The sequence below is a fragment of the Oryctolagus cuniculus genome, chromosome 16 (genome assembly GCF_964237555.1).
Source record: "Oryctolagus cuniculus chromosome 16, mOryCun1.1, whole genome shotgun sequence".
NCBI lineage: Eukaryota > Metazoa > Chordata > Mammalia > Lagomorpha > Leporidae > Oryctolagus > Oryctolagus cuniculus.
The window spans coordinates 1,450,614-1,522,702 of record NC_091447.1 but is presented as its reverse complement, the minus strand read 5'-3'; positions in this window follow the sequence as shown (position 1 = coordinate 1,522,702).

Below are 72,089 nucleotides of genomic sequence, written 5' to 3'. Positions count from 1 at the left end.
AGTGGAAAGCCTTAACAAAAGAATCTGTGAATCAAAAGAAAGAATATCTGACTTAGAAGACAAAAAAAGGAAATCATTCAGAGAGATCAAACATAAGAAGAAATTAGAAAGTTAAAACACACTGTTGGTAAATTATAGATACTATCAAATTACCCAACATAAAAGTTCTAGGAATTTCTGAAATTTTGGAAAGATGGGATGGATTACAAAGCCCTTTTAGTGAAATAATAGCAGAAAACTTCCCTAATTTGGAGAAATAAAGGGGCATTTAAGTACAAGGAGCACATAGAACTCCTAAAAGATATGACCAGAAACTATATTCACCATGATAGATTATAATCAAACTTTCCACAGTAAAATATAAACAAAAGATTCTAAAATCTTCACAAGAGAAACACTAGATTTATTTCAGGGATCTCCAGTTAGACTCAGACTGGACTTCTCATCAGAAATCCTACACGCTAGGTGGGTATATCACTAATATAAATGCATATGCACCTAATTACAGGGCACCTGACTATTTAAAAGAAACATTAAAGGAACAAAAGGGAGACATAGATTCAAACATAATAGTAATGGGCAACTTCAATACCCCACATTCAGGAATGGACAGACAGATCCACCAGACAGAAATTCAGCAAGGAAACAGCAGAGGTAATCAACATTATAGACCAAATGGATCCATTAGATATCTACAGAAATTTTCATCTTACAGTTCCAGAATATGTATTATTATCAGGAGTGTATGGAACTTTTTCTAGGATTGATCACATTCTAGGCCATAAAGCAAACATCAGCAAATTTCAAAAAAAAAATATCAAAATCATACTACGCTTCTTCTCACACCACAATGGAATGATGCTGGAAATCAGCAACTTAACAATCTCTGAAACATATGCAAACATATGGTGACTGAACAATATGCTCCAGAATAAAGAGTGGGTCATAGAAGAAATTAAAATTGAAATAAAAAATTTCTGGAAATAAATGAAGCAACAACAAAATATCAAAACTTATGGTGTACAGCAAAAGCAATGTTAAGAGGAAAGTCTGTAACAATTGGTGCCTATATCAAGAAACTGGAAATACACCAAATAAATGAGCTATCAACGCATCTCAAGGATCTAGAAAATGAGCAAACCAAACCCAAAACTAATAGAAGAAAAGAAATATTAAAATTAGAGAGGAAATTTAAAAAATGAATCCAAAAAGCAATATAAAAGATCAGCAAAATAAAGAGCTGTGGCCGGGCCACGGCTCAATAGGCTAATCCTCTGCCTGGCAGCGCAAGCACACACCAGGTTCTAGTCCCATCCAGGGTGCCAGATTCTGTCCCAGTTACCGCTCTTCCAGGCCAGCTCTCTGCTGTGGCCAGGAAGTGTAGTGGAGGATGGCCCAAGTGCTTGGGTCCTGCACCCCATGGGAGACCAGGATAAGCACCTGGCTCCTGCCTTCAGATCAGTGTGGTGCGCTGGCTGCAGTGCGCTGGCCGCGGTGGCCATTGGAGGGCGAACCAATGGCAAAGGAAGACCTTTCTCTCTGTCTCTCTCTTTCACTGTCCACTCTGCCTGTAAAAAAAAAAGCTGTTTTTAAAAATAAAATTGACACATATTTGGGCAACTAACCAAAAAAGATGCAAATTAATAAAACTAGAGATGAAAAAGGAAATGTAACAACTGACACCATAAAGTGAATAACAGGAAATTAGTACAAAGAGCTGCATGTTAACAAGCTGGAAACATAAATGAAATGGACAGGTTCCTGGAAACAAACAACCTAGCTACATTGAGCAATGAATACATAGAAAACCTAAACAGACAAATTTCCAAGATGAAAATTGAATCAGTAATAAAGACCCTCTCAATAAAGAAAAGCCAAGGTCCCGATGGCTTCACTGCTGAATTTTAACAGAAATTTAAAAGAGAACTAATATCAATTCTTCTCAAGTTATTCAAAACAATTGAAAGAGAGGGAATTTTCACAAAATCTTTCTATGAAGCCAGCATCGCCTTAATTTCTAAACACAGAAAAAGACACAATAGAGAAAGAGAACTACACACCAATTTTCCTAAATCAAATAGATGCAAAAATCCTTAATAAAATTCTAGTCAATGGAATCCAACAACACATCTAAAGATCATTCACCCAGACCAAGTGGAATTTATCCTTGGTATGCATGGATGGTTCACTATTTGCAAATCAATCAATGTGATACATCACATTAACAAATTTAAGAACAAAAACCAAATGATTATCTCTATATGCAGAGAAAGCATTTGATAAAATACAACACCCTTTCATGATGAAAACTGAGCAAATTGAGTATAGAGGAAAATCTCTTGACACAATCAAGGAAATTTATGACAAAATATAGTCAGCATCCCATTGAATGAGGAAACGTTAGAAGCATTCTCACTGAAATCTGGAACTAGACAAGGATGCCCACGCTCAACATTGCTATTCAGTATAATCCCAGAAGATTTAACCAGAGCCATTAGCCAGAAAAAGAAATCAAGGGACACAAATTGGTAAAGAGAAAGTCAAACTATCTCTCTTTGCAGATGACATCTCTATTTGTAGATGGATCCAAAAGACTCCTCCAAGAGATTATGTGAACTCATGGAAGAGTTTGGTAATGCGGGAGGATATACAACCAATACACAGACATTAAAACAGCCTTTGTATACACAGATTGTATACACAATGGCATGTTTAAGAAAGAACATCTCAGATCATTCCCATTCACAATAGCGTAGAGTAAATTTAACCAACAATGCCAAAGATCTTTATGATGTGAATTATAAAACATTAAAAAAGAAATAGAAGATAAAAATGGAAAAAAAACCCATGTTCATGAATTATAAGAAGCAATATCATCAAAATGTCCATTATCTAAAAGCAATTTACAAATTCAATGTGATACCAATCAAAATAGCAAAGACATTCTTCCAAGATCTGGAAAAATGATGAAGAAACACAGGAGACCTTGCATAGCTAAAGCAATATTATAGAACAAAAACAAAGCCAGAGGCATCACAATACAAGGTCTCAAGACATGCCTCAAGGCAGTTATACAAAAGCAGCCTAGCAGTGGTGAAAAAAAAAGATGGATAGACAAAACAAACAAACAAATAAGCAAAACCACCAGAAGTCAATCCAAGCATCTTCAACCAACTTATATTCAACCAAAGAGCAAAAACACATCCCTGGAGTAAGGACAGTCTCTTCAGCAAGTGGTGCAGGGAGAACTGGATTTCCACATGCAAAAATATGAAGCAAACCCCTACTTTACACCATACACAAAAATCCATTCAAAATGATCAAAGACATAAATCTATGAGCTGATAACACCATATTATTAAAGAACATTGGGGAAAGCCAGCAAGATAATTGGCTCAGGCAAAGAGTTCTTAGAAAGGAAACCAGAGGCACTGGCAATCAAAGCCATAATTAACAAATGGGATTACACTCAGAAAGTAAAGAGGCAACTGATAGAATGGGAGAAATTATTTGTAAACTATGCAGCTGATGAAAGATTTAAAACCAGGATATATAAAGAGATCAAGAAACTCCACAACAATGAAACAAACAACCGAGTGAAGAAATGGGCCAAGCATTTAAATGAATATTTTTCAAAATAGGAAATCCAGATGGCAAAGAGACAAATAAAAAATGTCTAGAATCACTAGCCATCAAGGAAATGCAAATTAAAACCACAGTGATGGCTGGCACTGTGGTGCAGTGGGTTAAATCCCTGGCCTGAAGTGCAGGCATCCCATATGGGTGCCGGTTCTAGTCCCAGCTGCTCCTCTTCCTATACAGCTCTCTGCTATGGCCTGGGAAAAAAATAGAATATGGCCTAAGTCCTTGGGAACCTGCACCCATGTGGGAAACCCTGAAGAAGTTCCTGGCTTTGGATCAGCACCGCTGTAGGCACTGCAGCCATCTGGGGAGTGAACCATCAGGTGGAAGACCTCTATCTCTGTCTCTACCTCTCTCTATATCTCTGTCTTTCTTTCTTTTTTTTAAATTTATTTTAACTTTTATTTAATGAACATAATTTCCAAAGTACAGAATATGGATTACAATGGCTTCCCTTCCATAACGTCCCTCCAACCCGCAACCCTCCCCTTTCCTGCTCCCTCTCCCCTTCCATTCACATCAAGATTCATTTTCAATTCTCTTTATATACAGAAGATCTGTTTAGCATATATTAAGTAAAGATTTCAACAGTTTGCTCCCACACAGAAACATAAAGTGAAAAATACTGTTTGAGTACTAGTTATAGCATTAAATCTCAATATACAGCACACTAAGGACAAAGATCCTACATGAGGAGTAAGTGCACAGTGACTCCTGTTGTTGACTTAACAAATTGACACTCTTGTTTATGGCATCAGTAATCACCCTAGGCTCTTGTCATGAGCTGCCAAGGCTATGGAAGCCCCCCAAGTTCACTGACTCTGATCATATTTAGACAAGGCCATGGTCAAAGTGGAAGTTCTCTCCTCCCTTCAGAGAAAGGTACCTCCTGCTTTGATGACCCATTCTTTCCACTGGGATCTCACTTGTGGAGATCTTTCATTTAGGTTTTTTTTTTTTTTTTTCTCCCAGAGTGTCTTAGCTTTCCATGCCTGAAATACTCTCATGGGCATTTCAGCCGGATCCGCATGCCTTAAGGGCTGATTCTGAGGCCAGAGTGCTGTTTAGGACGTCTGCCATTCTATGGGTCTGCTGTGTATCTCACTTCCCATGTTGGATCATTCTCTCCTTTTTTTTATTCTATCAGCTAGTATTTGCAGACACTATTCTTGTTTATGTGATCCCTTAGGCTCTTAGTCCTATCATTACGATCAATTGTGAACAGAAATTGATTACTGGGACTAGTGAGATGGCATTGGTACATGCCACCTCGATGGGATTGAATTTGAATCACCTGGTATGTTTCTAACTCTACCGTTTGAGGTAAGTCAGCTTGAGCTTGTCCCAAATTGCACATCTCTTCCCTCTCTTATTCCCACTCTTATGTTTAACAGCAATCACTTTTCAGTTAAGTTTCAGCACTTAAGAATAACTGTGTATTGATTACAGTATTCAACCAAAAGTATTAAGTAGAACAAACAAAAAAGATACTAAGAGGGATAACATATTAAGCTCTCATCAACAGTCAGGGTGAGGGCTGATCAAGTCACCATTTCTCATAGTTCTCATTTCACTTTAACAGGTTTCCTTTTTGGTGCTCTGTTAGTTGTCACCTATCAAGGAGAACAAGTGGTATTTGTCCCTTTGGGATTGGCTTATTTCACTCAGCATAATGTTTTCCAAATTCCTAACAGGGATCACTTTTCAGTTAAAATTTAAACACCTAAGAATAATTGTGTGTTAATTACAGAGTTCAACCAATGCTACTAGAACAAAAAAAAAATTCTAACATGGATAAAGTATTACATTGTACATCAACCATCAGGACAAGAGCTGATGTAACTCTGTCTTTCAAATAAATTCAATAAATCTTTAAAAAGAACACAGTGGGGTTTCACCTCATTCCAGTTAGAATTGCTTTCATACAGAAATCAATAAGCAGCAAATGCTGATGAGAATGTGAGGCAAAAGGTACCCCAACCCATTGCTGGTGGGAATGTAAACTTGTAAAACCACTATGAAAGACCGTTTGGAGATACCTCAGAAATCTGAATATAGAGCTACCATAGTACCCAGTCATTTCACTCCTGGGAATTTACCCAATGGAAATGAAATCAGCAAATGAAAAATGTTATCTGTACCTCAATGTTTATTAAAGCTGCATTCACAATAGCCAAGACATCGGATTGACCTAAATGCCCTTCAACTAAAGACTGGATAAGGAAATTATGGGATATATACTCTATTGTATACTACACAATGGATAAAAACAATGAAATCCATTCATTTGCAACAAAATGAATGAATCTGGAAAACATACTGAGTGAAATAAGACAGTCCCAATATACTAATACCACATGTTTCCCTTGATCTGTGATAACTAACAGAGCACCTAAAAGAAAATCCGTAAAACTGAGATCGACTCTTTGAGAAGCAATGACTTGAACAGCTTTGGTCTTGACTGTTGATAAACAGTTTTTTTTTTCTATATGTCATACTATTTGTTGAACTCTTTCTTAACATTGAGTTAATCATGTGGGTTTTTTTTTTATTTAATAAATGTGAATTTACAAAGTGCAACTTTTGTATTGTTGTATTTTGTATTGTTGTGGCTTCCCCCATCCTTCCTCCCTCCTGTTTCGAGTTTCATTTTCAATTACCTTCATATACAGAAATCAACTTAGTATATACTAAGCAAGGATTTCAACAGGCTGCCTTTACACAACCGCACAAGGTATAGGGTATTGTTCAGCTAGTAATGTTGTCTTTAAGTTTCATAGTAAAGCACATTAAGGACAGAGATCCTACATGGGGAGTATTTACCCAGTGACTCCCGTTGTTGATTTAACAATTGGCCTCTTATTTATGATGTCAGCAATCACCCGAGGCTCTTGTCATGAGCTGTCTAGGCTATGGGAGCCCCTTGAGTTCACCAACTCAACTTGTTTAGTCAAGGCCGTATCACAGTGGAGGGTTATAAAGCCAATTGAAAATAAATCTCATTAATCCTCATTTTCTATGAGGATAGTACAGTGTTTCATATCAGTGTTCATAGAGCATCAGAATATTTAAGAAAAATGCTTACAAAACTGCAAGGATTTCCCAGTGTTTATCAGAACAAATAAATACAATGGTATAGATACCCAACCAGGGGTAATTAATAGTTATCCATATGTCATTGTGCAGATACATCAGCTAACACTAGATGGAGAAAATAAATAAATAAGGTCACGTCAAGTGTTGAAAAGGCACAAAAATCAGTATATATGGAAGAAAAGACAGATAATGCATTTTAACTATCAATATTTCCTACAGAAGCACAGTCTATACACAATCTATAACATGACAGCATTTTGCCATGATGTAACCAAAAAGGCCAAGAATTAGCAGATGAGGAACAAAAATCAAGAAAGATATTGTCACAAATACCAAACAAAGCTAGCAAAACTCATGGTTTAGAGAAACAGAAAGTAAGCAAACAAAAACATCAAAGAACCAGGACTTTCCTGTTGGGGGCAGAAGTAGAAGAGATTGGGAAAATACCTGAACTGACCAAGGCCCCTATATTTTCCTGAATATTAGTTCTATGGGTGTTAACATTCTTATTCAAATTTAGCAGAAAACAAAGACGTCAACAATTGTCTTCCTTTCAGGTTTTATTACTGTATATTAGGGATCTATGCAAGAGTATATATGTCTAACATGAAATCATGGCACATAATTTCTAAACTGGTGTACTAAGTGCAATTGAAAGGAAACAACCTATTTATCCCACAGTATCAAGGGACACCAAATTCAGGTTCCCAGACTTTGGGGATCACTCTCAGGAGATGCAGACTAAGGGGATTCACTCTCAGGAACTAAGACAAACCTCAGCAGCCAGAACATGTAATTCTGAGAGTTCCACACTTTTTACTTTTCCCTCCTGACAGTTTGCATTGGCTCCCTCCTCCAAGGTCTTAATTCTCACCAGAAATCAAACACTTAAAATCAGTTTAAGTCTGTGACCTGTGCAGTCATTTTCATGATCACTAACACCAAATGTGTGTTGTTTGCTTAATATCAAACAACACATCTATAACACCTATGACTTACCAACAGTTCAATTCTGCCATTATATAGAGTTAGTAGACATAATGGATTAAGATTTTAGCATCAACACATCACAGGCATACACCAATGAAAAGCATGTATTTGATTTTCTGACTCCAGTCAAAATTATGAAGTTACCCAGAGATCCCCTCTAAAGCTATCTTATTTGCATGAGCTTAGCTATGGCCTGAAATTTGTGTATTAGACAGAATCATAGCCACTCATATTGCCCATGGAATATCTGAGTCTTAAAATCAAAGGTACAGGAATTGAGGAGAAAAGAATTTTTTTTTCTTTTACCAGTCACAAATGAACTCTCAAATTTATAAACCATTTTATAGCCAGCAGAATCTGATCTTCTGAGATATTCTCAAATGCTACAAGCTATCATTTGACAAAAACAAATTTGGATGCATAATGAAACTACTGTGTGCTCAACAGTTTATTTGATTTTCAGTTCTCACACCAGTTAGCTTGGGGTTGGGGAGTGAAGAATGATTGGCCTTTACAAAGATTTTACTCTCCACACAAGGGTGTGAAGGCATTTAATACCAATTAGCAGAGATTAATCATTGGGAACAGGTGGGACCCTAATGAAGCGATTAGGCTAAATCAATTCATGTGATTATTGAGTGACTGCTTATTCCCAGGTGTGTGCTATAGAAACTACTTCATATTTGAACCTCCTGCAACTTCATTATTTGGTCATATGGTCTCTGTGCCACCCAAACCTCTGCCAACAAGATGACCATCAACAGATACTGCCCTCCGACCTTGGACTCAAACCATGAGACAAATACCATTTCTTTCTAAATTACTGAGTCTGTACTATTCTGTTATTAGCATCAAACAAAACCTGACTCAGAACCTAGGAAGAACTGTGCTGACAGGACTGAATTGTAAACTAGTGACCTCGTTTCTCAACCAAAGGATATCAGATCACATGTGGAAGTTCATTTCTCCATGTGGATTCTGTAATCACCATCAATTTGGAAAGCTGTGCGGCCCCAGGGTTCACACAAACCCTTTTCCTTTAGACACAGGACACAACACCAGGGTCCTGGCTAACTGGCCCAGCTCACCTCCTGTGACTGTAGAATACTGCTCTCTGACACTCACCACTTTCCAGCTTCCAATGAGTCCCAGCATCCTCCTGAGGGCTCCTGAGTGTGGTGAGGGAAGTTCACAGAGCAGCAATGGGTGAAACACCTGAGACCTCTCTCAGGAACAAACCCAGAAAGCCTAACATTGGGATGCCAGAAAAGAAGATGCTGTGTGGTTCAGCAGTGTTGCCTTTGAACACCTGATTTTAAAGTCTGCCCTAACAATGAGCATGCATAACATCAGAGAACACATAGCCAATCCAAATGCTCCTAGCGTGAGGGCCGTAGCTTGGGGTTGTGGCAGGTGGGGGCAGAGAGGAACTCTGCTTGGTCTCAGGTCTGAAACTGCCTCATCTTTGCAGCTTGATCCTCCCAACAGCAGGGGCCGCTCTCACCTCCCTGATGATCATGACATCAGAGCACTGTCCCTCCCTCTTTTTCCAGGACACTATTAAAATCTTGTGACCCTCGGACTTTCAATAATGGTCTCATGTGTAACAGAATGCTGAATCTTTCCGGTATTCTGCATCTTTATATTATTTATATTCTTGGTTCTTTTTTAAGGTCATTTGACTTTTTTTTAAAAAAAAATTGACTCCAGGACTATTTTAAGATACTAAAAAATACCTTACATAGGTTGACCTCTCTTTCTCGTGTTTCTGTTACAGATATTCACTTGTAGTTCTGTATTCTGTAATTTAATATTGTTGTCTGTTTCGTTCTTACTGGCATGCCATAACACATTGGGTTTATATATTGATCTTATACACAGTAATCCTGCATAATTTTCTGGTCAGTTTTTATTTGTTTTGAATTTTATGGGATTATCTCCGTATATAATAGTTTAATTAACATTTATTGATGGTTCTGCTGCTTAAAAGCATATCCTTATACATAAAATTTTCTGTTTTTAAATTTCCTAACTGCACATCTAGGACATTATTGAAGACACAAAATAAAAGAAGAGCAGCTTGTACAGCTGTATTCCGAGGGAAATAGCTTTCAGTGTTCTATGACAATTATTATAGGTGCATTGCAGCCCATCTTATAATAAGTAATAAGTAATAACTCTTTTTACTGCTTTACTCACAGTTTATTTTTGTGATTAGATGCTTCATTTTATTCAAAACTTTTCATCTTTTAATTGCAGTTACCATGCGATTGTTTGGTGTTTCTCTTCCACATGAATTATTTACATGATTTATTTTGAAATGTTAAACACCTTGGCATCTTTGACTCTATCTTGCTTTTTTATTGATCCCTTGTGATTTCATATTTTGCTCTATATTAACATTTTGCTTAAAATGTTTGTACCTCTTTTTATAGAGATATGTTCTTTAAGTTCCTTTTTAGTTCATGTCTTGATCTGACTGTGGCATCAATGTAATACTGCATTCAGAAAAGAAATTAAATCATATTCCATATTTATTACCACTTTTTATGAATCTGGGAAATTGAGGAGTGTTTTACTGCCTTGAATATGAGGGAAATTCTACAAATCTAGGCCAGACATTTTGCTTTTTGAATTTGGTCATTGGTTATTTTGATTTTTCAAACACTGAGTCAACTTATTTTGTTTATATAGCAGATTCCTATGTTATTGAAGATTTTTGATAAATTTATTTCATAACGTGGTGGCTCTGGGTTTAAGTTTTTTTTAAAAAAACTTTTTCTATGCATTTCAGATTATTCTTTAACTGTGTTGCTAAACTTTATTAATTTGGTCAAGAACAATGCTGTTTGGATTTCTGTCACTGGTTATCTGTGTTGCATATTTTTACTTTTTCTTAAGATTATACTAGTCTTTATTAATTATACTCATTTTATAAAAATATTCATTTATTTGAAAGGAAGAGTTACAGAGAAGCAGAGGCAGAGAGAGAGATGTATTCCATCCAAGATTTACTCCCCAAATGTCTGAAATGACCAGAGCTGGGCAAAGCTGAAACCAGGAGTCAGGAGACTCTTCTGGCACTCACATGTGGGTGCAGGGGCCCAAGGATGTGGGCCATCTTCTACTGCTTTTCCAGGCCATAGAGGAGAGCTGTATTGGAAGTGGAGCAGTTGGGACTTGACCTGGCACACATATTGGATGCCAACACTGCAGACGGCAGTTTTACCTGATACGCCACAGTGCCAACCGTCTGCTCATATGTTTTAAAAACACCTTTGCTTTATTATTTGTTTCTGTTGTACAGTCTTACTAAAGGCATTATATTGATGATATTCTCCATTTTCACTATCTTATATTGCTGTATAGTTCATCTTAGATCTTAAGAAGGATGTCACGATGATTAGGTCTCTCTTCTCACATCATATCTTGAGCCTATAAATGTATCTGTGCACTGATTTATATGACATCTCCTCTATTTCTTTCTGTGTTTTCCAATCCTCCATCACTCTGCCAACTATTTGCCTCGTGATGTCTCAAGCCCTATGTGCCTTCCAAATATGCCATGCCAGACTTTATGTATCTCTGATCTTGCTCCTGAAACCATATATTATCAGCAATTTTACCATTTTCTGTGGCTGGGTCTGATGTTCATCCTTGTAATCTTGCATTTAAAAATCTTTGACATCCAAGCCTGCTCTTAGTAGCCTATCCTTGTGCCTGCAGCAAGGGCAGGCTTCAGGGTCTCCAGCCCTTTTGTTTACACCACGTCTTTCCTCAAGTGGCTCCTACTGTGCTTGTATCTTATGCCAATCCTCATGAGTCTCCAGCTCCTCTACATGTAGCCATTATCTCCCCTCACATGTTGACCTCTCTGATTCATACAGCCCATGTCAGGACACCTGTGTCTCCATTCCTTTATACACATTGACTTCACTCCTAATTCCTGGTTATTGCTGCATTCCTCTAAAGAAGGCTAAAATTCCCAATTGGTTTGCAATATTTGTCTCACTGTTGCAAATATATTGAGAATTACTGCCTGGCCTGAAAGTCAGTTGGTGGACAATCAGTTGAGAAATCACACAGATATTCACTATCAGTACAGCTGCAGTGTCCTTTCAGATTTTTCAAAACACAATGCTAATGTTACACACAAATGGCATAACCACGAACAATGCCTGCCCTGCAACAAGGAAACAGAAACCACTTATTATTGAATGAGACAACTGTGCAGAATAGATATTCAAAATATAACCTATTGAAATACTAGATTTTGAATATAAGTATATATTTGACTCTCAGGTCATACCAAATCTGGCTCTGATGTCTAATAGCCCCTGAAATTAGGCTCTCACTATCAAACTGCCCTGGAAAATCCCCAAGCACAAGCATCCAAGAAGCGTTCACAGCAGCAGCTTCCTGCCACACTACTGAGTGTACCACCATGTGATGTTCTCCCTAATTTCCCTTTATCCATTATCCCCCAGCTGGTACCCAATCTGGCCATCCACAACAAAAGCAGAATACTCTCTACTTGATGCTGTCCTGAAGGGGCTCCTAAGTTGATGGATTTCAGGGAAATCTCATGGGTTCCTCTGGACCTTCCTTGACACTGATGAGGCTCATCCACCCATATAGTCACCAGATAGTCCCACTGGCATACTGGGTCTGAAACCCCACAGGCACTCCTCTGGATGACAGTCACCTTTTGCTGGCTCATGACATAGATAATTGGGGCCTGATTGGAGACTGAATTATAGGGCAGGCTCTCTTCAATTCATTATTGCAGTGCATCAGCCCTGCTGGGTCACTGACAGACTTAGGATAATTTCATGGTCAACATTATTAATGCAGGACCCATGTTTTCTCATGAAATCTGGCATTGTTCCTCCCCACCTCTCATTTACCATTTCTGATCCTTGGCATGCATTGAATTTGTGATAGTCTAATATCAATCTCCGGTATCTGTCTGATTTTAACTATCTAAACTGTTGAATTAAATCTGGATATGTTGGAGTTCACAATCTCTGATTCTTGCCTCATTTATTTTTAAGGAAAGAACTTAAACAGATAATACTCTTTAAAACATAAATCCAGTATCAGTATACCAACTTTCAAAATTGATAATTTAATAGTATCTAATATCCATTGTTTCTGCAATGTAACATAGATTATGACTTAGGTATAGTTGTTGGAAGGATGGTTAGAGGGTTTCATTTGTATCTGCTCTTACATTGTAGGTCATGGAACCAATGTTGTGTCCTTCCCATTACCAAGTATTTTCCCTCCATTTTACAATTTGAGAGCAGAGAGGTTAACCATGTTGGGCTAGGGGAACCAATAGACTCTTTGAAAACTTACCTTGGACTAGAGCACTGTTTTCTGCCATAGTCACTATTATTTTGGAATCTTAACATTCAAGTTGCTATCTGAGTTCCCAGTGTTTATGACATTCCCTACCATGAGGAATGACCCACAGAAAAGATCCACCTCTGTGATTCTCAGCAGTAACAGTGCCCTTCACATCAATACCAATTTTATTTCTTTTGTAAATGGAATGTCTTTGGGCCTCTTGTAGAAAACATAGTCATTTCATAACTTTTTCAGCTGTATCAGTTTATTAACTGTAGCATAATTCCTGTGAGATTTTGATTGTTTCTTTCTCTATCACAGAAATTCAGCTATTTCTACCTCCTTAGCATGGACTGTTTTTGGTTTAAGTTTTCAAATGTCATCCTAGTATTATCATCATCCTTTGGGATCTTTGACAATGGGTTAAAACCTTTGTCGTTGATGAGTGTTCTCACATTGAGAAACCCTCTCTTTTCTAAATTTTTCTTCCACCCTCAGGACTCAGTCTCATGCACACTCTGCCACTCCTGATAATACATATTGGCTAGGCCTTACAACTGTTTCTTTTTAGACACAGCAATTTTTCTTTTCTTTTCTTTTTTTTTTTTGCAGGCCAAAACTCTGGTTTATTTCAGCATCAGCAACATCTTAGCCATCAAAAAAAAATAGACTCTACCGGGGGCGACACAAGTCTCTACAGCGAGGCTAAGGGCTCAGCCGCCGGGCGATCTTCGGGGTGCGTGTGGGTGCTGCCCAGGCAATAAGTCAGGAAGTGGGGCTGGTGGCAGGCACGGGCCGGCTTCACTTCTGGGCAGGCATGAGGTCGTCGATGGCCTGGCCCTGCTCCAGCCGCTGCTCCATCTCAATGAGCAGCTTCACACCGTCCACCACCATCTGTACCAGCTCCACCTCAGAGAAGCCCAGGCGGTCGGCGTTGGAGATGTCAAAGACCCCGCCCACGGCGGGCGTGTCCACACCACCTGTGCCTCGCTTCTGATTAATAATAAAAGATTATACTTCTGTAGCTAGGGCCATTAGCATGAAAAGGTTATTTAGCCTTGAAAGCTACTGTTAGGAAGAGTAGATGCAGTGAAATCCCAAAGTGAAATCTATTTCTGGGTGGCAAACTCCTTTCTTTCTCTAAGGCACATGTGATATGATAATATTATATTGACATAAGTTGATGAAGTCAGAGTGGCCACAATTTGAGTGATTTTAGAAAGCCCATTGTCTGGGGAATAGTTTGGCAAGAGAGTATAGTTAAATCTAATAGCCAAAGATCATTTTCCTCAAGAGAAAGGGACATAGCAGGTTATACTATCATCAAAATTATGTAAGTATATTGTAAGGCTTCATTGGAGTACTATCATAATTTAGACTTTTTTTATAGCCTTTCTTGTTTTACCCCCATAACCACCTGTTCGGTTAATATTATCAGCATTAAAATGATAGTTATGTTAAAATGCTTTATAGCCACAGTTATTAATTTTAGATTAATCAGAGATGGAAACTAATTTTCATGGGTGTAAATTATCATAATTGTAGCTAGTTGAATCATTTGGAAGCTTTCTTCACTTTTAGAACAAATTTTTAAAACCAAAAATTAAAGTTTAATATACAGTTTTGTCTTTATTGCATATAGCAATGTGTATCAACCATTTTATGTCCTAGAATCAGGATGATCATAAAAATGTTCTCTCTCTCTCTCTCTCTCTATATATATATATATATATATGTGTGTGTGTGTGTGTGTGTGTGTATTATAGCTGAAAGTGCTTAACATATACCTTAAACTGTAAGTCAGTATTCATTGGTGTAGATGTCTATCTGAATGTCAAGATTCTGGGTTACGCTATATAATTCTAGCAATTCATCTCATTCAGAAGAGAACAAGTTGTAGGCTGCTTACATACTCTGCTGGAATTGTGCTAACAGTGTTAAACTTCCTAAGAATCCTCCACTCTAAACTTATTACTTTTTCCCCCAAATACTTTATTTTTAATTGATAGCTGGTGGCAAAGTGCTTCTGCTTAAAACAGAAATAATCTTAAGATGATAAAACAAGCTGTAATTAACATGTTCCAATCATAAACATCACTAGAATGGAGAACTCAATGCTCTGTTAAAGAGTAATGAAGCATCAAGCTATGGATGTATCTCAGTGGATCCCTAGTGGTGGAACATGTTGTGGACAATAAGAGCATTGACAAGTCTTCAATTAATGACATAAAGTGTATAATAATTCAACTCAATAGACAATATAGCCAGTTTGAAAACTTCTAATCAAAGTGGAAAAAATTCCTCTTACATTAGTAAGCACCAAATCACAAGGGTACTTATATCATGCAGGATGCATTTATGAGTAGTAAGCCACTTTTATAATTTAAATCTTACATTACTAGAAATTATGAACTTTGCATTTGGTTAAACTTAGTTTTTTTAAAAAGATTTATTCATGTAGGATCTCTGTCCTTAATGTGCTCTACATTGAGGCTTAATGCTATAACGAGTACTCAAACAATATATTTCACTTTGTGTTTCTTTGGGGGTGCAAACTGTTGAAATCTTTACTTAATGTATACTAAACTGATCTTCTGTTAAAAAAAAGAAGAAATTAGCAATTCCCAACTTGACTCTCACTGGGATTAAACATGACAATTGGTCTGATCTGATTTCATCATCATTTAAAAAATAATCTATTATTTTTCACTTTATGTTTCTGTGTGGGAGAAAACTGTTGAAATCTTTACTTAATGTATGCTAAACTGATCTTCTGTATATAAAGAGAATTGAAAATGAATCCTCATGTGAATGGAAGGGGATGGGAAAGGGGAGGGTTGCGGGTGGGAGGGACGTTATGGGGGGGAAGCCATTGTAATCCATAAGCCGTACTTTGGAAATTTATATTCATTAAATAAAAGTTAAAAAAAAGCAAAAAAAAAGATTTATTCATTTATATGGAAGTCAGAGTTACACAGAGAGAGAAGCAGAGGCAGAGGCAGGGGGTCTTCCATCTGCTGGTTCACTTCCCAATTGGCTGCAATAGCTGGAGCTGTGCTTATCCAAGGCCAGGAGCCATGAGCTTCTTCCAGGTCTCTCACATAGATACAGGGGCCCAAGAATTTGGGCTATCCTCTACTGATTTTCCAGGCTATAGCCGTGAACCGGATTGTAAGTGGAGCAGCTAGGACTCGAACTGGTGCCCATATGGGATGCCAGCACTGCAGGCAGCAGCTTTACCTGCTACACCACAGTGCCACCCCATGCTTAAACTTATAATGAACAATTTAGAGATGAAATAGAAAACATATAAAGAGTGGGGGTTGACATTTTGGTGTAGCGGGTAAAGACATCTCCTGTATTGCTGACATTTCACATGGGTGCCCCATTTGAGTCCCAGTTATTCCATTTCTGATCTGTCCCCCTGCTAATGTGCCTGGGAAAGTTGCAGAGCATTGCCCAAGTGCTTGGGTCGCTGCACCCACATGGGATACCTGGAAGCATATCTTGGCTATTGACCAGAAACAGCATCATTTTACCTAGCAGTAGTGCTCAAATAGAATGAAGTACAAGCTATGTATGGATTTCAACATTTTTGCACCAAAATAAGTCCATCTATTTTTTTCTATGAACTTTTTGAAGCCTCAGTGTATTATAGGACCATATGGACCAAAAATGACTTTTCATTTGCTTACATTCATTATTTTAAAGAAAGTTCTAGGGATGGTGCTGTGGTGTAGTGGTTAATGCCAATGCCTGCAGTGCTGGTATACATTATGAGTGCCCATTTGAGACCCAGGTGCTCTACTTCTGACCCAGCTCTTTCTGTGGCCTGGGAAAGCAGTAAAAGATGGCCCAAGTGCTTGCAAACATGTACCCATGTGGGAGATCAGCCCAGCTTGAGCTGTTGTGGCCATTTGGGGAGTAAACCAATGGGTGGAAGTTCTCTTCCTCTTCCTCTGCCTCTTTGTAACTCTGCCTTTCAAATAAACAAATCTTTTTTAAAAAAAAAGTTCTGTGGCTGAATAGTGCAGAAAATTATAGCGCCCCCTCTCTGTTATTCCAATTTGCTCAGGGATAGAAAATCCTTGCATGACACAAAGATCCTGGTTCAGGTTGCCAAATGTGACATTTGGAGTTCCAATCATCTCTAGTGCTGGGAGGCAATTCTGACCTTATTCCCTTAGTTGAACTTCAGGAGTGCCAATGTATTCTGTGACTAAGATGGTTTTAAATTCTGTCTCTTGTCATAATGTCCCAGACTTCCAGCAGAAGTTCTCCCTTCACAGTAAAGAGATTGTGGCTATGTTCTTCCTGGTGCCAGCAGATGATAAGTTTGGGAAGCAATAAAATAATGTGGGCTCATGTTTTATCAAAAAAGAAAAGTATTTCATTATTTGAGTTCCTATTTGGAAGTGGAAATTATCCTAATTTAGTGTTGCGTTTTTCATATAGGTTTCCTGGAACATGAAAGAGAGACAGACTATCAAACAATAGTGTATATGAGCTGGGAGAAACTATGTCAATTAACTAACCTCTTCATTTTTTCATGTGAACTTCGGACAAGGACTAGAAAATTTTATTCTGTTCCAAGTGTAGGACTCTGATTGAGGGTTTCTCACTCACAAGCAATTTTGTTTTTCCTATTCCACCAGAATGGAACCCTTTTGCTGAGGGGGGAAATATTAATACCCTCCAAATCGAGTGTGAGTGCGATGTTCAGGTTAATTCAATCAGAATTCCACAGCTAGTCAGCGGTGAGGTGTGGATGAATCCGGAAGCAGCAGGTTTCCTTGTGACAAAATCAAGCCCAATGTCTTGGATTTCTTGGGCTTTTTCATATTTTTCTTATTTATCATGGTTCCTAATGAATTTTCTGATGTGAGCTTTGGATTTGAGGCTGGAATATGGAGTTTAGGGCATGGGAGGAATGGTCTTTTTCAATCATGGCACAACTATTGGCTTGCTCCAATTCTGGCTTTCTGTCACTCTTTTGGGTGCCTCAGCCAATTTTTGGGTTTTTGAGTGGGAATTTCCTAAATGTATTCTGGGTATGAGTGGGTTTTGCCTTCTTCCTTGCCAAATTTTGTATTCTGATGCAATACAAACAAGAGTTTAGACAGAGTATCCATTAGAAAATAAAAAAAACACAACAAATTGGTGTTTCATGCTAAGAAATCTACAGGCAACATGACCAAGAGGAGTTTCTGTGTTTTGGAAAAAGAAATGGAAACCTTTTGCTGAGGGGACAGACATTAATTCCCTCCAAATTGGGTGTGAGTTCGATGTTCAGGTTAATTCAATCAGAATTCCACAGCCAGTCAGCTCGGAGGTGTGGATGAATTCGGAAGCAACCAGTTTCCTTGTGAATAAATCAAGCCCAATATCACTAAGGACTCTTGGGTTTCTTTGTCTTTTTCACATTTTTCTTGCTTATCATGGTTTGTAATGAAGTTTCTGATGTGAGCTTTGGTTTTGAGGCTGGAAAATGGATTTCAGGGCATGGGAGGTATGGTCTTTTACAATCAGGGCACAGCTGTTGGCTTGCTCCAATTCTGGCTTTCTGTCATTGTTTTGGGTGCCTAAGATGATTTTTGGTTTGTTGAGTGACAATTTCCTAAATTGCTTCATGGTCTGAGTTTGCTTTGCCTTCTTCTTTCCCTAATTCAGTATTCTGAATCAATACAAACAAGAGTTTAGCCAGAGTAGCCATTATGAAATAAAAAACACAACAATTTGCCATTTCATGCTTGGAAATCTATAGGCAACAAACCAAGAGGAGTTTTTGTGTTTTGGAAAATGAAATGGAACCCTTTTGCAGAGGGGGCAGATATTAATTCCCTCCAAATCGAGTGTGAGTGGGGTTTTCAGATTAATTCAATCAGAATTCCACAGCCAGTCAGCTGGGAGGGGTGCATGACTCCGGAAGCAGCCAGTTTCCTTGTGACTAAATCAAGCCCAATATCACTAAGGACTCTTGGGTTTCTTTCTTTTTCTTTTTTTTTTTTTTACATTTTTCTTATTTATCGTCACTTGTAATGAAGTTTCTGATGTGAGCTTTGGTTTTGAGGCTGGAACATGGTGTTCAGGGCACGGGAGGTATGGTCTTTTTCAATCAGGTCACAGCTGTTGGCTTGCTCCAATTCTGGTTTTCTGTCATTGTTTTGGGTGCCTCAAGTGAGTTTAGGTTTCTTGAGTGGCAATTTCCTAAATTGCTTCTGGGTCTGAGTTTGTTTTGCCTTCTTCCTTCCCAAATTTATTATTCTCACACAATAGAAACAAGAGTTTACACAGAGTATCCATTAGGAAATAAAAAAAACAACAAATTGGCAATACAAGTTTGGAAATCTACAGGCAACACAACCAAGAGGAGTTTTTGTGTTTTGGAAAATGGAATGGAATCCTTTTGCAGAGGGGGCAGATATTAATTCCCTCCAAATCGAGTGTGATTTCGGTTTTCAGGTGAATTCATTCAGAATTCCACAGCCAGTCAGCAGGGAGGGGTGGATGAATCCGGAAGCAGCTGGTTTCCTTGTCACTAAATTTAGCCCAATATCACTAAAGACTCAGGGATTTCTTTGTTTTTATTTTTTTTTTTTTTTGCACATTTGTCTTATTTCTCCTGGTTTGCAATGAACTTTGTGATGTGAGCTTTGGTTTTGAGGCTGGAATATGGAATTCAGGCCACGGGAGGTGAGGTCTTTTTCAATCAGGGCACAGCTGTTGACTTGTTCCAGTTTCACTTTCTGTCATTGTTTTGGGTGCCTCAGCTGATTTCTGGTTTCTTTTGCAGCAATTTCCTAAATGTATTCTGGGTGTGAGTTTGCTTTGCCTTCTTCATTCCCAAATTTTGTATTCTGACACAATACAAACAAGAGTTTAGGCAGAGTAGCCATTATGAAATAAAAAACACAACAAATTGGCGTTACATGCTTAGAAATGTACAGGCAACTTGACCAAGAGGAGTTTTTGTGTTTTGGAAAAAGGAATGGAAACCTTTTGCTGAGGGGACAGATATTTATTCCCTCCAAATCGAGTTTGAGTGCGGTTTCAGGTTAATTCAATCAGAATTCCACAGACCGGTCAGCTTGGAGGTGTGGATGAATTCGGAAGCAGCCAGATTCCTTGTCACTAAATTTAGCCCAATATCAGTAAGGACTCTTGGATTTTTTTTCACATTTGTCTTATTTCTCTTGGTTTGTAATGAACTTTCTGATGTGATCTTTGGTTTTGAGGCTGGAATATGGAGTCCAGGGTACGGGAGTAATGGTCTTTCTCAATCATGGCAAAGCTGTTGGCTTGCTCCAATTCTGGCTGTCTGTCATGGTTTTGGGTGCCTCAGCCGATTTTTGGTTTCCGGAGTGGCAGTTTCCTAAATTGCTTCTGGGTCTGACTTTGTTTTTGCCTTCTTCCTTCCCAAATGTTGTATTCTGATGCAATACCAACAAGAGTTTAGACAGAGTAGCCATTATGAAATAAAAAACACAACACATTGGCATTACAAGTTTGGAAATCTACAGGCAACATGACCAAGTGGAGTTTTTGTGTTTTGGAAAGTGAAAAGGAACTCTTTGGCTGAGGGGGCAGATATTAATTCCCTCCAAATTGAGTGACAGTGCCATTTTCAGGTTAATTCAATCAGAATTCCACAGCCAGTCTGCTGGGAGGGGTGGATGATTCCAGAAGCAGCCAGTTTCCTTGTGACTAAATCAAGCCCAATATCACTAAGGACTCTTGTATTTTTTTTTTTTTTGCACATTTGTCTTATTTCTCATGGTTTGAAATGAACTTTCTGATGTGTGGTTTGGTATTGAAGCTAGAATATGGAGTTCAGGGCACAGGAGGAATGGTCTTTTTCAATCAGGTACAGCTGTTGGCTTGCTCCAGTTCTGGCTTTCTGTCATTGTTTTGGGTTCTCAGCCGATTTTTGGTTTCTTCTTGGCAATTTCCTAAATGTATCTGGGTATGAGTTTGTTTTTTTCTTAATCCTTTCCAAATTTTGTATTCTGACAAAATACTAACAAAAATTTAGTCAGAGAAGACATTATGAAATAAAAAACACAACACATTGGTGTTTCATGCTTAGAAATCTATAGGCAACACGACCGAGAGGATTTTTGTGTTTTGGAAAATGAAATGGAACCCTTTTGCTGAGGGGGCAGATATTAATTTCCTCCAAATTGAGTGTGAGTGTGGTTTTCAGGTTAATCAATCAGATTTTCACAGCTAGTCAGTGGGGATTGGTGGATGAATCTGGAAGCAGCTGGTTTCCTTGTGACTAAATCAAGCCCAATATCACTAAGGACTCTTGGATTTCTTTTTTTTTTTTGCACATTTGTCTTATTTTTCATGGTTTGTGAGCTTTGGTTTTGAAGCTGGAATATGGAATTCAGGCCACGGGAGATATGGTCTTTTTCCATCAGGGCCCAGCTGTTGGCTTGCTCCAATTCTGGCTTTCTGTCATTGTTTTGTGTGCCTCATCAAAATTTTGGTTTCTTGAGTGGCAATTTCCTAAATTGTTTCTGTGTCTCAGTGTGTTTTCCCTTATTCCTTCTTAAATTTTGTATTCTGGCACAATACAAACAAGAGTTTAGACAGATTAACCATTATGAAATAAAAAACACAAGAAATTTGCATTTCATGCTTAGAAATGTACAGGCAACACGACCAAGAGTAGTTTTTGTGTTTTGGATAATGAAATGGAACCCTTTTGCTGAGGGGGCAGATATTCATTCCCTCCATATCATGTGAGTGCAGTTTTCAGGTGAATTCAATCAGATTTCCACAGCCAGTCAGTGCAGAGGGCTGGATGAATCCAGAAGTAGCCGGTTTCCTCGTGACAAAATTTAGCCCAGTAGCACTAAGGAATCTTGGATTTCTTTTCTTTTTTTCACATTTTTTCTTATTTCTCATGGTTTGTAATGAACTTTGTGATGTAAGCTTTGGTTTTGAGGCTGGAATATGGAATTCAGGCCATGGGAGGTATGGTCTTTTGCAGTCAGGGCACAGCTGTTGCCTTGCTCCAGTTCTGGTTTCTGTCATTGTTTTGGGGGCCTCAGCCAATTTTTGGTTTCCTGAGTGGCAATTTCCTAAATGTATTCTGGGTATGAGTTTGCTTTGCCTTCTTCGTTCGCAAATTTTGTATTCTGACGCAATACAACAAGAGTTTAGACAGAGTAGCCATTATGATATAAAAAACACACCGTATTGGCGTTACATGCTTAGAAATGTACAGGCAACACGACAAAGAGGGGTTTTTGTGTTTTGGAAAATTAAATGGAACCCTTTTGCTGAGGTGGCAGATATTAATTCCCTCCAAATCGAGTGTGAGTGCAGTGCTCAGCTTAATTCAATCAGAATTCCACAGTCAGTCAGTGGAGAGGGGTGGATGAATGTGGAAGCAGCCAGTTTCCTTGTCACTAAATTTTGCCCAATATCATTAAGGATTCTGGGATTTCTTTCTGTTTTTTTTTTTCACATTTTTCTTATTTCTCATGGTTTGTAATGAACTTTCTGAGGTGAACTTTGGTTTTGAGGCTGGAATATGGAGTCCAGGGTACGGGAGTAATGGTCTTTCTCAATCATGGCAAAGCTGTTGGCTTGCTCCAATTCTGGCTGTCTGTCATGGTTTTGGGTGCCTCAGCCGATTTTTGGTTTCCGGAGTGGCAGTTTCCTAAATTGCTTCTGGGTCTGACTTTGTTTTTGCCTTCTTCCTTCCCAAATGTTGTATTCTGATGCAATACCAACAAGAGTTTAGACAGAGTAGCCATTATGAAATAAAAAACACAACACATTGGCATTACAAGTTTGGAAATCTACAGGCAACATGACCAAGTGGAGTTTTTGTGTTTTGGAAAGTGAAAAGGAACTCTTTGGCTGAGGGGGCAGATATTAATTCCCTCCAAATTGAGTGACAGTGCCATTTTCAGGTTAATTCAATCAGAATTCCACAGCCAGTCTGCTGGGAGGGGTGGATGATTCCAGAAGCAGCCAGTTTCCTTGTGACTAAATCAAGCCCAATATCACTAAGGACTCTTGTATTTTTTTTTTTTTTGCACATTTGTCTTATTTCTCATGGTTTGAAATGAACTTTCTGATGTGTGGTTTGGTATTGAAGCTAGAATATGGAGTTCAGGGCACAGGAGGAATGGTCTTTTTCAATCAGGTACAGCTGTTGGCTTGCTCCAGTTCTGGCTTTCTGTCATTGTTTTGGGTTCTCAGCCGATTTTTGGTTTCTTCTTGGCAATTTCCTAAATGTATCTGGGTATGAGTTTGTTTTTTTCTTAATCCTTTCCAAATTTTGTATTCTGACAAAATACTAACAAAAATTTAGTCAGAGAAGACATTATGAAATAAAAAACACAACACATTGGTGTTTCATGCTTAGAAATCTATAGGCAACACGACCGAGAGGATTTTTGTGTTTTGGAAAATGAAATGGAACCCTTTTGCTGAGGGGGCAGATATTAATTTCCTCCAAATTGAGTGTGAGTGTGGTTTTCAGGTTAATCAATCAGATTTTCACAGCTAGTCAGTGGGGATTGGTGGATGAATCTGGAAGCAGCTGGTTTCCTTGTGACTAAATCAAGCCCAATATCACTAAGGACTCTTGGATTTCTTTTTTTTTTTTGCACATTTGTCTTATTTTTCATGGTTTGTGAGCTTTGGTTTTGAAGCTGGAATATGGAATTCAGGCCACGGGAGATATGGTCTTTTTCCATCAGGGCCCAGCTGTTGGCTTGCTCCAATTCTGGCTTTCTGTCATTGTTTTGTGTGCCTCATCAAAATTTTGGTTTCTTGAGTGGCAATTTCCTAAATTGTTTCTGTGTCTCAGTGTGTTTTCCCTTATTCCTTCTTAAATTTTGTATTCTGGCACAATACAAACAAGAGTTTAGACAGATTAACCATTATGAAATAAAAAACACAAGAAATTTGCATTTCATGCTTAGAAATGTACAGGCAACACGACCAAGAGTAGTTTTTGTGTTTTGGATAATGAAATGGAACCCTTTTGCTGAGGGGGCAGATATTCATTCCCTCCATATCATGTGAGTGCAGTTTTCAGGTGAATTCAATCAGATTTCCACAGCCAGTCAGTGCAGAGGGCTGGATGAATCCAGAAGTAGCCGGTTTCCTCGTGACAAAATTTAGCCCAGTAGCACTAAGGAATCTTGGATTTCTTTTCTTTTTTTCACATTTTTTCTTATTTCTCATGGTTTGTAATGAACTTTGTGATGTAAGCTTTGGTTTTGAGGCTGGAATATGGAATTCAGGCCATGGGAGGTATGGTCTTTTGCAGTCAGGGCACAGCTGTTGCCTTGCTCCAGTTCTGGTTTCTGTCATTGTTTTGGGGGCCTCAGCCGATTTTTGGTTTCCTGAGTGGCAATTTCCTAAATGTATTCTGGGTATGAGTTTGCTTTGCCTTCTTCGTTCGCAAATTTTGTATTCTGACGCAATACAACAAGAGTTTAGACAGAGTAGCCATTATGATATAAAAAACACACCGTATTGGCGTTACATGCTTAGAAATGTACAGGCAACACGACAAAGAGGGGTTTTTGTGTTTTGGAAAATTAAATGGAACCCTTTTGCTGAGGTGGCAGATATTAATTCCCTCCAAATCGAGTGTGAGTGCAGTGCTCAGCTTAATTCAATCAGAATTCCACAGTCAGTCAGTGGAGAGGGGTGGATGAATGTGGAAGCAGCCAGTTTCCTTGTCACTAAATTTTGCCCAATATCATTAAGGATTCTGGGATTTCTTTCTGTTTTTTTTTTTTTCACATTTTTCTTATTTCTCATGGTTTGTAATGAACTTTCTGAGGTGAACTTTGGTTTTGAGGCTGGAATATGGAGTCCAGGGTACGGGAGTAATGGTCTTTCTCAATCATGGCAAAGCTGTTGGCTTGCTCCAATTCTGGGTTTCTGTCATTGTTTTGGGTGCCTCATCTGATTTTTGGTTTCTTTACGGCAATTTCCTAAATGTATTCTGGGTATGAGTTTGTTTTGCCTTCTTCATTCCCAAATTTTGTATTCTGACAAAATACCAACAAGAGTTTAGACAGAGTAGCCATTATGAAATAAAAAACACAACACATTGGTGTTTCATGCTTAGAAATCTACAGGCAACATGACCAAGAGGAGTTTCTGTGTTTGGGAAAAAGAAATGGAAACCTTTTGCTGAGGGGGCAGATATTAATTCCCTTCAAATCGAGTGTGATTTCGGTTTTCAGGTGAATTTAATGAGAATTCCACAGCCAGTCAGCTGGGAGGTGTGGATGAATCTGGAAGCAGCTGGTTTCCTTGTGACTCAATCAAGCCCAAATACACTAAGGACTCTTGGATTTTTTTTTATTTTTGCACATTTGTTTTATTTCTCCTGGTTTGCAATGAACTTTGTGATGTGAGCTTTGGTTTTGAGGCTGGAATATGGAATTCAGGCCACGGGAAGTGTGGTCTTTTTCAATCAGGGCACAGCTGTTGACTTGTTCCAGTTTCACTTTCTGTCATTGTTTTGGGTGCCTCAGCTGATTTCTGGTTTCTTTTGCAGCAATTTCCTAAATGTATTCTGGGTGTGAGTTTGCTTTGCCTTCTTCATTCCCAAATTTTGTATTCTGACACAATACAAACAAGAGTTTAGGCAGAGTAGCCATTATGAAATAAAAAACACAACAAATTGGCATTACATGCTTAGAAATGTATAGTCAACAAACCCAGGAGTAGTTTTTGTGTTTTGGAGAATGAATTGGAAACCTTTTGCCAAGGGGACAGATACTAATTCCTTCCAAATCGAGTGTGAGTGCGAGAAATATCTTGTGTGTTGTGTCTATCATCCAGGCATATACAGACATGTGTTGTTGAATTCGTGTGAAATTGAATAAACATACCACTGTGAAAGTGGTTTTAGAGAAAAGCACAATCTTACGGAAAGGAAAGTGGATCAAATGTCATGTATACAAACACAAATATGATGTTTTCTCGGGTTTTTGAAGCTGTCTGCTTTGAAAACTCGAATGTGAGGAGGAATGGACTCCATGTGGATCCAATCAGCGTTTGCCGGTAGAAAACAAAAAGTTACATGCTAAAATGCATTCAAAACTGTCACGTTCTTAGATAATGCCCAGAAAACATGAACAAACACAGAGGTGGGAGCAAGATCTGGTTTTAAGATAGCCATGACATACCAGATATTTCTGCATTCCTACAGGCATATCCGGACAAAGTGGTGTGGAATTCATTTGAAATTTAACCAAAAAATCACCGTTTAGGTGGTTTAGCAGAAAAACGCTATCTTTCTCTTGGCAAGTGGATTCAATTCATGTTTATAGATAAAGCCCAGAAAACGCAAACAAACACAGAGGCTGTAGCAATATCTGGGATTGATATAGCCACAACACACTGGATATTTCTGCTTTCATCCAGGCATATCCGGACAAAGCGTTGTGGAATTTGGGTGAAATGTAACCAAAAAATCACCATCAAAGCGGTTTTGGAAAATAACACAATCTTTCTGTTCGGCAAGTGGATCCAATGTTATGTTTACAAAGAGAAATAGAATGCTTTCTCGATATTCTGAATTGTTCTGCTGAGAAAACTTGAATGTGTGGAGGATTTGACTGCATGTGGAACCAATTACGGTTTTCCGGTAGAAAAATAAAAAGTTACATGCTAAAATGCATTCAAAACCATCAAGTCCATAGAAAAAGCCCAGAAAACACAAACAAACACAGAGGCTGTAGCAAGAGCTGGGATTGAGATAACCACAAAACACATCGGATATTTCTGCTTTCCTCCAGGCATATCCGGACAAAGTGTTTTGGAATTTGGGTGAAATGTAATGAAAAAATCACCGTCAACGTGGTTTTGGAGAAAGGCACAATCTTTCTGTTTGGAAAGTGAATCCAATGTCATGTTTACAAACAGATATAGCATGTTTTCTCAGGATTCTGAATTGTTCTGCTGAGAAAACTCGAATGTGTGGAGGAATTGACTCCATGTGGAACCAATTAGCATTTGACAGCAGAAAACTAAAAGTTACATGCTAAAATGCATTCAAAACCATCAAGTCAATAGATAAAGCCCAGAAAACACAAAGAAACCCAGAGTCTGTAGCAAGATCTGGGATTGAGATAGCCACAACATACCGGATATTTCTGCTTTCATCCAGTCATATCCGGAGAAAGTGTTGTGGAATTCGGGTGAAATTGAACAAAAATCACCCTGAAAGTGCTTTTGGAGAAAAGCACCATGTTTTTGTTCGGCAAGTGAATCCAATGTCATGTTTACAAACAGAAATAGCATGTTTTCTCAGGATTCTGAATTGTTCTGCTGAGAAAACTCGAATGTGTGGAGGAATTGACTCCATGTGAACCAATTAGCGTTTGCCAGCAGAAAACAAAAAGTTATATGCTAAAATGCATTCAAAACCGTCAAGTCCATAGATAAAGCCCAGAAAACACAAACAAACACAGAGGCTGTAGCAAGAGCTGGGATTGAGATAACCACAAAACACACCTGATATTTCTGCTGTCATCCAGGCATATCCGGACAAAGTGTTGTGGAATTCTGGTGAAAATTAACCAAAAAATCACCGTCAAAGTGGTTTTGGAGAAAAGCACAATCTTTCTGTTCGGCAAGTGGGTCCAATGTCATGTTTACAAACAGAAATAGCAGGTTTTCTTGGGTTTCTGAAGCTCTTTGCTTAGAAAATTGAATGTGTGGAGGAATTTACTCCATGTGGAACCTATTAGCATTTGCTGGTACAAAACAAAAAGTTACATGCTAAAATGCATTCAAAACCGTCAAGTCCATAGATAAAGCCCATAAAACACAAACAAACACAGAGGCTGTAGCAAGATCTGGGATTGAAATAGCCACAACACACTGGATATTTCTGCTTTCATCCAGGCATATCCGGAAAAAGTGTTATGGAATGTGGGTGAAATTTATTCAAAAAATCATGGTGAAAGTGGTTTTGGAGAAAAGCACAATATTTTTGTTCGGCAAGTGAATCCAATGTCATGTTTACAAACAAAAATAGCATGTTGTCTTGGGTTTCTGAAGCTCTCTGCCTAGAAAACACGAATGGGTGGAGGAATTGACTCCATGTCGAACCAATTAGCCTTTTCTGGGAGAAAAGAAAAGGTTACATGCTAAAATGCATTTAAAACAGTGAAGTCCGTAGATAAAGCCCAGAAAACACAAACAAACACATAGGCTGTAGCAAGATCTGGGATTGAGATAGCCACAATACACTGGATATTTCTTCTTTCCTCCAGGTATATCTGGACAAAGTGTTGTGGAATTCGGGTGAAATTTAACAAAAAATCACCCTCAAAGTTCTTTTGGAGAAAAGCACCATCTTTTTGTTCCGGAAGTGGATCCATTGTCATGTTTACAAACAGAAATAGCATGTTTTCTCAGGATTCTGAATTGTTCTGCTGAGAAAACTCGAATGTGTGGAGGAATTGACTCCATGTGGAACCAATTAGTGTTTGCCAGCAGAAAACAAAAAGTTACATGCTAAAATGCATTCAAAACTGTCAAGTCCGTAGATAAAGCCCAGAAAACACAAACAAACACAGAGGCTGTAGCAAGATGTGGGATTGAGATAGCCACAAAACACCAGATATTTCTGCTTTCATCCAGGCATATCCGGATAAAGTGTTGTGGAATGTGGGTGAAATGTAACCAAAAAATCACTGTCAAAGCGGTTTTAGAGAAAAGCACAATCTTTCGTTCGGCAAGTGGATCCATTGTCACGTGTACAAAGAGAAATAACATGTATTCTCGGGATTCTAAATTGTTCTACATAGAAAACTGTAAGGAATTGTGTAAGGAATTGACTCCATGTGGAACCAATTAGCGTTTGCCAGCAGAAAACAAAAAGTTACATGCTAAAATGCATTCAAAACAGTCAAGTCTGTAGATAAAGCCCAGAAAACACAAACAAACACAGAGGCTGTAGCAAGATCTGGGATTGAGATAGCCACAACACAACACACCGGATATTTCTGCTTTCATCCAGGCATACCCGGACAAAGTTTGTGGAATTCGGGTGAAATTTAACCAAAAAATCACCGTCACAGTGGTTTTGGAGAAAAGTACAATTTTTCTGTTCAGCAAGTGGATCCAATCTCATGTATACAAACAGAAATACCATGTTTTCCCCGGTTTCTGAAATGTTCTGCCAAGAAAACTCGAATGTGTGGAGGAATTGACTCCATGTCGAACCAATTAGCGTTTGCCAGCATAAAACAAAAAGTTACATGCTAAAATGCATTCAAAACCGTCAAGTCCGTACATAAAGCCCAGAAAACACAAGCAAACACAGAGGCTGTAGCAAGATCTGCGATTGACATAGCTAAAACACACCTGATATTTCTGTTTTCCTCCAGGCATATCCGGAGAAAGTGTTGTGGAATTCAGGTGAAATGTAACCAAAAAATCACCGTCAAAATGGTTTTGGAGAAAAGCACCATTTTTCTGTTTGGCAAGTGGATCAAGTATCATGTTTACCAAGAGAAATATCATGTTTTCTTGGATTTCTGAAGCTCTGTGCCTAGAAAACTCTAATGTGTGGAGGAATTGACCCCATGTGGAACCAATTAGCCTTTTCCGGGAGAAAACAAAAGATTACATGCTAAAATGCATTTAAAATCGTCAAGTCTGTAGATAAAGCCCAGAAAACACAAACACAAAGCCTTAGCAAGATCTAGGATTGAGATTGTGAGGGTACAAAACAGCCCAATGCCCAAGGAACGACTCCAAGAGACTTTTTCTCTCATGTAACCAGCAACGGGTTAAATTTATTGATCCAACATGTTGGGGCCCTCTGACAAGGACAGAGAAGCAGTGAGGAACTACAGCATAGGGTTTATAAAGGCAAAAACCGCAAAATCAGGAGGAGGGAGAGAATACACGGTTGCTAAGTGGTTGCTAAAATCTTACAAACAGCAATTATGATTTTAAGACATAGACAAATCACATCTTCATTATTAGCCCAGGTAACCCAGGTGAAACCTTTCTACTTTTAAGCTTGAGCAATCATGCTAGGGGGTTTTTGTGCGTTGCCAAGAGTGATGTAGTGCACTGCTTTTGTCCAACTATTTGAGATCATAGTTTCAGACAAGAGTCTCACGGTGGGGGGGGTTGCTTTCCCAGAATGCAGTCTCAAGTGCTCCAAAATGGAGTCCCTACTGTCAAGGTGCTACTTTACTCTGTCTTATTTTCACAGCTGCACCAGGAAGGTTTAAACCTGTAAGCTTAAGCTTAACTTTTTACACCCGCACATATATACAATTTTAACTCTTCAAGAAAGCCACAACACACCGGATATTTCTGCTTTCATCCAGGCATATCCAGACAAAGTGTTGTGGAATTTGGGTGAAATTTAACCAAAAAATCACTGTCAAAGTGGTATTGGAGAAAGCACAATGTTTTTGTTCGGCAAGTGGATCCAATGTCATGTTTACAAACAGAAATAGCATGTTTTCCCAGGTTTCTGAATTGCTCTGCCAAGAAAACACAATTGTGTGGAGGAATTGACTCCATGAGGAACCAATTAGTGTTTGCCAGCAGAAAACAAAAACTTACATGCAAAAACACATTAAAAACTGTAAAGTACATAGAGAATGTCCAGAAAACACAAACAAACACAGAGGCTGTAGCAAGATCTGGGATCGAGAGAGCCACAACACACCGGATATTTCTGCTTTCATCCAGGCATTTCCAGACAAAGTGTTGTGGAATTTGGGTGAAATTTAACCAAAAAATCACTGTCAAAGTGGTTTTGCAGAAAAGCACAATCTTTCTGTTTGGCAAGTGGGTACAATGTCATGTTTACAAACAGAAACAGCATGTTGTCTCGGGTTTTTGAAGCTCTCTGCCTAGAAAATTTGAATTTGTGGAGGAATTGACCCCATGTGGAACCATTTAGCCTTTGCCAGCAGGAAACAAAAGGCTACATGCTAAAATGCATTTAAAACCGTCAAGTCCGTTGATAAAGCCCAGAAAACACAAACAAACACAGAGGCTGTAGCAAGATCTGGGATTGAGATAGCCACAACACACCGGATATTTCTGCTTTCCTCCAGGCATATCGGGACAAAGGGTTGTGGAATTCGTGTGAAATGTAACCGAAAAATCACCATCAAAGTGGTTTTGGAGAAAAGCACAATTTTTCTGTTTGGCAAGTGGATCCAATGTCACGTTTTCAAAGAGAAATAACATGTTTTCTCAGGATACTGAATGGTTCTGCCAAGAAAACTCGAATGTGTGGAGGAATTGATTCCATGTGGAACCAATTAGCATTTGCTGGCAAAAAACTAAACGTTCCAAGGTAAAATGCATTCAAAACCATAGATAAAGCCCAGAAAACACAAACAAACCCAGAGCCTTAGCAAGATCTGGGATTGAGATAGCCACAACACACTGGATATTTCTGCTTTCATCCAGGCATATCCTGACAAAGTTTTGTGGAATTTGGGTGAAATTTAACCAAAAAATCACCGTCAAAGTGGTATTGGAGAAAGTACAATATTTTTGTTGGGCAAGTGGATCCAATGTCATGTTTACAAAGAGAAATAGCATGTGTTCTCAGGATTCTGAACAGTTCTGCCAAGAAAACTTGAATGTGTGGAGGAATTGACTCCATGTGGAACCAATTATCGTTTGCCAGCAGAAAACAAAGTTACATGCTAAAATGCATTCAAAAATTTCAAGTCCATAGATAAAGCCCAGAAAACACAAACACAAAGGATGTAGCAAGATCTGGGATTGAGATAGCCACAACACACCGGATATTTCTGCTTACATCCAGGCATATCCCGAAAAATAGTTGAGGAATATGGGAGAAATTTAACCAAAAAAATCACCGTCCAAGCGGTTTAAGAGGAAAGCACAATCGTTTTGTTTGGCAAGTGGATCCAATGTTATGTTTACAAACAGAAATAGCATGTTTTCTCGGGATTCTGAATTGTTCTGCCGAGAAAACTTGAAATTGTGGAGGAATTGACTCCATGTGGAACCAATTAGCGTTTGCCAGTAGAAAACAAAAAGTGTCATGCTAAAATGCATTCAAAACCATCAAGTCCGAAGATAAAGCCCAGAAAACACAAACAAACATAGAGGCTATAGCAAGATCTGGGATTGAGATAGCCACAACACACCAGATATTTCTGCTTTCATCCAGGCATATCCGGACAATGTGTTGTGGAAATTGGGTGAAATTTAACCAAAAAATCACAGCAAAAGTGGTTTTCGAGAAAAGCACAATCTTTCTGTACGGCAAGTGCATCCAATGTCATGTTTACAAACAGAAATAGTATGTTTTTTTCAGGTTTCTGAGGCTCTCTGCCTAGAAAACTTGAATGTGTGGAGGAATTGACTTCTTGGGGAACAAATTAGCGTTTGCCGGCAGAAAACTAAAAGTTACATGCTAAAATGCATTTAAAACCGTCAAGTCCATAGAGAAAGCCCAGAAAACACAAACAAACACAGAGGCTGTAGCAAGATCTGGGATTCAGATAGTCACAACACACCGGATATTTCTGCTTTCATCCAGGCATATCGGACAAAGTTTGTGGAATTTGGGTGAAATTTGACCAAAAATCACCGTCAATGTGGTATTTCAGAAAAGCACAATGTTTTTGTTCTGCAAGTGGATGCAATGTCATGTTTACAAAGAGAAATTGCATGTTTTCTTGGGATTCTGAATAGTTCTGCCGAGAAAACTCGAATGTGTGGAGGAATTGACTCCATGTGAAACCTATCAGCGTTTGACAGCAGGAAACACAATGTTACATGCTAAAATGCATTCAAAACCGTCAAGTTTATAGATAAGCCCAGAAAACACAAACAAACACAGAGGCGGTAGCAAGAGCTGGAATTGAGATAGTCACAACACACCGGATATTTCTTCTTTCATCCAGGCATACCCGGACAAAGTGTTGTGGAATTCAGGTGAAATTTAACCAAAAAATCACCGTCACAGTGGTTTTGAAGAAAAGTACAATCTTTCTATTCGGCAAGTGGATCCAATCTCATGTTTACAAACAGAAATAGCATGTTTTCCCCGGTTTCTGAAATGTTCTGCCAAGAAAACTCGAATGTGTGGAGGAATTGACTCCATGTCGAACCAATTAACGTTTGCCGGAAGAAAACAAAAAGTAACATGCTAAAATGCATTCAAAACCTTCAAGTCCGTAGATAAAGCCCAGAAAACACAAACAAACACAGAGGCTGTAGCAAGATCTGGGACTGAGATACCCACAACATACCAGATATTTCTGCTTCATCCAGGCATATACGGAGACAGTGTTGTGGAATTTGGGTGAAATTTAACCAAAAAACCACCGTCAAAGAGGATTTGGAGAAAAGCACCATGTTTTTGTACAGCAAATGGATCCAATGTTATGTTTACAAAGAGAAATAGCATGTTTTCTCGGGATCCTGAATTGTTCTGCCTAGAAAACAAGAATGTGTGGAGGAATTGACTCCATGTGGAAGCAATTAGCGTTTGCCAGTAGAAAACAAAAAGTTACATGCTAAAATGCATTCAAAACCGTGAAGTCCGAAGATATAGCCCAGAAAACACAAACAAACACAGAGACTGTAGCAACATCTGGGATTGAGAGAGTACTACACACTGGATATTTTTCCTTTCATCCAGGCATATCTGGACAATGTATTGTGGACTTCGGTTGAAATTTAACCAAAAAAACACTGTCAAAGTGGTGTGGAAAAAGCACAATCATTTTGTTTGGCAAGTGGATCAAATCTCATGTTTACAAAGGGAAATAGCATGTTTTCTCTGGATTCTGAATTGTTCTACCTAGAAAGCACGAATGTGTGGGGGAATTGACTCCATGTGGAACCGATTAGCGTTTGCTAGCAGGAAACAAGAAGTTACATGCTAAAATGCATTCAAAACCGTCAAGTCCGTAGATAAAGCCCAGAAAACACAAACAAACACAGAGGCTGTAGCAAGATCTGGGATTGAGATAGCCACAACACACCAGATATTTCTGCTTTTATCCAGGCATATCCGGACAAAGTGTTGTGGAAAAATGTGTGAAATTTAACCAAAAAATCACCATCAAAGAGGATTTGGAGAAAAGCACAATCTTTCTGTTCGGCACCTGGATCCCATGCCATGTTTACGAACAGAATTAGCATGTTTTCTCAGGTGTCTAATACTCTCTGTCTAGAAAACTTGACTGTTTGGAGGAATTAATTCCATGAGGAACCAATTAGGGTTTGCCGGCAGAAAACAAAAAGTTACATGCTAAAATGCATTCAAAATCGTAAAGTCCATAGAGAATGTCCAGAAAACACAAACAAACACAAGGGCTGTAGCAAGATCTGGGATTGATATAGCCACAACACACAGGATATTTCTGCTTTCATCCAGGCAAATCCGGACAAAGTGTTGTTGAATTCGGGTAAAATTTAACCAAAAAATCACCATCAAAGTGGTTTTGGAGAAAAGCACAATCTTTCTGTTTGGCAAGTGGATCCAATGTCATGTTTACAAACACAAATACTACTTTTTCTCAGGTTTCTGAAGATTTCTGCCTAGAAAACTCGAATCTGTGGAGGATTTGACTCAAGGTGGAACCAATTAGCGTTTGCCAGGAGAAAACAAAAAGTGTCATGCTAAAATGCATTCAAAACCGTAAAGTCCGTAGAGAATGTCCAGAAAACACAAACAAACACAGAGGCTGTAGCAAGACCTGGGATTGCGATATCCATAACCCACCAGATATTTCTGCATTCATGCAGAAGTATCTGGACAAAATGTTGTGGAATTCGGGTGAAATTTAACCAAAAAACCACCGTCAAAGTTTTTTGGAGAAATGCACAATCTTTCTGTTCAGCAAATGCATCCTATGTTATGCTTACAAAAAGAAATATCATGTTTTCTCAGGTTTCTGAAGCTTTATGAACAGAAAACTCGAATGCATGGAGGATTGACTCCAGGTGGAACCAAATAGCGTTTGTCGCCAGAAAACAAAAAGTGTCATGCTAAAATGCATTCAAAACGGTAAAGTCCATAAGAATGCCCAGAAAACACAAACAAACACAGAGGCTGTAGGTAGATCTGGGATTGAGATAGCCGCAACATGCTCGAAATATCTGCTTTCCTCCCGGGAAATCCTGACAAATTGTTGTGGAATTCGGGTGAAATTAAAAAAAAAAAATAAAAACAAATACCATCAAAGTGTTTTGGAAGAAAATTACAATCCTTCTATTTGGCAAGTGGATACAATGTCATGTTTACAAACACAAATACTACTTTTTCTCAGGTTTCTGAAACTTTCTGCCTAGAACATTCGAATGTGTGAAGGATTTGACTCCAGGTGGAACCAATTAGCGTTTTCTGGGAGAAAACAAAAAGTGTCATGCTAAAATGCATTCAAAATCGTAAAGTCCATAGAGAATGTCCAGAAAACACAAACATACACAGAGGTTGTAGCAAGATCTTGGATTGAGATAGCCATGACACACCAGATATTTCTGCATTCATCCCAACATATCCGGACAAATTGTTGTGGAATTCGGGTGAAATTTACCCAAAAAATCACGGTGAAAGTGGTTTTGGAGAAAAGCACAATCTTTCTATTCAGCAAATGCATCCAATGTCATGTTTACAAAAACAAATATTGTGTTTTCTCAGGTTTCTAAAGCTTTCTGCCTAGAAAACTCGAATGTGCAGAGGATTTAATTCCATGTGCAACCAATTAGAATTTGCCAGCTGAAAACAAAAACCTACATGCAAAAATGCATTCAAAACCGTAAAGTCTGTAGAGAATGTCCAGAAAACACAAACAAACACAGAGGCTGTAGCAAGATCTTGGATTGAGATAGCCACAACACACCAGATCTTTTTGTTTGTATCCAGGAGTATCTGGAAAAATTGTTGTGGATTTCGGGTGAAATTTTACCAAAAACCACCGTGAAAGTGGTTTTGGAGAAAAGCACAATCTTTCTATTCGGCAAGTGCATCCAATGTCATGTTTACAAAAACAGATATTGTGTTTTCTCAGGTTGCTGAAGCTTTCTACCTAGAAAACTCGAATGTATGGAGGATTTGACTCCAGGTGGAACCAATTAGCGTTTGCCGGGAGAAAACAAAAAGTGTCATGCTAAAATGCATGCAAAACCGCAAAGTCAGTAGAGAATGTCCAGAAAACACAAACACACACAGAGGCTGTAGCAAGATCTGGGATTGAGATAGCCACAACCTACCAGATCTTTTTGTTTGCATCCTGGAGGATCTTTGCAAATTGTTGTGGTTTTCGGGTGAAATTTAACCACAAAACCACCGTCAAAGTGCTTTTGGAGAAAAGCACAATCTTTCTATTCAGCAAATGCATCCAATGTCAAGTTTACAAAAACAGATATTGTGTTTTCTCAGGTTGCTGAAGCTTTCTACCTAGAAAACTCGAATGTATGGAGGATTTGACTCCAGGTGGAACCAATTAGCGTTTGCCGGGAGAAAACAAAAAGTGTCATGCTAAAATGCATTCAAAACCATAAAGTCCGTAGAGAATGTGCAGAAAACACAAACAAACACAGAGGCTGTAGCAAGATCTGGGACTGAGATAGCCACAACCTCCCAGATATTTTTGTTTGCATCCAGGAGTATCTGGACAAATTGTTGTGGTTTTGAGGTGAAATTTAACCAAAAAACCACCGTCAAAGTGCTTTTGGAGAAAAGAACAATCTTTCTGTTCAGCAAATGCATCCAATATCATGTTTACAAAAACAAATATTGTGTTTTCTCAGGTTTCTGAAGCTTTCTGCCTAGAAAACTCGAATGTATGCAGCATTTGACTCCAGGTGGAACCAATTAGCGTTTGCCAGGAGAAAACAAAAAGTGTCATGCTAAAATGCATTCAAAACCATAACGTCCATATAGAATGTCCAGTAAAACAAACAAACAAACACGGAGGCTGTAGCAAGATCTGGGATTGAGATAGCCACAACACACCAGATTTTTGGTTTGTATCCAGGAGTATCTGGACAAATTGTTGTGGTTTTCGGGTGAAATTTAACCAAAAAAGCACGGTCAAAGTGCTTTTGGAGAAAAGCACAATCTTTCTGTTCAGCAAATGCATCCAATGTCATGTTTACAAAAACGAACATTGTTTTTTCTCAGGTTTCTGAAGCTTTCTGCCTAGAAAACTCGAATGTGTAGAGGATTTAACTCCATGTGGAACCAATTAGAATTTGCCGGCACAAAACAAAAACTTATATGCAAAAACGCATTAAAAACCGGAAAGTCCATAGAGAATGTCCAGAAAACACAAACAAACACAGAGGCTGTAGCAAGATCTCAGATTGGGATAGCCACAACCTACCAGATCTTTTTGTTTGCATCCTGGAGTATCTTTGCAAATTTTTGTGGTTTTTGGGTGAAATTTAACCACAAAACCACCGTCAAAGTGCTTTTGGAGAAAAGCAAAATCTTTCTATTCAGCAAATGCATCCAATGTCATGTTTACAAAAACAAATATTGTGTTTTCTCAGGTTTCTAAAGCTTTCTGCCTAGAAAACTCGAATATATGGAGGATTTGACTCCAGGTGGAACCAATTAGCGTTTGCCGGCACAAAACAAAAACTTACATGCAAAAACGCATTCAAAACCGTAAAGTCCATAGAGAATGCGCAGAAAACACATACAAACACAGAGGCTGTAGCAAGATCTGGGATTGAGATAGCCATAACCCACCAGATATTTCTGCACTCATGCAGGAGTATCTGGACAAATTGTTGTGGTTTTTGGTGAAATTTAACCAAAAAATCACCGTCAAAGTAGATTTGGAGAAAATACAATCTTTCTGTTCAGAAAATGCATCCAATGTTATGTTTAAAAAAGGAAATACCATGTTCTCTCGGGTTTCTGAAGCTTTCTGAATAGAAAACTCGAATGTGTGGAGGATTGACTCCAGGTGGAACCAATTCGCGTTTGCTGGCAGAAAACAAAAAGTGTCATGCTAAAATGCATTCAAAACCGTAAAGTCCATAGAGAATGTCCAGAAAACACAAACAAACACAGAGACTGTAGCAAGATCTGGGATTGAGATAGCCACAACACACCAGATAGTTTTGTTTTCATCCAGGAGTATCTGGACAAATTGTTGTGGATTTCGGGTGAAATTTAACCAAAAAACCACCGTCAAAGTGGTTTTGTAGAAAAGCATAATCTTTCTGTTCGGCAAGTGCATCCAATGTCATGTTTACAAAAACAGATATTGTGTTTTCTCAGGTTGCTGAAGCTTTCTACCTAGAAAACTCGAATGTATGGAGGATTTGACTCCAGGTGGAACCAATTAGCGTTTGCCGGGAGAAAACAAAAATTATCATGCTAAAATGCATACAAAATCGTAAAGTCAGTAGAGAAAGTCCAGAAAACACAAACAAACACAGAGGCTGCAGCAAGATATGGGATTGAGACAGCCATAACCCACCAGATATTTCTGCGTTCTTGGAGAAGTATCTGGACAAATTTTTGTGGTTTTTGGGTGAAATTTGACCAAAAAATCACCGTCAAAATAGTTTTTGGAGAAAATACAATCTTTCTGTTCAGCAAATGCATCCAATGTCATGTTTACAAAAACAAATATCATATTTTCTCGGGTTACTGAAGCTTTCAGAATAGAAAACTCGAATGTGTGGAGGATTGATTCCAGGTTGAACAAATTAGCGTTTGCCGGCAGAAAACAAAACGTGTCATGCTAAAATGCATTCTATACTGTAAAGTCCATAGAGAATGTCCAGAAAACACAAAGAAACACAGAGGCGGTAGCATGATCTCGGATTGAGATAGCCACAATACACCAGATATTTCTGCGTTCATCCCAACATATCCTGACAATTTGTTGCGGAATTTGGGTGAAATTTATCCAAAAAATCACAGTGAAAGTGGTTTTGGAGAGAAGCACAATCTTTCTGTTCAGCAAATGCATCCAATGCCATGTTTACAAAAACAAATATTGTGTTTTCTCAGGTTGCTGAAGCTTTCTGCATAGAAAACTCGAATGTGCGGAGGATTCAACTCCATGTGGAACCAATTAGAATTTGCCGGCACAAAACAAAAACTTACATGCAAAAACGCATTCAAAACCGGAAAGTCCATAGAGAATGTCCAGAAAACACAAACAAACACAGAAGCTGTAGCAAGTTCTGGGACTGAGATAGCCACAACCCACCAGATGTTGTTGTTCGCATCCAGCAGTATCTGGAGAAATTGTTGTGGTTTTCAGGTGAAATATAACCAAAAAAGCACGGTCAAAGTGCTTTGGGAGAAAATCACAATCTTTCTGTTCAGCAAATGCATCCAATGTCATGTTTACAAAAACAAATATTGTTTTTTCTCAGGTTTCTGAAGCTTTCTGCCTAGAAAACTCGAATGTATGCAGCATTTGACTCCAGGTGGAACCAATTAGCGTTTGCCAGGAGAAAACATAAAGTGTCATGCTAAAATGCATTCAAAACCATAAAGTCCATAGAGAATGTCCAGAAAACAAACAAACAAACACGGAGGCTGTAGCAAGATCTGGGACTGAGATAGCCACATCACACCAGATCTTTTGGTTTGTATCCAGGAGTATCTGGACAAATTGTTGTGGTTTTTGGGTGAAATTTAACCAAAAAAGCACGGTCAAAGTGCTTTTGGAGAAAAGCACAATCTTTCCATTCGGCAAATGCATCCAATGTCATGTTTACAAAAGCGAATATTGTTTTTTGTCAGGTTTCTGAAGCTTTCTGCCTAGAAAACTCGAATGTGTAGAGGATTTAACTCCATGTGGAACCAATTAGAATTTGCCAGCACAAAACAAAAACTTATATGCAAAAACGCATTCAAAACCGGAAAGTCCATAGAGAATGTCCAGAAAACACAATCAAACACAGAGGCTGTAGCAAGATCTCAGATTGAGATAGCCACAACACACCAGATCTTTGTGTTTGTATCCTGGAGTATCTGGAGAAATTGTTGTGGACTTCAGGTGAAATTTAACCAAAAAACCACCGTGAAAGTGATTTTGGAGAAAAGCACAATCTTTCTGTTCAGCAAATGCATGAAATGTCATGTTTACAAAAACAAATATTGTGTTTTCTCAGGTTTCTGAAGCTTTCTGCCTAGAAAACTTGAATGTAAGGAGTATTTCACTCCAGGTGGAACCAATTAGCGTTTGGCAGCTGAAAACAAAAACTTACATGCTAAAATGCTTTCCAACCGTAAAGTCCATAGAGAATGTCCAGAAAACACAAACACACACAGAGGCTGTACCAAGATCTGGGATTGAGATAGCCACAACAAACCAGATAGTTTTGTTTTCATCCTGGAGTATCTGGACAAATTGTTGTGGATTTTGGGTGAAATTTAATCAAATATCACCGTGAAAGTGGTTTTGGAGAAAAGCACAATCTTCCTGTTCTGCAAATGCATCCAATGTCATGTTTACAGAAAGAAATATCATGTTTTCTCAGGTTTCAGAAGCTTTCTTCCTAGAAAATTCGAATGTGTGGAGGATTTGACTCCAGGTGGAACCAATTAGCGTTTGCTAGCAGAAATCAAAAAGGGTCCTGCTAAAATGCATTCAAAACCTTAAAGTCCATAGAGAATGTCCAGAAAACACAAACACACACAGAGGCTGTAGCAAGATCTGGGATTGAGATAGCCACAACACACCAGATAGTTTTGTTTTCGTCCAGGAGTATCTGGACAAATTGTTGTGGATTTCGGGTGAAATTTTACCAAAAATCACCGTGAAAGTGGTTTTGGAGAAAAGCACAATCTTCCTGTTCGGCAAATGCATCCAATGTCATGTTTACTAATACAAATATCATGTTTTCTCAGATTTCTGAAGATTTCTTCCTAGAAAACTCAAATGTGTGGAGTATTTGACTCCAGGTGGAACCAATTAGCGTTTGCCAGCTGAAAACCAAAGCTTACATGCTAAAATGCATTCAAAACCGTAAAGTCCATAGAGAATGTCCAGAAAACACAAACACACACAGAGGCTGTAGCAAGATCTGGGATTGAGATAGCCACAACACACCAGATAGTTTTGTTTTCATCCAGGAGTATCTGGACATATTGTTGTAGTTTTGAAGTGAAATTTAACCAAAAAACCACCGTGAAAGTGATTTTGGAGAAAAGCACAATCTTTCTGTTCAGCAAATGCATGAAATGTCATGTTTACAAAAACAAATATTGTGTTTTCTCAGGTTTCTGAAGCTTTCTGCCTAGAAAACTTGAATGTATGGAGTATTTCACTCCAGGTGGAACCAATTAACGTTTGGCAGCTGAAAACAAAAACTTACATGCTAAAATGCTTTCCAACCGTAAAGTCCATAGAGAATGTCCAGAAAACACAAACACACACAGAGGCTGTAGCAAGATCTGGGATTGAGATAGCCACAACAAATCAGATAGTTTTGTTTTCATCCTGGAGTATCTGGACAAATTGTTGTGGATTTTGGGTGAAATTTAATCAAATATCACCGTGAAAGTGGTTTTGGAGAAAAGCACAATCTTCCTGTTCTGCAAATGCATCCAATGTCATGTTTACAGAAAGAAATATCATGTTTTCTCAGGTTTCTGAAACTTTCTTCCTAGAAAATTCGAATGTGTGGAGGATTTGACTCCAGGTGGAACCAATTAGCGTTTGCTAGCAGAAATCAAAAAGGGTCCTGCTAAAATGCATTCAAAACCTTAAAGTCCATAGAGAATGTCCAGAAAACACAAACACACACAGAGGCTGTAGCAAGATCTGGGATTGAGATAGCCACAACACACCAGATAGTTTTGTTTTCGTCCAGGAGTATCTGGACAAATTGTTGTAGTTTTGAAGTGAAATTTAACCAAAAATCACCGTGAAAGTGGTTTTGGGGAAAAGCACAATCTTCCTGTTCGGCAAATGCATCCAACGTCATGTTTGCAAATACAAATATCATGTTTTCTCAGGTTTCTGAAGCTTTCTTCCTAGAAAACTCGAATGTGTGGAGGATTTGAGTGCAGGTCGAACCAATTAGCGTTTGGCGGCTAAAAACAAAACTTACATCCTGTAATACATTCAAATCCATAAAGTCCATAGAGAATGTCCAGAAAACACAAACACACACAGAGGCTGTACCAAGATCTGGGATTTAGATAGCCACAACACACCAGATACTTTTGTTATCATCCAGAGTATCTGGACAAATTGTTGTGGATTTCGGGTGAAATTTAACCAAAAATCACCGTGAAAGTGGTCGTGGAGACAAGCACAATCTTCCTGTTTGGCAAATGCATCCAATGTCATGTTTACAGAAAGATATATCATGTTTTCTCAGGTTTCTGGAGCTTTCTTCCTTGAAAACTCGAATGTGTGGAGGATTTGACTCCAGGTGGAACCAATTAGCGTTTGGCAGCAGAAAACAAAAAGTGTCCTGCTAAAATGCATTCAAAACCGTAAAGTCCATAGAGAATGTCCAGAAAACACAAAAACATACAGAGGCTGGGGTAAGATCTGCGATTGAGATAGCCAAAACACACCAGATAGTTTTGTTTTCATCCAGGAGTATCTGGACAAATTCTTGTGGATTTCAGGTGAAATTTAACCAAAAATGACCGTGAAAGTGGTTTTGGAGAAAAGCACAATCTTCCTGTTCGGCAAATGCATCCAATGTCATGTTTACAGAAAGAAATATCATGTTTTCTCAGATTTCAGAAGCTTTCTTCCTAGAAAACTCGAATGTGTGGAGGATTTGACTCCAGGTGGAACCAATTAGCGTTTGCCAGCAGAAAACAAAAAGGGTCCTGCTAAAATGCATTCAAAACCTTAAAGTCCATAGAGAATGTCCAGAAAACACAAACACACACAGAGGCTGTAGCAGTATCTGGGATTGAGATAGCTAAAAATCACCAGATATCTTTGGTTTCATCCAGGAGAATCTGGAAAAATTGTTGTAGATTTGAAGTGAATTTCACCAAAAAATCACCGTGAAAGCGGTTTTGGAGAAAAGCACAATCTTCCTGTTCGGCAAATGCATCCAATGTCATGTTTACAGAAAGAAATATCATGTTTTCTCAGGTTTCAGAAGCTTTCTTCCTAGAAAACTCGAATGAGTGGAGTATTTGACTCCAGGTGGAACCAATTAGCGTTTGGCAGCTAAAAACAAAACCTTACATGCTAAAATGCATTCAAAACCGTAAAGTCCATAGAGAATGTCCAGAAAACACAAACACACACAGAGGCTGTAGCAAGATCTGGGATTGAGATAGCTAAAAATCACCAGATATCTTTGGTTTCATCCAGGAGTATCTGGACAAATTGTTGTAGATTTGAAGTGAAATTTAACCAAAAAATCACCGTGAAAGCGGTTTTGGAGAAAAGCACAATCTTCCTGTTCGGCAAATGCATCCAATGTCATGTTTACAGAAAGAAATATCATGTTTTCTCAGGTTTCTGAAGCTTTCTTCCTAGAAAACTCGAATGTGTGGAGTATTTGACTCCAGGTGGAACCAATTAGCGTTTGGCAGCTAAAAACAAAACCTTACATGCTAAAATGCATTCAAAACCGTAAAGTCCATAGAGAATGTCCAGAAAACACAAACACACACAGAGGCTGTAGCAAGATCTGGGATTGAGATAGCCACAACACACCAGATAGTTTTGTTTTCATCCAGGAGTATCTGGACATATTGTTGTAGTTTTGAAGTGAAATTTAACCAAAAAACCACCGTGAAAGTGATTTTGGAGAAAAGCACAATCTTTCTGTTCAGCAAATGCATGAAATGTCATGTTTACAAAAACAAATATTGTGTTTTCTCAGGTTTCTGAAGCTTTCTGCCTAGAAAACTTGAATGTATGGAGTATTTCACTCCAGGTGGAACCAATTAACGTTTGGCAGCTGAAAACAAAAACTTACATGCTAAAATGCTTTCCAACCGTAAAGTCCATAGAGAATGTCCAGAAAACACAAACACACACAGAGGCTGTAGCAAGATCTGGGATTGAGATAGCCACAACAAATCAGATAGTTTTGTTTTCATCCTGGAGTATCTGGACAAATTGTTGTGGATTTTGGGTGAAATTTAATCAAATATCACCGTGAAAGTGGTTTTGGAGAAAAGCACAATCTTCCTGTTCTGCAAATGCATCCAATGTCATGTTTACAGAAAGAAATATCATGTTTTCTCAGGTTTCTGAAACTTTCTTCCTAGAAAATTCGAATGTGTGGAGGATTTGACTCCAGGTGGAACCAATTAGCGTTTGCTAGCAGAAATCAAAAAGGGTCCTGCTAAAATGCATTCAAAACCTTAAAGTCCATAGAGAATGTCCAGAAAACACAAACACACACAGAGGCTGTAGCAAGATCTGGGATTGAGATAGCCACAACACACCAGATAGTTTTGTTTTCGTCCAGGAGTATCTGGACAAATTGTTGTAGTTTTGAAGTGAAATTTAACCAAAAATCACCGTGAAAGTGGTTTTGGGGAAAAGCACAATCTTCCTGTTCGGCAAATGCATCCAACGTCATGTTTGCAAATACAAATATCATGTTTTCTCAGGTTTCTGAAGCTTTCTTCCTAGAAAACTCGAATGTGTGGAGGATTTGAGTGCAGGTCGAACCAATTAGCGTTTGGCGGCTAAAAACAAAACTTACATGCTGTAATACATTCAAATCCATAAAGTCCATAGAGAATGTCCAGAAAACACAAACACACACAGAGGCTGTACCAAGATCTGGGATTTAGATAGCCACAACACACCAGATACTTTTGTTATCATCCAGAGTATCTGGACAAATTGTTGTGGATTTCGGGTGAAATTTAACCAAAAATCACCGTGAAAGTGGTCGTGGAGACAAGCACAATCTTCCTGTTTGGCAAATGCATCCAATGTCATGTTTACAGAAAGATATATCATGTTTTCTCAGGTTTCTGGAGCTTTCTTCCTTGAAAACTCGAATGTGTGGAGGATTTGACTCCAGGTGGAACCAATTAGCGTTTGGCAGCAGAAAACAAAAAGTGTCCTGCTAAAATGCATTCAAAACCGTAAAGTCCATAGAGAATGTCCAGAAAACACAAAAACATACAGAGGCTGGGGTAAGATCTGCGATTGAGATAGCCAAAACACACCAGATAGTTTTGTTTTCATCCAGGAGTATCTGGACAAATTCTTGTGGATTTCAGGTGAAATTTAACCAAAAATGACCGTGAAAGTGGTTTTGGAGAAAAGCACAATCTTCCTGTTCGGCAAATGCATCCAATGTCATGTTTACAGAAAGAAATATCATGTTTTCTCAGATTTCAGAAGCTTTCTTCCTAGAAAACTCGAATGTGTGGAGGATTTGACTCCAGGTGGAACCAATTAGCGTTTGCCAGCAGAAAACAAAAAGGGTCCTGCTAAAATGCATTCAAAACCTTAAAGTCCATAGAGAATGTCCAGAAAACACAAACACACACAGAGGCTGTAGCAGTATCTGGGATTGAGATAGCTAAAAATCACCAGATATCTTTGGTTTCATCCAGGAGAATCTGGAAAAATTGTTGTAGATTTGAAGTGAATTTCACCAAAAAATCACCGTGAAAGCGGTTTTGGAGAAAAGCACAATCTTCCTGTTCGGCAAATGCATCCAATGTCATGTTTACAGAAAGAAATATCATGTTTTCTCAGGTTTCAGAAGCTTTCTTCCTAGAAAACTCGAATGAGTGGAGTATTTGACTCCAGGTGGAACCAATTAGCGTTTGGCAGCTAAAAACAAAACCTTACATGCTAAAATGCATTCAAAACCGTAAAGTCCATAGAGAATGTCCAGAAAACACAAACACACACAGAGGCTGTAGCAAGATCTGGGATTGAGATAGCTAAAAATCACCAGATATCTTTGGTTTCATCCAGGAGTATCTGGACAAATTGTTGTAGATTTGAAGTGAAATTTAACCAAAAAATCACCGTGAAAGCGGTTTTGGAGAAAAGCACAATCTTCCTGTTCGGCAAATGCATCCAATGTCATGTTTACAGAAAGAAATATCATGTTTTCTCAGGTTTCTGAAGCTTTCTTCCTAGAAAACTCGAATGTGTGGAGTATTTGACTCCAGGTGGAACCAATTAGCGTTTGGCAGCTAAAAACAAAACCTTACATGCTAAAATGCATTCAAAACCGTAAAGTCCATAGAGAATGTCCAGAAAACACAAACACACACAGAGGCTGTAGCAAGATCTGGGATTGAGATAGCCACAACACACCAGATAGTTTTGTTTTCATCCAGGAGTATCTGGACATATTGTTGTAGTTTTGAAGTGAAATTTAACCAAAAAACCACCGTGAAAGTGATTTTGGAGAAAAGCACAATCTTTCTGTTCAGCAAATGCATGAAATGTCATGTTTACAAAAACAAATATTGTGTTTTCTCAGGTTTCTGAAGCTTTCTGCCTAGAAAACTTGAATGTATGGAGTATTTCACTCCAGGTGGAACCAATTAACGTTTGGCAGCTGAAAACAAAAACTTACATGCTAAAATGCTTTCCAACCGTAAAGTCCATAGAGAATGTCCAGAAAACACAAACACACACAGAGGCTGTAGCAAGATCTGGGATTGAGATAGCCACAACAAATCAGATAGTTTTGTTTTCATCCTGGAGTATCTGGACAAATTGTTGTGGATTTTGGGTGAAATTTAATCAAATATCACCGTGAAAGTGGTTTTGGAGAAAAGCACAATCTTCCTGTTCTGCAAATGCATCCAATGTCATGTTTACAGAAAGAAATATCATGTTTTCTCAGGTTTCTGAAACTTTCTTCCTAGAAAATTCGAATGTGTGGAGGATTTGACTCCAGGTGGAACCAATTAGCGTTTGCTAGCAGAAATCAAAAAGGGTCCTGCTAAAATGCATTCAAAACCTTAAAGTCCATAGAGAATGTCCAGAAAACACAAACACACACAGAGGCTGTAGCAAGATCTGGGATTGAGATAGCCACAACACACCAGATAGTTTTGTTTTCGTCCAGGAGTATCTGGACAAATTGTTGTAGTTTTGAAGTGAAATTTAACCAAAAATCACCGTGAAAGTGGTTTTGGGGAAAAGCACAATCTTCCTGTTCGGCAAATGCATCCAACGTCATGTTTGCAAATACAAATATCATGTTTTCTCAGGTTTCTGAAGCTTTCTTCCTAGAAAACTCGAATGTGTGGAGGATTTGAGTGCAGGTCGAACCAATTAGCGTTTGGCGGCTAAAAACAAAACTTACATCCTGTAATACATTCAAATCCATAAAGTCCATAGAGAATGTCCAGAAAACACAAACACACACAGAGGCTGTACCAAGATCTGGGATTTAGATAGCCACAACACACCAGATACTTTTGTTATCATCCAGAGTATCTGGACAAATTGTTGTGGATTTCGGGTGAAATTTAACCAAAAATCACCGTGAAAGTGGTCGTGGAGACAAGCACAATCTTCCTGTTTGGCAAATGCATCCAATGTCATGTTTACAGAAAGATATATCATGTTTTCTCAGGTTTCTGGAGCTTTCTTCCTTGAAAACTCGAATGTGTGGAGGATTTGACTCCAGGTGGAACCAATTAGCGTTTGGCAGCAGAAAACAAAAAGTGTCCTGCTAAAATGCATTCAAAACCGTAAAGTCCATAGAGAATGTCCAGAAAACACAAAAACATACAGAGGCTGGGGTAAGATCTGCGATTGAGATAGCCAAAACACACCAGATAGTTTTGTTTTCATCCAGGAGTATCTGGACAAATTCTTGTGGATTTCAGGTGAAATTTAACCAAAAATGACCGTGAAAGTGGTTTTGGAGAAAAGCACAATCTTCCTGTTCGGCAAATGCATCCAATGTCATGTTTACAGAAAGAAATATCATGTTTTCTCAGATTTCAGAAGCTTTCTTCCTAGAAAACTCGAATGTGTGGAGGATTTGACTCCAGGTGGAACCAATTAGCGTTTGCCAGCAGAAAACAAAAAGGGTCCTGCTAAAATGCATTCAAAACCTTAAAGTCCATAGAGAATGTCCAGAAAACACAAACACACACAGAGGCTGTAGCAGTATCTGGGATTGAGATAGCTAAAAATCACCAGATATCTTTGGTTTCATCCAGGAGAATCTGGAAAAATTGTTGTAGATTTGAAGTGAATTTCACCAAAAAATCACCGTGAAAGCGGTTTTGGAGAAAAGCACAATCTTCCTGTTCGGCAAATGCATCCAATGTCATGTTTACAGAAAGAAATATCATGTTTTCTCAGGTTTCAGAAGCTTTCTTCCTAGAAAACTCGAATGAGTGGAGTATTTGACTCCAGGTGGAACCAATTAGCGTTTGGCAGCTAAAAACAAAACCTTACATGCTAAAATGCATTCAAAACCGTAAAGTCCATAGAGAATGTCCAGAAAACACAAACACACACAGAGGCTGTAGCAAGATCTGGGATTGAGATAGCTAAAAATCACCAGATATCTTTGGTTTCATCCAGGAGTATCTGGACAAATTGTTGTAGATTTGAAGTGAAATTTAACCAAAAAATCACCGTGAAAGCGGTTTTGGAGAAAAGCACAATCTTCCTGTTCGGCAAATGCATCCAATGTCATGTTTACAGAAAGAAATATCATGTTTTCTCAGGTTTCTGAAGCTTTCTTCCTAGAAAACTCGAATGTGTGGAGTATTTGACTCCAGGTGGAACCAATTAGCGTTTGGCAGCTAAAAACAAAACCTTACATGCTAAAATGCATTCAAAACCGTAAAGTCCATAGAGAATGTCCAGAAAACACAAACACACACAGAGGCTGTAGCAAGATCTGGGATTGAGAGCTAAAAATCACCAGATAGTTATGTTTTCATCCAGGAGTATCTGGACAAATTATTTAGGATTTCGGGTGAAATTTAACCCAAAAATCACCGTGAAAGTTGTTTTGGAGAAAAGCACAATCTTCCTGTTCAGCAAATGCATCCAATGTCATGTTTACAGAAAGAAATATCATGTTTTCTCAGGTTTCTGAAGCTTTCTTCCTAGAAAACTCGAATGTGTGGAGTATTTGACTCCAGGTGGAACCAATTAGCGTTTGGCAGCTAAAAACAAAACCTTACATGCTAAAATGCATTCAAAACCTTAAAGTCCATAGAGAATGTCCAGAAAACACAAACAAACACAGAGGCTGTACCAAGATCTGGGATTTAGATAGCCACATCACACCAAATAGTTTTGTTTTCATCCAGGAGTATCTGGACAAATTATTTTGGATTTCGGGTGAAATTTAAACGAAAAATCACCGTGAAAGTGGTTTTGGAGAAAAGCACAATCTTCCTGTTCGGCAAATGCATCCAATGTCATGTTTACAGAAAGAAATATCATGTTTTCTCAGGTTTCTGAAGGTTTCTTCCTAGAAAACTCGAATGAGTGGAGGATTTGACTCCAGGTGGAACCAATTAGCGTTTGGCAGCTAAAAACAAAACCTTACATGCTAAAATGCATTCAAAACCGTAAAGTCCATAGAGAATGTCCAGAAAACACAAACACACACAGAGGCTGTAGCAGTATCTGGGATTGAGATAGCTAAAAATCACCAGATAGTCTTGTTTTCATCCTGGAGTATCTGGACAAATTGTTGTGGATTTTGGGTGAAATTTAGGTAAAAATCACCGTGAAAGTGGTTTTGGAGAAAAGCACAATCTTCCTGTTCGGCAAATGCATCCAATGTCATGTTTACAGAAAGAAATATCATGTTTTCTCAGGTTTCTGAAGCTTTCTTCCTAGAAAACTTGAATGAGTGGAGGATTTGACTCCAGGTGGAACCAATTAGCGTTTCGCAGCTAAAAACAAAACCTTACATGCTAAAATGCATTCAAAACCGTAAAGTCCATAGAGAATGTCCAGAATACACAAACACACACAGAGGCTGTACCAAGATCTGGGATTGAGATAGCTAAAAATCACCAGATATCTTTGGTTTCATCCAGGAGTATCTAGACGACTTCTTGAGGATTTCGGGTGAAATTTAACCCAAAAATCACCGTGAAAGTCGTTTTGGAGAAAAGCACAATCTTCCTGTTCGGCAAATGCATCCAATGTCATGTTTACAGAAAGAAATATCATGTTTTCTCAGGTTTCTGAAGCTTTCTTCCTAGAAAACTCGAATGTGTGGAGGATTTGACTCCAGGTGGAACCAATTAGCGTTTGGCAGCTAAAAACAAAACCTTACATGCTAAAATGCATTCAAAACCTTAAAGTCCATAGAGAATGTCCAACAAACACAAAGAAACACAGAGGCTGTACCAAGATCTGGGATTGAGAGAGCTAAAAATCACCAGATAGTTTTGTTTTCATCCAGGAGTATCTGGACAAATTGTTGTAGATTTGAAGTGAAATTTAACCAAAAAATCACTGTGAAAGCGGTTTTGGAGAAAAGCACAATCTTCCTGTTCGGCAAATGCATCCAATGTCATGTTTACAGAAAGAAATATCATGTTTTCTCAGGTTTCAGAAGCTTTCTTCCTAGAAAACTCGAATGAGTGGAGGATTTGACTCCAGGTGGAACCAATTAGTATTTGGCAGCTAAAAACAAAACCTTACATGCTAAAATGCATTCAAAACCGTAAAGTCCATAGAGAATGTCCAGAAAACACAAACACACACAGAGGCTGTACCAAGATCTGGGATTGAGATAGCTAAAAATCACCAGATAGTTTTGTTTTCATCCAGGAGTATCTGGACAAATTGTTGTAGATTTGAAGTGAAATTTAACCAAAAAATCACCGTGAAAGCGGTTTTGGAGAAAAGCACAATCTTCCTGTTCGGCAAATGCATCCAATGTCATGTTTACAGAAAGAAATATCATGTTTTCTCAGGTTTCAGAAGCTTTCTTCCTAGAAAACTCGAATGTGTGGAGGATTTGACTCCAGGTGGAACCAATTAGCGTTTGGCAGCTAAAAACAAAACCTTACATGCTAAAATGCTAAAACCGTAAAGTCCATAGAGAATGTCCAGAAAACACAAACACACACAGAGGCTGTAGCAGTATCTGGGATTGAGATAGCTAAAAATCACCAGATATCTTTGGTTTCATCCAGGAGTATCTGGACAAATTGTTGTAGATTTGAAGTGAAATTTAACCAAAAAATCACCGTGAAAGCGGTTTTGGAGAAACGCACAATCTTCCTGTTCGGCAAATGCATCCAATGTCATGTTTACAGAAAGAAATATCATGTTTTCTCAGGTTTCGGAAGCTTTCTTCCTAGAAAACTCGAATGTGTGGAGTATTTGACTCCAGGTGGAACCAAATAGCGTTTGGCAGCTAAAAACAAAACCTTACATGCTAAAATGCATTCAAAACCGTAAAGTCCATAGAGAATGTCCAGAAAACAGAAACACACACAGAGGCTGTAGCAGTATCTGGGATTGAGACAGCTAAAAATCACCAGATATCTTTGGTTTCATCCAGGAGTATCTGGACAAATTGTTGTAGATTTGAAGTGAAATTTAACCAAAAAATCACCGTGAAAGTGGTTTTGGAGAAAAGCACAATCTTCCTGTTCGGCAAATGCATCCAATGTCATGTTTACAGAAAGAAATATCATGTTGTCTCAGGTTTCTGAAGCTTTCTTCCTAGAAAACTCGAATGTGTGGAGTATTTGACTCCAGGAGGAACCAATAAGCGTTTGCCAGCTAAAAACAAAACCTTACATGCTAAAATGCATTCAAAACCGTAAAGTCCATAGAGAATGTCCAGAAAACACAAACACACACAGAGGCTGTAGCAAGATCTGGGATTTAGATAGCCACAACACACCAAATAGTTTTGTTTTCATTCAGGAGTATCTGGACAAATTGTTGTGGATTTCGGGTGAAATTTAACAAAAATCACCGTGAAAGTGGTTTTGGAGAAAAGCACAATCTTCCTGTTCGGCAAATGCATCCAATGTCATGTTTACAGAAAGAAATATCATGTTTTCTCAGGTTTCTGAAGCTTTCTTCCTAGAAAACTCGAATGTGTGGAGTATTTGACTCCAGGTGGAACCAATTAGCGTTTGGCAGCTAAAAACAAAACCTTACATGCTAAAATGCATTCAAAACCTTAAAGTCCATAGAGAATGTCCAGAAAACACAAACACACACAGAGGCTGTACCAAGATCTGGGATTGAGAGCTAAAAATCACCAGATAGTTTTGTTTTCATCCAGGAGTATCTGGACAAATTATTTTGGATTTCGGGTGAAATTTAACCCAAAAATCACCGTGGAAGTTGTTTTGGAGAAAAGCACAATCTTCCTGTTTGGCAAATGCATCCAATGTCATGTTTACAGAAAGAAATATCATGTTTTCTCAGGTTTCTGAAGCTTTCTTCCTAGAAAACTTGAATGTGTGGAGGATTTGACTCCAGGTGGAACCAATAAGCGTTTGGCAGCTAAAAACAAAACCTTACATGCTAAAATGCATTCAAAACCGTAAAGTCCATAGAGAATGTCCAGAAAACACAAACACACACAGAGGCTGTACCAAGATCTGGGATTTAGATAGCCACATCACACCAAATAGTTTTGTTTTCATGAGGAGTATCTGGACAAATTATTTTGGATTTCGGGTGAAATTTAACCCAAAAATCACCGTGAAAGTGGTTTTGGAGAAAAGCACAATCTTTCTGTTCGGCAAATGCATCCAATGTCATGTTTACAGAAAGAAATATCATGTTTTCTCAGGTTTCTGAAGCTTTCTTCCTAGAAAACTCGAATGAGTGGAGGATTTGACTCCAGGTGGAACCAATTAGCGTTTGGCAGCTAAAAACAAAACCTTACATGCTAAAATGCATTCAAAACCGTAAAGTCCATAGAGAATGTCCAGAAAACACAAACACACACAGAGGCTGTAGCAGTATCTGGGATTGAGATAGCTAAAAATCACCAGATAGTCTTGTTTTCATTCTGGAGTATCTGGACAAATTGTTGTGGATTTTGGGTGAAATTTAACCAAAAAATCACCGTGAAAGTGGTTTTGGAGAAAAGCACAATCTTCCGGTTTGGGAATTGCATCCAATGTCATGTTTACAGAAAGAAATATCATGTTTTCTCAGGTTTCTGAAGCTTTCTTCCTAGAAAACTTGAATGAGTGGAGGATTTGACTCCAGGTGGAACCAATTAGCGTTTGGCAGCTAAAAACAAAACCTTACATGCTAAAATGCATTCAAAACCGTAAAGTCCATAGAGAATGTCCAGAATACACAAACACACACAGAGGCTGTACCAAGATCTGGGATTGAGATAGCTAAAAATCACCAGATATCTTTGGTTTCATCCAGGAGTATCTAGACGACTTCTTGAGGATTTCGGGTGAAATTTAACCAAAAAATCACCGTGAAAGTGGTTTTGGAGAAAAGCACAATCTTCCTGTTCGGCAAATGCATCCAATGTCATGTTCACAGAAAGAAATATCATGTTTTCTCAGGTTTCTGAAGCTTTCTTCCTAGAAAACTCGAATGTGTGGAGGATTTGACTCCAGGTGGAACCAAGTAGCGTTTGGCAGCAGAAAACAAAAAGGGTCCTGCTAAAATGTATTCAAAACCTTAAAGTCCATAGAGAATGTCCAAAAAACACAAAGAAACACAGAGGCTGTACCAAGATCTGGGATTGAGATAGCTAAAAATCACCAGATATCTTTGGTTTCATCCAGGAGTATCTGGACAAATTGTTGTAGATTTGAAGTGAAATTTAACCAAAAAATCACCGTGAAAGCGGTTTTGGAGAAAAGCACAATCTTCCTGTTCGGCAAATGCATCCAATGTCATGTTTACAGAAAGAAATATCATGTTTTCTCAGGTTTCAGAAGCTTTCTTCCTAGAAAACTCGAATGAGTGGAGGATTTGTCTCCAGGTGGAACCAAATAGCGTTTGGCAGCTAAAAACAAAACCTTACATGCTAAAATGCATTCAAAACCTTAAAGTCCATAGAGAATGTCCAGAAAACAGAAACACACATAGAGGCTGTAGCAAGAACTTGGATTGAGATAGCTAAAAATCACCAGATAACTTTGGTTTCATCCAGGAGTATCTAGACGACTTCTTGAGGATTTCGGGTGAAATTTAACCAAAAAATCACCGTGAAAGTGGTTTTGGAGAAAAGCACAATCTTCCTGTTCGGCAAATGCATCCAATGTCATGTTTACAGAAAGAAATATCATGTTGTCTCAGGTTTCGGAAGCTTTCTTCCTAGAAAACTCGAATGTGTGGAGGATTTGACTCCAGGTGGAACCAAGTAGCGTTTGGCAGCAGAAAACAAAAAGGGTCCTGCTAAAATGCATTCAAAACCTTAAAGTCCATAGAGAATGTCCAAAAAACACAAAGAAACACAGAGGCTGTACCAAGATCTGGAATTGAGATAGCTAAAAATCACCAGATATCTTTGGTTTCATCCAGGAGTATCTGGACAAATTGTTGTAGATTTGAAGTGAAATTTAACCAAAAAATCACCGTGAAAGCGGTTTTGGAGAAAAGCACAATCTTCCTGTTCGGCAAATGCATCCAATGTCATGTTTACAGAAAGAAATATCATGTTTTCTCAGGTTTCAGAAGCTTTCTTCCTAGAAAACTCGAATGAGTGGAGGATTGGAATCCAGGTGGAACCAAATAGCGTTTGGCAGCTAAAAACAAAACCTTACATGCTAAAATGCATTCAAAACCGTAAAGTCCATAGAGAATGTCCAGAAAACACAAACACACACAGAGGCTGCAGCAAGATCTGGGATTTAGATAGCTAAAAATCACCAGATAGTTTTGTTTTCATCCAGGAGTATCTGGACAAATTGTTGTAGATTTGAAGTGAAATTTAACCAAAAAATCACCGTGGAAGTTGTTTTGGAGAAAAGCACAATCTTCCTGTTCAGCAAATGCATCCAATGTCATGTTCACAGAAAGAAATATCATGTTGTCTCAGGTTTCTGAAGCTTTCTTCCTAGAAAACTCGAATGTGTGGAGGATTTGACTCCAGGTGGAACCAAGTAGCGTTTGGCAGCTAAAAACAAAACCTTACATGCTAAAATGCTAAAACCGTAAAGTCCATAGAGAATGTCTAGAAAACACAAACACACACAGAGGCTGTACCAAGATCTGGGATTGAGATAGCCACAACACACCAAATAGTTTTGTTTTCATCCAGGAGTATCTGGACAAATTGTTGTGAATTTCGGGTGAAATTTAACAAAAATCACCGTGAAAGTGGTTTTGGAGAAAAGCACAATCTTCCTGTTCGGCAAATGCATCCAATGTCATGTTTACAGAAAGAAATATCATGTTTTCTCAGGTTTCTGAAGCTTTCTTCCTAGAAAACTCGAATGAGTGGAGGATTTGACTCCAGGTGGAACCAATTAGCGTTTGACAGCTAAAAACAAAACCTTACATGCTAAAATGCATTCAAAACCTTAAAGTCCATAGAGAATGTCCAGAAAACACAAACACACACAGAGGCTGTGGCAGTATCTGGGATTGAGACAGCTAAAAATCACCAGATATCTTTGGTTTCATCCAGGAGTATCTAGACAAATTGTTGTAGATTTGAAGTGAAATTTAACCGAAAAATCACCGTGAAAGTGGTTTTGGAGAAAAGCACAATCTTCCTGTTCGGCAAATGCATCCAATGTCATGTTTACAGAAAGAAATATCATGTTTTCTCAGGTTTCGGAAGCTTTCTTCCTAGAAAACTCGAATGTGTGGAGGATTTGACTCCAGGTGGAACCAAGTAGCGTTTGGCAGCAGAAAACAAAACCTTACATGCTAAAATGCATTCAAAACCGTAAAGTCCATAGAGAATGTCCAGAAAACACAAACACACACAGAGGCTGTTGCAAGATCTGGGATTGAGATAGCTAAAAATCACCAGATATCTTTTGTTTCATCCAGGAGTATCTGGACAAATTGTTGTAGATTTGAAGTGAAATTTTACCAAAAAATCACCGTGGAAGTTGTTTTGGAGAAAAGCACAATCTTCCTGTTCGGCAAATGCATCCAATGTCATGTTTACAGAAAGAAATATCATGTTTTCTCAGGTTTCTGAAGCTTTCTTCCTAGAAAACTCGAATGAGTGGAGGATTTGACTCCAGGTGGAACCAATTAGCGTTTGGCAGCTAAAAACAAAACCTTACATGCTAAAATGCATTCAAAACTGTAAAGTCCATAGAGAATGTCCAGAATACACAAACACACACAGAGGCTGTACCAAGATCTGGGATTGAGAGAGCTAAAAATCACCAGATAATTTTGTTTTCATCCAGGAGTATCTAGACGACTTCTTGAGGATTTCGGGTGAAATTTAACCAAAAAATCACCGTGAAAGTGGTTTTGGAGAAAAGCACAATCTTCCTGTTCGGCAAATGCATCCAATGTCATGTTTACAGAAAGAAATATCATGTTGTCTCAGGTTTCTGAAGCTTTCTTCCTAGAAAACTCGAATGTGTGGAGGATTTGACTCCAGGTGGAACCAAGTAGAGTTTGGCAGCAGAAAACAAAACCTTACATGCTAAAATGCATTCAAAACCGTAAAGTCCATAGAGAATGTCCAGAAAACACAAACACACACAGAGGCTGTAGCAGTATCTGGGATTGAGATAGCTAAAAATCACCAGATATCTTTGGTTTCATCCAGGAGTATCTGGACAAATTGTTGTAGATTTGAAGTGAAATTTAACCAAAAAATCACCGTGAAAGCGGTTTTGGAGAAAAGCACAATCTTCCTGTTCGGCAAATGCATCCAATGTCATGTTTACAGAAAGAAATATCATGTTTTCTCAGGTTTATGAAGCTTTCTTCCTAGAAAACTCGAATGTGTGGAGTATTTGACTCCAGGTGGAACCAGTTAGCGTTTGGCAGCTAAAAACAAAACCTTACATGCTAAAATGCATTCAAAACTGTAAAGTCCATAGAGAATGTCCAGAAAACACAAACAAACACAGAGGCTGTACCAAGATCTGGGATTTAGATAGCCACAACACACCAAATAGTTTTGTTTTCATCCAGGAGTATCTGGACAAATTGTTGTGGATTTCGGGTGAAATTTAACCAAAAAATCACCGTGAAAGTGGTTTTGGAGAAAAGCACAATCTTCCTGTTCGGCAAATGCATCCAATGTCATGTTTACAGAAAGAAATATCATGTTTTCTCAGGTTTCATAAGCTTTCTTCCTAGAAAACTCGAATGAGTGGAGGATTTGACTCCAGGTGGAACCAATTAGCGTTTGGCAGCTAAAAACAAAACCTTACATGCTAAAATGCATTCAAAACCGTAAAGTCCATAGAGAATGTCCAGAAAACACAAACACACACAGAGGCTGTGGAAGTATCTGGGATTGAGACAGCTAAAAATCACCAGATATCTTTGGTTTCATCCAGGAGTATCTAGACAAATTGTTGTAGATTTCAAGTGAAATTTAACCCAAAAATCACCGTGAAAGTGGTTTTGGAGAAAAGCACAATCTTCCTGTTCGGCAAATGCATCCAATGTCATGTTCACAGAAAGAAATATCATGTTTTCTCAGGTTTCTGAAGCTTTCTTCCTAGAAAACTCGAATGAGTGGAGGATTTGACTCCAGGTGGAACCAATTAGCGTTTGCCAGCAGAAAACAAAAAGGGTCCTGCTAAAATGCATTCAAAACCTTAAAGTCCATAGAGAATGTCCAGAAAACACAAACACACACAGAGGCTGTAGCAGTATCTGGGATTGAGACAGCTAAAAATCACCAGATAGTTTGGGTTTCATCCAGGAGTATCTGGACAAATTGTTGTAGATTTGAAGTGAAACTTAACCAAAAAATCACCGTGAAAGTGGTTTTGGAGAAAAGCACAATCTTCCTGTTCTGCAAATGCATCCAATGTCATGTTTACAGAAAGAAATATCATGTTTTCTCAGGTTTATGAAGCTTTCTTCCTAGAAAACTCGAATGTGTGGAGTATTTGACTCCAGGTGGAACCAATAAGCGTTTGGCAGCTAAAAACAAAACCTTACATGCTAAAGTGCATTCAAAACCGTAAAGTCCATAGAGAATGTCCAGAAAACACAAACACACACAGAGGCTGTACCAAGATCTGGGATTTAGATAGCCACATCACACCAAATAGTTTTGTTTTCATCCAGGAGTATCTGGACAAATTGTTGTGGATTTCGGGTGAAATTTAACAAAAATCACCGTGAAAGTGGTTTTGGAGAAAAGCACAATCTTCCTGTTCGGCAAATGCATCCAATGTCATGTTTACAGAAATAAATATCATGTTTTCTCAGGTTTCAGAAGCTTTCTTCCTAGAAAACTCGAATGAGTGGAGGATTTGACTCCAGGTGGAACCAATTAGCGTTTGGCAGCTAAAAACAAAACCTTACATGCTAAAATGCATTCAAAACCGTAAAGTCCATAGAGAATGTCCAGAAAACACAAACACACACAGAGGCTGTAGCAAGATCTGGGATTGAGAGCTAAAAATCACCAGATAGTTTTGTTTTCATCCAGGAGTATCTGGACAAATTATTTTGGATTTCGGGTGAAATTTAACCAAAAAATCACCGTGAAAGTGGTTTTGGAGAAAAGCACAATCTTCCTGTTTGGCAAATGCATCCAATGTCATGTTTACAGAAAGAAATATCATGTTTTCTCAGGTTTCAGAAGCTTTCTTCCTAGAAAACTCGAATGAGTGGAGGATTTGACTCCAGGTGGAACCAATTAGCGTTTGGCAGCTAAAAACAAAACCTTACATGCTAAAATGCATTCAAAACCGTAAAGTCCATAGAGAATGTCCAGAAAACACAAACACACACAGAGGCTGTGGCAGTATCTGGGATTGAGACAGCTAAAAATCAACAGATATCTTTGGTTTCATCCAGGAGCATCTAGACAAATTGTTGTAGATTTGAAGTGAAATTTAACCGAAAAATCGCCGTGAAAGTGGTTTTGGAGAAAAGCACAATCTTCCTGTTCGGCAAATGCATCCAATGTCATGTTTACAGAAAGAAATATCATGTTTTCTCAGGTTTCTGAAGCTTTCTTCCTAGAAAACTCGAATGAGTGGAGGATTTGACTCCAGGTGGAACCAATTAGCGTTTGCCAGCAGAAAACAAAAAGGGTCCTGCTAAAATGCATTCAAAACCGTAAAGTCCATAGAGAATGTCCAGAAAACACAAACACACACAGAGGCTGTAGCAGTATCTGGGATTGAGATAGCTAAAAATCACCAGATATCTTTGGTTTCATCCAGGAGTATCTGGACAAATTGTTGTGGATTTGAAGTGAAATTTAACAAAAATCACCGTGAAAGTGGTTTTGGAGAAAAGCACAATCTTCCTGTTCGGCAAATGCATCCAATGTCATGTTTACAGAAAGAAATATCATGTTTTCTCAGGTTTCAGAAGCTTTCTTCCTAGAAAACTCGAATGTGTGGAGGATTTCACTCCAGGTGGAACCAATTAGCGTTTGGCAGCTAAAAACAAAACCTTACATGCTAAAATGCATTCAAAACCGTAAAGTCCATAGAGAATGTCCAGAAAACACAAACACACACAGAGGCTGTACCAAGATCTGGGATTTAGATAGCCACATCACACCAAATAGTTTTGTTTTCATCCAGGAGTATCTGGACAAATTGTTGTGGATTTCGGGTGAAATTTAACAAAAATCACCGTGAAAGTGGTTTTGGAGAAAAGCACAATCTTCCTGTTCGGCAAATGCATCCAATGTCATGTTTACAGAAAGAAATATCATGTTTTCTCAGGTTTCAGAAGCTTTCTTCCTAGAAAACTCGAATGAGTGGAGGATTTGACTCCAGGTGGAACCAATTAGCGTTTGGCAGCTAAAAACAAAACCTTACATGCTAAAATGCATTCAAAACCGTAAAGTCCATAGAGAATGTCCAGAAAACACAAACACACACAGAGGCTGTACCAAGATCTGGGATTGAGAGCTAAAAATCACCAGATAGTTTTGTTTTCATCCAGGAGTATCTGGACAAATTGTTGTGGATTTCGGGTGAAATTTAACCAAAAAATCACTGTGAAAGCGGTTTGGGAGAAAAGCACAATCTTCCTGTTCGGCAAATGCATCCAATGTCATGTTCACAGAAAGAAATATCATGTTTTCTCAGGTTTCTGAAGCTTTCTTCCTAGAAAACTCGAATGTGTGGAGGATTTGACTCCAGGTGGAACCAATTAGCGTTTGCCAGCAGAAAACAAAAAGGGTCCTGCTAAAATGCATTCAAAACCTTAAAGTCCATAGAGAATGTCCAGAAAACACAAACACACACAGAGGCTGTAGCAGTATCTGGGATTGAGATAGCTAAAATACACCAGATAGTTTTGTTTTCATCCAGGAGTATCTGGACAAATTATTTTGGATTTCGGGTGAAATTTAACCAAAAAATCACCGTGAAAGTGGTTTTGGAGAAAAGCACAATCTTCCTGTTCGGCAAATGCATCCAATGTCATGTTTACAGAAAGAAATATCATGTTTTCTCAGGTTTCAGAAGCTTTCTTCCTAGAAAACTCGAATGTGTGGAGTATTTGACTGCAGGTCGAACCAATAAGCGTTTGGCAGCTAAAAACAAAACCTTACATGCTAAAATGCATTCAAAACCGTAAAGTCCATAGAGAATGTCCAGAAAACACAAACACACACAGAGGCTGTACCAAGATCTGGGATTTAGATAGCCACATCACACCAAATAGTTTTGTTTTCATCCAGGAGTATCTGGACAAATTGTTGTGGATTTCGGGTGAAATTTAACAAAAATCACCGTGAAAGTGGTTTTGGAGAAAAGCACAATCTTCCTGGTCGGCAAATGCATCCAATGTCATGATTACAGAAATAAATATCATGTTTTCTCAGGTTTCAGAAGCTTTCTTCCTAGAAAACTCGAATGAGTGGAGGATTTGACTCCAGGTGGAACCAATTAGCGTTTGGCAGCTAAAAACAAAACCTTACATGCTAAAATGCATTCAAAACCGTAAAGTCCATAGAGAATGTCCAGAAAACACAAACACACACAGAGGCTGTACCAAGATCTGGGATTGAGAGCTAAAAATCACCAGATAGTTTTGTTTTCATCCAGGAGTATCTGGACAAATTGTTGTGGATTTCGGGTGAAATTTAACCAAAAAATCACTGTGAAAGCGGTTTGGGAGAAAAGCACAATCTTCCTGTTCGGCAAATGCATCCAATGTCATGTTCACAGAAAGAAATATCATGTTTTCTCAGGTTTCTGAAGCTTTCTTCCTAGAAAACTCGAATGTGTGGAGGATTTGACTCCAGGTGGAACCAATTAGCGTTTGCCAGCAGAAAACAAAAAGGGTCCTGCTAAAATGCATTCAAAACCTTAAAGTCCATAGAGAATGTCCAGAAAACACAAACACACACAGAGGCTGTAGCAGTATCTGGGATTGAGACAGCTAAAAATCACCAGATAGTTTGGGTTTCATCCAGGAGTATCTGGACAAATTGTTGTAGATTTGAAGTGAAACTTAACCAAAAAATCACCGTGAAAGTGGTTTTGGAGAAAAGCACAATCTTCCTGTTCTGCAAATGCATCCAATGTCATGTTTACAGAAAGAAATATCATGTTTTCTCAGGTTTATGAAGCTTTCTTCCTAGAAAACTCGAATGTGTGGAGCATTTGACTCCAGGTGGAACCAATAAGCGTTTGGCAGCTAAAAACAAAACCTTACATGCTAAAGTGCATTCAAAACCGTAAAGTCCATAGAGAATGTCCAGAAAACACAAACACACACAGAGGCTGTACCAAGATCTGGGATTTAGATAGCCACATCACACCAAATAGTTTTGTTTTCATCCAGGAGTATCTGGACAAATTGTTGTGGATTTCGGGTGAAATTTAACAAAAATCACCGTGAAAGTGGTTTTGGAGAAAAGCACAATCTTCCTGTTCGGCAAATGCATCCAATGTCATGTTTACAGAAAGAAATATCATGTTTTCTCAGGTTTCAGAAGCTTTCTTCCTAGAAAACTCGAATGAGTGGAGGATTTGACTCCAGGTGGAACCAATTAGCGTTTGGCAGCTAAAAACAAAACCTTACATGCTAAAATGCATTCAAAACCGTAAAGTCCATAGAGAATGTCCAGAAAACACAAACACACACAGAGGCTGTACCAAGATCTGGGATTGAGAGCTAAAAATCACCAGATAGTTTTGTTTTCATCCAGGAGTATCTGGACAAATTATTTTGGATTTCGGGTGAAATTTAACCAAAAAATCACCGTGAAAGTGGTTTTGGAGAAAAGCACAATCTTCCTGTTTGGCAAATGCATCCAATGTCATGTTTACAGAAAGAAATATCATGTTTTCTCAGGTTTCAGAAGCTTTCTTCCTAGAAAACTCGAATGAGTGGAGGAATTGACTCCAGGTGGAACCAATTAGCGTTTGGCAGCGAAAAACAAAACCTTACATGCTAAAATGCATTCAAAACCGTAAAGTCCATAGAGAATGTCCAGAAAACACAAACACACACAGAGGCTGTAGCAGTATCTGGGATTGAGACAGCTAAAAATCACCAGATATCTTTGGTTTCATCCAGGAGTATCTAGACAAATTGTTGTAGATTTGAAGTGAAATTTAACCAAAAAATCACCCTGAAAGTGGTTTTGGAGAAAAGCACAATCTTCCTGTTCGGCAAATGCATCCAATGTCATGTTTACAGAAAGAAATATCATGTTTTCTCAGGTTTATGAAGCTTTCTTCCTAGAAAACTCGAATGAGTGGAGGATTTGACTCCAGGTGGAACCAATTAGCGTTTGGCAGCTAAAAACAAAACCTTACATGCTAAAATGCATTCAAAACCGTAAAGTCCATAGAGAATGTCCAGAAAACACAAACACACACAGAGGCTGTACCAAGATCTGGGATTGAGAGCTAAAAATCACCAGATAGTTTTGTTTTCATCCAGGAGTATCTGGACAAATTATTTTGGATTTCGGGTGAAAGTTAACCAAAAAATCACCGTGAAAGTGGTTTTGGAGAAAAGCACAATCTTCCTGTTTGGCAAATGCATCCAATGTCATGTTTACAGAAAGAAATATCATGTTTTCTCAGGTTTCAGAAGCTTTCTTCCTAGAAAACTCGAATGAGTGGAGGAATTGACTCCAGGTGGAACCAATTAGCGTTTGGCAGCGAAAAACAAAACCTTACATGCTAAAATGCATTCAAAACCGTAAAGTCCATAGAGAATGTCCAGAAAACACAAACACACACAGAGGCTGTAGCAGTATCTGGGATTGAGACAGCTAAAAATCACCAGATATCTTTGGTTTCATCCAGGAGTATCTAGACAAATTGTTGTAGATTTGAAGTGAAATTTAACCAAAAAATCACCCTGAAAGTGGTTTTGGAGAAAAGCACAATCTTCCTGTTCGGCAAATGCATCCAATGTCATGTTTACAGAAAGAAATATCATGTTTTCTCAGGTTTATGAAGCTTTCTTCCTAGAAAACTCGAATGTGTGGAGGATTTGACTCCAGGTGTAACCAATTAGCGTTTGCCAGCAGAAAACAAAAAGGGTCCTGCTAAAATGCATTCAAAACCGTAAAGTCCATAGAGAATGTCCAGAAAACACAAACACACACAGAGGCTGTAGCAGTATCTGGGATTGAGATAGCTAAAAATCACCAGATATCTTTGGTTTCATCCAGGAGTATCTGGACAAATTGTTGTGGATTTGAAGTGAAATTTAACAAAAATCACCGTGAAAGTGGTTTTGGAGAAAAGCACAATCTTCCTGTTCGGCAAATGCATCCAATGTCATGTTTACAGAAAGAAATATCATGTTTTCTCAGGTTTCAGAAGCTTTCTTCCTAGAAAACTCGAATGAGTGGAGGATTTGACTCCAGGTGGAACCAAATAGCGTTTGGCAGCTAAAAACAAAACCTTACATGCTAAAATGCATTCAAAACCGTAAAGTCCATAGAGAATGTCCAGAAAACACAAACACACACAGAGGCTGTACCAAGATCTGGGATTGAGAGCTAAAAATCACCAGATAGTTTTGTTTTCATCCAGGAGTATCTGGACAAATTGTTGTGGATTTTGGGTGAAATTTAACCAAAAAATCACCGTGAAAGCGGTTTTGGAGAAAAGCACAATCTTCCTGTTCGGCAAATGCATCCAATGTCATGTTCACAGAAAGAAATATCATGTTTTCTCAGGTTTCTGAAGCTTTCTTCCTAGAAAACTCGAATGTGTGGAGGATTTGACTCCAGGTGGAACCAATTAGCGTTTGCCAGCAGAAAACAAAAAGGGTCCTGCTAAAATGCATTCAAAACCTTAAAGTCCATAGAGAATGTCCAGAAAACACAAACACACACAGAGGCTGTAGCAGTATCTGGGATTGAGACAGCTAAAAATCACCAGATATCTTTGGTTTCATCCAGGAGTATCTGGACAAATTGTTGTAGATTTGAAGTGAAATTTAACCAAAAAATCACCGTGAAAGCGGTTTTGGAGAAAAGCACAATCTTCCTGTTCGGCAAATGCATCCAATGTCATGTTTAGAGAAAGAAATGTCATGTTTTCTCAGGTTTCAGAAGCTTTCTTCCTAGAAAACTCGAATGTGTGGAGTATTTGACTCCAGGTGGAACCAATTAGCGTTTGGCAGCTAAAAACAAAACCTTACATGCTAAAATGCATTCAAAACCGTAAAGTCCATAGAGAATGTCCAGAAAACACAAACACACACAGAGGCTGTAGCAAGATCTGGGATTTAGATAGCCACATCACACCAAATAGTTTTGTTTTCATCCAGGAGTATCTGGACAAATTGTTGTGGATTTCGGGTGAAATTTAACAAAAATCACCGTGAAAGTGGTTTTGGAGAAAAGCACAATCTTCCTGTTCGGCAAATGCATCCAATGTCATGTTTACAGAAAGAAATATCATGTTTTCTCAGGTTTCGGAAGCTTTCTTCCTAGAAAACTCGAATGTGTGGAGGATTTGACTCCAGGTGGAACCAATTAGCGTTTGCCAGCAGAAAACAAAAAGGGTCCTGCTAAAATGCATTCAAAACCGTAAAGTCCATAGAGAATGTCCAGAAAACACAAACACACACAGAGGCTGTACCAAGATCTGGGATAGAGAGCTAAAAATCACCAGATAGTTTTGTTTTCATCCAGGAGTATCTGGACAAATTGTTGTGGATTTTGGGTGAAATTTAACCAAAAAATCACCGTGAAAGTGGTTTTGGAGAAAAGCACAATCTTCCTGTTCGGCAAATGCATCCAATGTCATGTTTACAGAAAGAAATATCATGTTTTCTCAGGTTTCTGAAGCTTTCTTCCTAGAAAACTCGAATGTGTGGAGGATTTGACTCCAGGTGGAACCAATAAGCGTTTGGCAGCTAAAAACAAAACCTTACATGCTAAAATGCATTCAAAACCGTAAAGTCCATAGAGAATGTCCAGAAAACACAAACAAACACAGAGGCTGTACCAAGATCTGGGATTCAGATAGCCACAACACACCAAATAGTTTTGTTTTCATCCAGGAGTATCTGGACAAATTGTTGTGAATTTCGGGTGAAATTTAACAAAAATCACCGTGAAAGTGGTTTTGGAGAAAAGCACAATCTTCCTGTTCGGCAAATGCATCCAATGTCATGTTTACAGAAAGAAATATCATGTTTTCTCAGGTTTCAGAAGCTTTCTTCCTAGAAAACTCGAATGAGTGGAGGATTTGACTCCAGGTGGAACCAATTAGCGTTTGGCAGCTAAAAACAAAACCTTACATGCTAAAATGCATTCAAAACCGTAAAGTCCATAGAGAATGTCCAGAAAACACAAACACACACAGAGGCTGTACCAAGATCTGGGATTGAGAGCTAAAAATCACCAGATAGTTTTGTTTTCATCCAGGAGTATCTGGACAAATTGTTGTGGATTTTGGGTGAAATTTAACCAAAAAATCACCGTGAAAGCGGTTTTGGAGAAAAGCACAATCTTCCTGTTCGGCAAATGCATCCAATGTCATGTTCACAGAAAGAAATATCATGTTTTCTCAGGTTTCTGAAGCTTTCTTCCTAGAAAACTCGAATGTGTGGAGGATTTGACTCCAGGTGGAACCAATTAGCGTTTGGCAGCAGAAAACAAAAAGGGTCCTGCTAAAATGCATTCAAAACCTTAAAGTCCATAGAGAATGTCCAGAAAACACAAACACACACAGAGGCTGTAGCAGTATCTGGGATTTCGACAGCTAAAAGTCACCAGATATCTTTGGTTTCATCCAGGAGTATCTGGACAAATTGTTGTAGATTTGAAGTGAAATTTAACCAAAAAATCACCGTGAAAGTGGTTTTGGAGAAAAGCACAATCTTCCTGTTCGGCAAATGCATCCAATGTCATGTTTACAGAAAGAAATATCATGTTTTCTCAGGTTTCTGAAGCTTTCTTCCTAGAAAACTCGAATGTGTGGAGTATTTGACTCCAGGTGGAACCAATTAGCGTTTGGCAGCTAAAAACAAAACCTTACATGCTAAAATGCATTCAAAACCGTAAAGTCCATAGAGAATGTCCAGAAAACACAAACACACAGAGGCTGTACCAAGATCTGGGATTTAGATAGCCACATCACACCAAATAGTTTTGTTTTCATCCAGGAGTATCTGGACAAATTGTTGTGGATTTCGGGTGAAATTTAACAAAAATCACCGTGAAAGTGGTTTTGGAGAAAAGCACAATCTTCCTGTTCGGCAAATGCATCCAATGTCATGTTTACAGAAAGAAATATCATGTTTTCTCAGGTTTCGGAAGCTTTCTTCCTAGAAAACTCGAATGTGTGGAGGATTTGACTCCAGGTGGAACCAATTAGCGTTTGGCAGCTAAAAACAAAACCTTACATGCTAAAATGCATTCAAAACCGTAAAGTCCATAGAGAATGTCCAGAAAACACAAACACACACAGAGGCTGTACCAAGATCTGGGATTGAGAGGTAAAAATCACCAGATAGTTTTGTTTTCATCCAGGAGTATCTGGACAAATTGTTGTGGATTTTGGGTGAAATTTAACCAAAAAATCACCGTGAAAGTGGTTTTGGAGAAAAGCACAATCTTCCTGTTCGGCAAATGCATCCAATGTCATGTTTACAGAAAGAAATATCATGTTTTCTCAGGTTTCTGAAGCTTTCTTCCTAGAAAACTCGAATGTGTGGAGGATTTGACTCCAGGTGGAACCAATAAGCGTTTGGCAGCTAAAAATAAAACCTTACATGCTAAAATGCATTCAAAACCTTAAAGTCCATAGAGAATGTCCAGAAAACACAAACAAACACAGAGGCTGTACCAAGATCTGGGATTTAGATAGCCACAACACACCAAATAGTTTTGTTTTCATCCAGGAGTATCTGGATAAATTATTTTGGATTTCGGGTGAAATTTAACCAAAAAATCACCGTGAAAGTGGTTTTGGAGAAAAGCACAATCTTCCTGTTCGGCAAATGCATCCAATGTCATGTTTACAGAAAGAAATATCATGTTTTCTCAGGTTTCTGAAGCTTTCTTCCTAGAAAACTCGAATGTGTGGAGGATTTGACTCCAGGTGGAACCAATAAGCGTTTGGCAGCTAAAAACAAAACCTTACATGCTAAAATGCATTCAAAACCGTAAAGTCCATAGAGAATGTCCAGAAAACACCAACACACACAGAAGCTGTAGCAGTATCTGGGATTGAGACAGCTAAAAATCACCAGATATCTTTGGTTTCATCCAGGAGCATCTAGACAAATTGTTGTAGATTTGAAGTGAAATTTAACCAAAAAATCACCGTGAAAGCGGTTTTGGAGAAAAGCACAATCTTCCTGTTCGGCAAATGCATCCAATGTCATGTTTACAGAAAGAAATATCATGTTTTCTCAGGTTTCTGAAGCTTTCTTCCTAGAAAACTCGAATGTGTGGAGGATTTGACTCCAGGTGGAACCAATTAGCGTTTGCCAGCAGAAAACAAAAAGGGTCCTGCTAAAATGCATTCAAAACCGTAAAGTCCATAGAGAATGTCCAGAAAACACAAACACACACAGAGGCTGTAGCAGTATCTGGGATTTAGATAGCTAAAAATCACCAGATATCTTTGGTTTCATCCAGGAGTATCTGGACAAATTGTTGTGGATTTGAAGTGAAATTTAACAAAAATCACCGTGAAAGTGGTTTTGGAGAAAAGCACAATCTTCCTGTTCGGCAAATGCATCCAATGTCATGTTTACAGAAAGAAATATCATGTTTTCTCAGGTTTCAGAAGCTTTCTTCCTAGAAAACTCGAATGAGTGGAGGATTTGACTCCAGGTGGAACCAAATAGCGTTTGGCAGCTAAAAACAAAACCTTACATGCTAAAATGCATTCAAAACCGTAAAGTCCATAGAGAATGTCCAGAAAACACAAACACACACAGAGGCTGTAGCAGTATCTGGGATTGAGACAGCTAAAAATCACCAGATATCTTTGGTTTCATCCAGGAGTATCTGGACAAATTGTTGTAGATTTGAAGTGAAATTTAACCAAAAAATCACCGTGAAAGCGGTTTTGGAGAAAAGCACAATCTTCCTGTTCGGCAAATGCATCCAATGTCATGTTTACAGAAAGAAATATCATGTTTTCTCAGGTTTCAGAAGCTTTCTTCCTAGAAAACTCGAATGTGTGGAGTATTTGACGCCAGGTGGAACCAATTAGCGTTTGGCAGCTAAAAACAAAACCTTACATGCTAAAATGCATTCAAAACCGTAAAGTCCATAGAGAATGTCCAGAAAACACAAACACACACAGAGGCTGTACCAAGATCTGGGATTGAGATAGCTAAAAATCACCAGATAGTTTTGTTTTCATCCAGGAGTATCTGGACAAATTATTTTGGATTTCGGGTGAAATTTAACCCAAAAATCACCGTGAAAGTTGTTTTGGAGAAAAGCACAATCTTCCTGTTCGGCAAATGCATCCAATGTCATGTTTACAGAAATAAATATCATGTTTTCTCAGGTTTCTGAAGCTTTCTTCCTAGAAAACTCGAATGTGTGGAGGATTTGACTCCAGGTGGAACCAATAAGCGTTTGGCAGCTAAAAACAAAACCTTACATGCTAAAATGCATTCAAAACCGTAAAGTCCATAGAGAATGTCCAGAAAACACCAACACACACAGAGGCTGTGGCAGTATCTGGGATTGAGACAGCTAAAAATCACCAGATATCTTTGGTTTCATCCAGGTGTATCTAGACAAATTGTTGTAGATTTGAAGTGAAATTTAACCGAAAAATCACCGTGAAAGTGGTTTTGGAGAAAAGCACAATCTTCCTGTTCGGCAAATGCATCCAATGTCATGTTCACAGAAAGAAATATCATGTTTTCTCAGGTTTCTGAAGCTTTCTTCCTAGAAAACTCGAATGTGTGGAGGATTTGACTCCAGGTGGAACCAATTAGCGTTTGCCAGCAGAAAACAAAAAGGGTCCTGCTAAAATGCATTCAAAACCTTAAAGTCCATAGAGAATGTCCAGAAAACACAAACACACACAGAGGCTGTAGCAGCATCTGGGATTGAGACAGCTAAAAATCACCAGATATCTTTGGTTTCATCCAGGAGTATCTGGACAAATTGTTGCGGATTTGAAGTGAAATTTAACAAAAATCACCGTGAAAGTGGTTTTGGAGAAAAGCACAATCTTCCTGTTCGGCAAATGCATCCAATGTCATGTTTACAGAAAGAAATATCATGTTTTCTCAGGTTTCAGAAGCTTTCTTCCTAGAAAACTCGAATGAGTGGAGGATTTGACTCCAGGTGGAACCAAGTAGCGTTTGGCAGCTAAAAACAAAACCTTACATGCTAAAATGCATTCAAAACCGTAAAGTCCATAGAGAATGTCCAGAAAACACAAACACACACAGAGGCTGTACCAAGATATGGGATTGAGAGCTAAAAATCACCAGATAGTTTTGTTTTCATCCAGGAGTATCTGGACAAATTATTTTGGATTTCGGGGGAAATTTAACCCAAAAGTCACCGTGAAAGTGGTTTTGGAGAAAAGCACAATCTTCCTGTTCGGCAAATGCATCCAATGTCATGTTTACAGAAAGAAATATCATGTTTTCTCAGGTTTCTGGAGCTTTCTTCCTAGAAAACTCGAATGTGTGGAGGATTTGACTCCAGGTGGAACCAATTAGCGTTTGGCAGCTAAAAACAAAACCTTACATGCTAAAATGCATTCAAAACCATAAAGTCCATAGAGAATGTCCAGAAAACACAAACAAACACAGAGGCTGTACCAAGATCTGGGATTTAGATAGCCGCAACACACCAAATAGTTTTGTTTTCATCCAGGAGTATCTGGACAAATTGTTGTGAATTTCGGGTGAAATTTAACAAAAATCACCGTGAAAGTTGTTTTGGAGAAAAGCACAATCTTCCTGTTCGGCAAATGCATCCAATGTCATGTTTACAGAAAGAAATATCATGTTTTCTCAGGTTTCAGAAGCTTTCTTCCTAGAAAACTCGAATGAGTGGAGGATTTGACTCCAGGTGGAACCAATTAGCGTTTGGCAGCTAAAAACAAAACCTTACATGCTAAAATGCATTCAAAACCTTAAAGTCCATAGAGAATGTCCAGAAAACACAAACACACACAGAGGCTGTAGCAGTATCTGGGATTGAGACAGCTAAAAATCACCAGATATCTTTGGTTTCATCCAGGAGTATCTGGACAAATTGTTGTAGATTTGAAGTGAAATTTAACCAAAAAATCACCGTGAAAGTGGTTTTGGAGAAAAGCACAATCTTCCTGTTCGGCAAATGCATCCAATGTCATGTTTACAGAAAGAAATATCATGTTGTCTCAGGTTTCTGAAGCTTTCTTCCTAGAAAACTCGAATGTGTGGAGGATTTGACTCCAGGTGGAACCAATTAGCGTTTGCCAGTAGAAAACAAAAAGGGTCCTGCTAAAATGTATTCAAAACCGTAAAGTCCATAGAGAATGTCCAGAAAACACAAACACACACAGAGGCTGTAGCAGTATCTGGGATTGAGATAGCTAAAAATCACCAGATATCTTTGGTTTCATCCAGGAGTATCTGGACAAATTGTTGTGGATTTGAAGTGAAATTTAACAAAAATCACCGTGAAAGTGGTTTTGGAGAAAAGCACAATCTTCCTGTTCGGCAAATGCATCCAATGTCATGTTTACAGAAAGAAATATCATGTTTTCTCAATTTTCAGAAGCTTTCTTCCTAGAAAACTCGAATGAGTGGAGGATTTGACTCCAGGTGGAACCAATTAGCGTTTGGCAGCTAAAAACAAAACCTTACATGCTAAAATGCATTCAAAACCGTAAAGTCCATAGAGAATGTCCAGAAAACACAAACACACACAGAGGCTGTACCAAGATCTGGGATTGAGATAGCTAAAAATCACCAGATAGTTTTGTTTTCATCCAGGAGTATCTGGACAAATTGTTGTGGATTTCGGGTGAAATATAACCAAAAAATCACCGTGAAAGCGGTTTTGGAGAAAAGCACAATCTCCCTGTTCGGCAAATGCATCCAATGTCATGTTCACAGAAAGAAATATCATGTTTTCTCAGGTTTCTGAAGCTTTCTTCCTAGAAAACTCGAATGTGTGGAGGATTTGACTCCAGGTGGAACCAATTAGCGTTTGCCAGCAGAAAACAAAAAGGGTCCTGCTAAAATGCATTCAAAACCTTAAAGTCCATAGAGAATGTCCAGAAAACACAAACACACACAGAGGCTGTAGCAGTATCTGGGATTGAGACAGCTAAAAATCACCAGATATCTTTGGTTTCATCCAGGAGTATCTGGACAAATTGTTGTAGATTTGAAGTGAAATTTAACCAAAAAATCACCGTGAAAGTGGTTTTGGAGAAAAGCACAATCTTCCTGTTCGGCAAATGCATCCAATGTCATGTTTACAGAAAGAAATATCATGTTGTCTCAGGTTTCAGAAGCTTTCTTCCTAGAAAACTCGAATGAGTGGAGGATTTCACTCCAGGTGGAACCAATTAG